The sequence below is a fragment of the Carya illinoinensis genome, chromosome 1, assembly GCF_018687715.1.
Source record: "Carya illinoinensis cultivar Pawnee chromosome 1, C.illinoinensisPawnee_v1, whole genome shotgun sequence".
Taxonomy (NCBI): Eukaryota; Viridiplantae; Streptophyta; class Magnoliopsida; order Fagales; family Juglandaceae; genus Carya; species Carya illinoinensis.
In genome coordinates, this window is record NC_056752.1 from 1926938 (window position 1) to 1998392 (window position 71455).

A 71455-nucleotide genomic window follows, 5' to 3' on the forward strand; every position below is an offset into this window, starting at 1 on the left:
AAAATACTATTATAATATTATTTTTGTTTTAGAATTTAAAAAAAAATGAATTATTTGTTGTATTTTATCTAGAAGTTTAAAAAAATTATAATAATTAAATTAAATAAGTTAAGATAATTTGTATATTTGACTGAGTTGGGCAGAGGACGGGGAATGATCATGGACTGTAGTCTGTCATTCTTGTTTCTTAATCTAATAGTTGCAACTTCTTTTTTCAAAAAAGTAAAAGATAATAGTTGCAACTTTAATGAATGATCAAGATTCTTCAATGGTATGTTTAACCATGTAACATCAACAATCTCTTATTGCATCTTATCGATTGGTTTTTTTTAAGAGTTTAGTTTTGCGATTTCTGTTCGGGGTGGAGTAGCGGGGCCCCCACCCCCGTCCGCTCTGTCTCGTAGGAAGAATTCCAAGCTAGGTTGGGCGGCGAGCTGACTCCAGCAAGGCCCTATTAAGTCTCATATTATTTTAGTATAACTATTATATTGCATTAGCCTCCTATATAAAGGTTGGCCTAAAATCTAAAATAAAACTCTAATGAGTTTAAATTGTTTTTGTAATTATGAATATTAAATTATATTATAATTTAGGTCCAAAAATATTTTTTAGATCTAATGAGTAGGCCTAGGTAGGAGGTGGGGCGGATGAGGTTTTTGACCCAGCCCCCGCAAGTGTCGGGGGGCGGGAATGAAAACCCCTTCCCTTGCATGGTGGGGGGTCAGGGGCACAGATGAAAATCCCTTCTCTCGCATGGTGCGGAGTGGGATGTGAGCAAGGATCCACCTTGCCCTACACCATGCGAGTATCACTCCTAATTTCTATGATAAATCCTTTCTCATTTTATATAAAGTTTTGCACATTGGAGCACCGTCATCATCTTTAAATATATATATATATATATATATATATGTATTACTTAAATCATCAAAATAAAAATACAATTTTTCAAATGAATTGAAAGACTGAATTTGGGCAAGGTGAAGTCAAGAAAAAAGGGAGAATTTGGAAAGGGATTTCGGCCTATCTGGAACAACAGCCTACTTTTTAGTTTAAATATAAAAAGAATAGCCCATAAATTAACAGGAAACTAGACTTTTACTTGATATTGATCTAATATATTGGACTTTTGCTTTTAACGCCACCTCTATTTCTTTTATTTTTTGTTTAAAATTTAATTTAAATTTTGTTACATACAAGTAAAGTCGCTTATTAATTCTGTATATTAATATTGATTCTTTCATATTTAAAATTTAAATTAGTATTTTTTTCAATAAAATATATTTTTTAACTAATCACATTAGATTGATACACATATTAATACATAATTATACTTACAATTAAATTTTTTTCATTCAATTTTATCCACCCATGATCAGTGATCTTTGTCCAGAGAGCAAGTCCCCATAACCCAAGAATTTTCCATGAAGCTGCTACAAACAAACCAAACTGGCCCACCCGAATTAATGCCAAAACTATCCCTTTTCCAATTGCAAGAGACATTCATGTATTTTGGAAAATACAAAGCTTTCAACGTTTCAATTAGTTTCAAAGCTGATATATGGTCTGAAAATATCGACTGTCATCTACTGTATGTAAACAATTTATACTAGTGAAGGCGTTACGTGCGAGCCCAGCACGTATGCCCGGTCTTGCACGGCATACGGGCCTTGCACGTATGCCACGTATGCCCGGTTGGAAGAATAAAAAAGTCATACCAGAATATAAAATCCCTCGGTAGAAGTAAACAATCGTATCAATTGATCCAAAAAAGTGTCAAAATTAAGTAAAAAAGTGTCAAAAAGTATCTTCACGCTAGTATAGTTAATATAACTAAAATTGATATAGTTAAATTCAATAATATATTAGTAAGAAATAATTATTATAAAATAATATAATTATACGATAATATAAATAGACTAATGATAGTTTAGTATATGTAAACAATATAGTATTACTACCAGACAATATATATAATCAAGTATAGAAATAAGTTAGACATTAATATTTAAATAAGTCTAATCTAATAAGTTAATAACACATATACTAATTTACTAAAATATAATAACATGAAATTAGGCACTAGAAAGTCTAGTATATGATTAAGTTAGAAATAACTTAAACATTAGTATAACAACATGTAATACTAATGTATAATAACATATAACTAGGCACTATAAATAATTCTAGTGTATAAATAAGTTATAAATAAAGTAGATAAGTCTAGTGCCGAGTTATGCAAGCGTATTTCACTCCATGTTATACAAGTTAAGTGAAACACGGACTCAAGCGTGTTTCACTCCATGTTATAAAAATTAAGTGAAACACGGACTCAAGCGTGTTTCACTACACCATAAGTTATGGGATGTCACGGACTCAAGCGCGGTTCACCATATGATATATTAAATACAAGATAAACAAGTTATTCATGCATTCACGTTACATGTTTGTCATGATTATGTTTTTTTTTTTTCTACTTATGTTGATGGTGTATAGACATGCTATGTAAATCTGTGACGATATTTGCATGTATTAAATTAAGTTATGATTATGAGAATCTACAAATGACATATGTTATTTGAAGAGTCTTTCAAAAATTAAGTCTATGCTAAGCTAAATAATATTTTACAGTATGATGTGTTGTTTACTGAGTATTCGACTCATTTTGTTGTTGTTTGTCTTTCTGTTTTCTTCTATATTTTATTGCTACAGATGGTAATTATGTTAACGCAGAGCTGGATGGCCAGGAATAGTTCTAATATAAAGACTTAGAGAGTAATAAGTGTCAATTACACAATGATTAGATTTCTTTTACGTCATTTCAATAACTAGTCTTAATTCAGACTAGTTTATGTTTTACTTTATTTTTAATTTCAAGTTTTAAAGACTATTTATGTTCTTTTCAATTAATATTTGCAATAAATGAGGTACTTCGGAATATCGAGTCTTTTTATCGAGCATTATATTATGTATATTAGTAACGTCTCTATCCTATGAGAACAGGGTGTTACAACGGGGGGGGGGGGGAGAGAGAGAGAGAGAGAGAGAGAGAGAGAGAGTGTGCTGAGAGAGAAACGGAGAGTGAGAGATTGATGAAAGAGAAACGGGAGTGAGAGAAAAAAAATGGCGAGACTTACGGCATCGATGGACAGAGATGTGATGGAATTGGTGGGTGTCGCTAGCTTCACTTAGTCGTGACAGGATGCAGCAACAAGGTCGGAAACCTGGAAAAAGAAGTTTGCTTTGTTTTAATGAACAAAAAAGAGGCCTTCCTGTTGATAACCTGACCATGGAAAATGTAGAGTGTGAGCACAGTTAGTCTGGGTTGAACTAGAATGAAGGCTACGGCTGGCTTAAGTCTGAGTTGCAAATAGCGTCGAGAAAAACTAGGGCTAGACAACGTTTATGGTGGTTGCTGCCAAGGTTGATGGTGGCTCACAAGATGTGTTTCTATAAGTAGAAGGTTGTCATGCGTGTGGAGCTAACACAGTGGCTGAGTCAAAGCAATATACAATGGGTGTGCATAGGAAGGGGCGTTGCGGCTGGATTGTGGGCTAATTAAAGGTTAAGGGTGGAAGGAGATGGCAGTTACGTGAAGGAAGGATTTTATGGAAACTCAAGGCTACGACAACTTTTACATGCTGGCGAGAATACATACATGTATTTATAGAGGTGATTGGGAAAAACCCTAAAGGAAAACAAAATGGAGGGGGAAACGTGCATGAGTGTGGAGTCGTGTGTGGTGGGGTCTAAATCTTTCCATTTCGATTTTAAATTACCTCACTGTAAAGGGAAAAAAAATAATAAAAAATGAAGAGAAAATGATAGGAATCAAAATAATAAAAAATGGTGGTCAACCTTGACAAACTTGAGGTCCCAGGTATTTGGTCTCTATGGCCAGCCCAGAAGATTCGAATTTAGCAGAGGAATTTGTAAATTGGTTCGTGAAGAGGAGAGAGAGAGAGAGAGAGAGAGAGAGAGAGAGAGAGAGAGAGGATTTCAGTTCAAGATAGGAAATGGATGTAGTTCGTTGTTCTCAGCAGGAATTTTCCCCTGCATCGCAATGTAACATGTTTAAATTTTAGCCCTTACGTGGCATAGACCAATTGGTCTCCATTATTCTTCACTTATAGGAGTATTCGGTCTGAAGTGTTTCTCTTTGAAAATTGGTTCAAAAAATTTACAGAATTAGTTGGGCTATTTTAGCAATCGATTGTATGGATTTGCTTTAATGGACCCAACCCTATTTTTTCAAGACTCAGACCTAGTAGCTCTAATCAACTCAACGTCCAATTTCTTTAAAACAAGAAGAACCTATCTGCATGCTGTATTTACTATGTTTTGTTCGGTTTTATGGATTTCAATTTCACACAAGAGGAACGGACGGACAAACGGAAATGAGTTAAGGTTTTATGGGTTTCGATTTTATGGAGGAGGGATGGTTAGGGTAACACTTCTTTATGGGTTTTAGTTTCATGGAGGAGGTAGTGAAAATGGTTTCATTTTGCTTGGATCAACTTTGAAAGAAGAGATCTTCTGGAGTTTTACGTGTTGAGAGAGAGGGAGAGAGAGAGTGGGGAGGGAGGGTCTTCACTAGATCAGGGGCCAGAAGTTGAAATTGAGAATGGGTTTCGTGTTTTGCTTGGATAAACTTCAATGGAGAAACATGCAGAGATCTTTCCGTGTTGCATGAGAGAGAGAGAGAGAGAGAGAGAGAGAGGTGGTGTCTCATGAGGTGGTCTCATTAAAGTGGTTTCCCTGCAACGCGGGAGGGATGTTTGAGGATGAAGCCCTTACGTGGCTTTCCCTTATTGGTTTCCGATAAAATGATAAACCGGTGAGAAGATTTTCTCATTTTCAAATAATTAGATTTCATTTGGTCCAGAGAAAAAATTCGATACTCGCCAAAATAAAATTTAGACATGCAGTCTATTCTAAAATTTACTCGCTAATCTCAAGTGGGCTTTTAATACTTATTAACCCTTCTTTTTTTTAGAAAGTGGGCTTTGTGCTCGGCCGGGTATAGCTAAATATATAATGATTCCATGCCGATCACTGCATATCCACTTATAAACAAGTGTGCAATCAGGAGAAGTAGAGTTATATCTAATGATGTTAAATAACTGTGAGCATCTTTCTAATTGGTAACTGGGATGAAAATTTTAAGTTTAAGATGAAATATTAAAATATTATATTTTAATATTATTATTATTTTGAGATTTGAAAAAGTTAAGAAAAAGTTAAATTATTTATTATATTTTGTATGGAAATTTAGAAAAATTATAATGATGATATGAGAATTTTAAATTTGAGTTGAAAATTTTTTGTTACCAAACCGTACCTAGAGTTGAGAATGTGGAACACCCGCGCCCAGGCGTAGATTAGAGTGATGCCAATCCAATACTGAGTGGATTTTTGCTCTCCGATGAACATCAGCCGGATACCTGATGGTATGAACAAAAATGAAGTTAAAAAATAACCATAGAATGAAATTATTGGGACTGAATATGGAATGCAACAAACCACAAGGAAATAGTAACATTTCTGCTGCAGGAAGCTCATAGATATGAACAAGATGATTTTAACAGAATTTATGCACACACTGGTATATAAGTTTGGAGTGCTTAACTGTCAAATACACATATCCTTTTAAGATACAGACATGTCCTACTAAGAATCTCAGTTTTATTCTTCGATAACCTTAAGTGAGGTGTCAAAAACTTCTGACACTGTTAATAAATAAGAAAGTAATAAACACGCACATGCAGGAAACGATTATAACCCATGGGAGCCGGAGGCGTCTAAAATGGGGTAGCGAGGAGGATTTTCCTTTGGAGACTTGTCTATATAAAGGGTATTTAAATCATTGACTTATAAATTGACGCGGAGTTGTCTATATTGGAAAATTATATTTCAACTACAAAGTCCTCCAGAAAGGCCAATTCTCAAGGTCCAGAATTCTCAGATAAGCTTTGCTCCGAGTGAAAGCAAGCAACTTTTTCCCACAGTTTCCATGGAAAAGCTCAGGTTCCACAAAGTCCATACGCCTCTGTTTGCCCTTCTTTTATTTCTCCTCCAGTTCTCATCCCTCCAATTTCTGTCCATGGCAGATTACTCTCTCCCAGATAAGTATTTCATCAACTGCGGCTCTGCTACCAACGTCTACAACGGCCAACGGAATTTCGTCGGGGATTTGAATTCCAGTGACTCGACTTCCAATTCCATTTCCTTTATGGATCAAAACAGAGTCGCGATTGACAGCAACCAGTCTTCAATTGAATCACCTCTGTATCAGACAGCAAGAGTTTTTATGCACAACTCTTCGTATGAGTTCGATATCGACACTATTGGTACTTATTTTGTTCGCCTCCATTTCTTTGCTTTCTCCTCCACAAGCAATCCAACTGATCTCTCCACAGCGCTTTTTGACGTCTGGACTTCCGGGTTCTCACTGTTACTTAATTTCACTGCCAAAAACAGTAGCTACTCTCCTATAATAAAGGAATTCTTATTTAGCATACTCAGTCCTGGCAAATTCAAAGTGTATTTTGTTCCTCGGGGATCATCGTTTGCATTTATAAATGCTATGGAAGTCTTCCTTGCCCCTGACAATCTGATCAATGATACAGCCCGACATGTTACTGCTGCAGGAAACACCAATGATTACAAGGGTGTGCTGTCTAAGGCTTTACACACCATTTACAGGATAAATGTTGGAGGCCCTAAAGTCACACCCGAAAACGACACGCTTTTGAGAAACTGGGTTCCGGACACCGACTACATCTATAATCCAGACAAGGCAAAGAATGTATTCCAACCCAGTAGACCTAGGTACAACCCGGATTATGCCAGTCAGTATACTGCCCCTGATCCTGTCTACCAGACTGCGAAAACGATGAATATAAATTCTAGTGGGCAAGCTGATTTTTTCAACATAACCTGGGGTTTTCATGTGCGTAGGAATGCTAGACACCTCGTTCGTGTTCACTTCTGTGACATTGTTGGGAAATCGGTTGCCGATCTAACGTTCAATCTTTATATTTATAGTAGGTTCAGTAAGAAAATCGGTTCCTACGAGTATGTTGACTTTTTAAATACTCCATTCTATGAAAAATTTGTGGTTGATTCTGATGATTCGGGAACTATGAATATCAGTATAGGCCCTAGGGATGATTCTTCTGAAAAAAATGCCTATCTGAATGGGCTAGAAATAATGGAGATACTGGAGACGTCGGGTTCAGTTCCTACAGTGAGTGAGCGCAAGAACAAACATGTTTTTCTTGTGGTTGTTTCGGTGCTTGGAGGCTTGGTTCTAATCTGCATTTTAGCAGTTGGATTCTTTTGGATTTTCAAATGCAGGAAGCAAAAGCCATTGGAAAACTCGGACTGGTCACCAATACCTGTATTTGGAGTTGGGAGTTCGCACAGCAGGGCGACTGAGGGCTCCCTTCTGCCTAACTTTTATCTTGCATTGAAGGTACCTCTTGCTGAAATCCTATCTGCGACAAACAACTTCGACACGAGGTTGCTGATTGGTAAGGGTGGCTTTGGGAATGTCTATAGGGGAACTCTCAGACATGGCCAAAAAATTGCTGTGAAACGGAGTGAGCCAGGGTCAAACCAAGGCTTCCCAGAATTCCAAACGGAAGTCATTGTTCTTTCCAAAATTCGCCACCGCCATCTTGTTTCCTTGATTGGGTATTGTGAGGAGAGATCTGAGATGATACTTGTCTATGAGTTCATGGAAAAGGGGACTTTAAAGGATCATCTTTATGCGTCCGATGTGCCTCGTTTGTCTTGGAAGCAAAGGCTTGAGATATGCATTGGTGCAGCAAGGGGTCTTCAATACCTCCACAAAGGTTCAGCTGGAGGAATAATACACCGTGATGTCAAGTCCACTAATATCTTGCTTGATGAATATTATGTTGCTAAAGTTGCCGACTTTGGCCTTTCGAAAACAGGTCCTCTTGATGACACCCATGTCAGCACAATTGTCAAAGGCACGTTTGGTTATCTCGATCCTGAGTATGTTAGGTCCCAACAGTTGACGGAAAAATCTGATGTGTATGCATTTGGAGTGGTTCTTCTCGAGGTGCTATGTGCACGGCCAGCAATTAATGTCATGCTTCCCGGGAAGCAAGTGAATTTGGCTGACTGGGCAATGCTCTGCAAGAAGGAAGGGTCACTTGAAGAGATTGTTGATCCTTCACTCAAGGGTCAGATTGATCCAAGCTCCCAAAGAAGATTTATTGAGACGGCAGAGAAATGTTTACAAGAATTCGGTGCTGATCGCCCCACCATGGATGATGTGGTCTGGGACTTGGAATATGCTTTACAGCTTCAACAAACTGCAATGCGGAGAGAACCACATGAGGACAGCTTAGGCGATGGTTTATCAGGATTGGCATTGCCCAATGTACAGCGGTTGCCTACATTTAGCGTTACGATGGATGGGAGCGATATGCCTGTTATGAGAAATGATGGCTCCAACGTTAAAGCAGATGATGGTTTTTCCCAGATGAAAATGGATGACGCCAGATAATGAATTTTGGTCTTTCTGGTCTAGTAATAACGCAACTTTAAGTTACTTTAGCCTTTACACGTTTATTAGGTATGCCTTTGTGAAGTCAATTTTGTATTTTTGGTCTTGCAAGCAGTGCTTCTGATTCGAAGATGTTTTAGGAGGTCCTTGTTGATCTCTTCAATATTGCAGATAGCTTTTTGCTTGAGTTTGGATCGAGAAAATATGAGCCAAAAACGTTGGCCTTATTTTCAGTTTGTTTTCTTTTTCATGGACGGTAATGTTCCTTTGGAAGTGTTGGGACTTTCACTCTCTCGTTTTGTATTTTATTTTCTCTTAAAAAAATTGTAAAGATCTGTTATATTTCTTAGTAAGTTACCAATTCCCTGTTTAATATATATAATTTATTGGTGAATAGAAGTGTGGTGAGATTTTATGGTTGGGCTTCTCCTTCCTCTACTCATCTAACTTCATCTTCAACACCTACTAAATCTGTTGAATATAGAGCCAAAACTATCATGTACAGCAAGCAAACTCTGGATGTTGGAAACTATTAAGACAGACAGCAGTGGACAGACAATATCTCCTGGTGGTATTGTCTGAATTTTTTGGAACTTCAATTGGCCTGGGCTATTTCCATTGGTAAGAAAAAATCTTATTAGTAGAGATAGTGCTTCAGAATGATATTATTGATTATTTCCATTGCTGAGGTTAATACATGCATTGGAATCATGTCAAGTTTCCAGTAAATCTGCCATTGGTGCCTTGTAGCTGCTGTGAATCGTGTGGATCTGTTACACCCTGCACTTTTAGTTACACTTCAAATGCCGTTGCGAAACTTCTATATTGAATCGAATTTATGTGGAGTGTCCATCTTTATCACCTCATGGTTTTGTAAAATCACCACTTAACCCATCAGATTAAACTTTTAGAACAAGTGATAATTTCATAAGGTATTATATTCTTAAACAGTTTTTAACGGTCATAATTTTCCTCTTAGCTCTCCATTAGAAAACTGTTTTTGGGTTAAGTTCAACGTAATGAGCCATTTATAAAGCCTAAAAAGCTCATTAATCAGCACACGAGATAATATCTTCACATACTAAGAGAGTGTCTACAAGTCAAGAATCTATATCTGTACATAAATCTTATATGCTTATATGTAAAAGGTGAAAATTATCTCGGTTAGCAGCGAAGTTCATGGAACTTGGACCTTCTACTCGGAAGTGGAGTGGCAAACTTTCCTTCCATACCCGCTAATAACTATACAAAGCAACATGATATTACTTGTTTTCATGATTTTTTTACAACCTGCAGTCTTTTGTTTCTGATTCATCAAGAACAAAGGAAACAATGAAATCACTATTATCTGATAGAATCAATAAAAAGAAAGTTTCACACTAAAACCATAAATGCCTATTCTAAGTTCTGGTTTAGTTTCACAAACCTTTGAAACCATGTCATCCCATCTTATCTCATCTCATCTCATCTCAACATCCAAACACCATTCAAACATCATTCATCATTGGAAGTATAGAGGAGATGCAGGAGATATTGGAGTTCTGGGCTCAAAAGGGTTTGACATCAATGGTAGAAGAAGTGAAAATGGATTACGTGAACTAGGCATTTGAAAGAATGGAAAGGAATGACGTGAGGTATAGGTTTGTGCTGGACGTGGCTGGCAGCAACCTGGGATAATATTGATGAAGCCCATATTTCTGTCTGCAATGTAAATTTCAGTTCCTCTTTTACAAAAACCATTGGAACAAAACAATAATACGCCATCTATATACAATGGCAACTTCATTTCACTATCGTGTGTTTCTTATACAATACAATAATTCTAAGAAAAATTGTGCATGTTTTCTAGCTTGCAACTATTTCTCTAGGCAAGGCATGGCTTTTGTTTTAGCTTTAACCACATTTACAAACTCTGAATTAAAGAAGTGCTTGAAGCAGAGCCGAAAATTTTGGTGATATGATTATGGAGTGTAGTTATATATGTTGTGTGCAACGTTACAGAACCTTCCTCTTCCAAGGGAAACATCCATATTCCCTCTTTGCTTAAAGCATACATTTATCCTCCTTTCTTCTTTGAGGATACATAGAATGATGGCGTCATAGACTTCATCGAAATCTATAGAGTAATCAAGTCTAACGTATCGTTACCTATTGCGGCCAACCGCAGTTATGGAATTAGCACTTACATCCGGCTGAGTATAATTGCTCTTTGGCTAAAATTTAGTAAAAACATTTAACTTCTAACAAAATGGCTTTACATTCGGCTGACTACTGCTGGAGAAAATCTTGACATTCGAAAAGTAGATTCTTAAACGTGGGAATTTACTGTTCATCAACAGATTATTTTTTACAAATGTTTTATTTGACCAAAAAACCTAATTTACTCTTTTCGAACTATCTATACTTTCCCTTATAGTCATATTTGTTATAGTTCAAATTTGACAAAAATTTCTCCATTGATATAATCCATTTTTTTAAAAACAAAATTGACCATTTGGGAAAAATGATTTTTTAAAAAATATTATCAAAACTATTTGAAAATATGGAAATTTGATGTTCCACTTTCATTTTATTAACCGCTAGGCCCATTTGCACTTTAGCTTCTTTCCTTCTTTCCCTGCCAGGTCGTGATTTTCTTCTAATTTTTTATCATTTGAGTCTTGGTTAAAGTGTTGGACTCTATAGCTTGGCATTCCACTTTCTATTGGTACAACTGCGTCGCTCCCATAGGTTAGAACAAAAGGGGTTCCTCTCATGGGAGACTTAGTGGTAGTTTGATACGCCCACTAAACTCCAAGCAGCTACTCAGCCCAATTTCCCTTCTTGTCATCCAACTTCTTTTTCAGCATCCGAGGTCTTGTTGGTTTCTTCTATTTGGCCTTTGGCTTGTGGGTGACCTGATGAGGAGTATTTGAACTTTATTCCTACTCGGCGCATCGGTCGCAATAATGATCAAAATCGAGTTGCTACCTGTTGTCCAAAATTATGCTCCGGGGTATGCCAAATCGGCACACGATTGCTTTCCACATGAACTTAGTGATGTTTTTTTGTGGTGATTGTGGCCAAAGTTCCTGCTTCCATCCACTCATGGTGAAGTAATCCACATCAACAACCACAAACCTTACTCCTCCTTTACTTGAGGGTAGGGTGACGACTTTGTCAACCCTCCATTATGCGAAAAGTCAAGGTGACATGATCGACGTCAATTCCTTTGGCGCTCATTGAGATACATGTGCAAAAAGTTTGACACTTTGTGCAATTTATGATGAATTCTTTCACATCTTTGAGGGCACAGGCCAGTAATAGCCTGCCTTCATGACTTTTCCCTCTAGGGCTCTACCACTAGAGTGATTCCTATACACTCCTTCGTGTATTTCCTTCAATAAGTATTTTACCTTTTCCAATGAAATGCACCTTATGAGAGTGGTAGAAAAACCTTATCTATACCATACCCGAAGCAAACTTGTTTATCAGGGTAAAGCAAACTGCTTTGTTCTTTACCTTTCTCGCCTCCCATTTTTCTTCAAGGAGCTCTCTTGCATCTAGGTACTTGATCACATCAAATGCCCATTTTAGTGCTCCTCATCTCACTTCAAAGATATCACTCCCGATGGTGGGGACTTCTAATGCCCTGACTGCCATTTCCCAAGGTGAAGTAGACTCTTCCATGACTAAGGCAATTCGTGCTAGTTTGCATGCCTTCCAATTTTCCTACTTTTTCCATGTATTCTCCTATCACTTGGTTGATGATTACTTGGGAGTCGGCTTTTATATCAACCTCATTTGCTACAAATGCTTCAACCGCAATGAATCTTGCTAGCAAAGCTTTGTACTTTACTTCGTTATTGGTGGTTTTGAAGCCGAGTTTTATTGCACAGTAGGATTCTTCACTTGAATCAGTTATGATATGCACTCCTACTCCCCTGCCAGAGCAGTAGGACGAGCCATCAACAAAGATTTCCCAAGGTCTCCTTGTCAATTTGGCTCGAATTCCTTCTGGGAAGTTGGTAAATTGAGTTATGAAGTCCGCTAGAATCTATCCTTTCATGGCATTCCATGGAAGATGCTCGATGTTGCATTCACTCAACTTGACCGACCAATTCATGAGGCGTCCAAAGGTGTTTGGTTTTATAGCATTTTTTTTAAAGAGGCTTTCGTTAAGACTTTGAACGGGTAAGCTTGGAAGTAGGGTCTTAGCCGCCAAACTGCCTTCACCAATATGAATGCTAGCATATCCATCTGAGGGTAATGAGTCTCAGCTCCCCTGAAGGCTTGACTCGTATAATACACCAGTCTTTGACTGTCTTTCTCTTCTTTCACCAAAGCCGTTGAGATTGCATCCGGGGAGACTGACGTGTACAAGTACAGGGTCTCCCCTTGCCCTGCTTGACTTAGGAGCAGCGAATAAGATAGATACTCAAACGCCTAATTGCATTCATCATTCCAGACTGAGCCTTTCACCATACCTTAAAGAAAGACAGACATTTATTTGTAGACCTAGACATGAATCTATTGAGTGCCGCCACCTGTGCAATTAACTTCTACACCTCGTTTATATTTCTAGGAGGTTTCATGTCTATTATTACTTAAATTTTTTCCATGTTGGCCTTTATACCTCTCTCCGAGACCATGAAACTTAGGAATTTTGCCGAATATACACTAAAAGCACACTTTGTTGGATTAAACTTCATTTTGTACTGCCGTAAGAAGGTGATAATTTCCCGTAGGTCATCTATGTGCTTCTCAGGTTCTTTACTTTTGACGAGCAGATCGTCTGCATAAACCTTCATGTTACAACCTATCTACTTCTTCAACATGTGGTATACTAGCCTTCAGCATATAGCCCCGGCATTCTTTAGCCCAAAGGGCATTACATGGTGACAGTATAGCCCACAATCCAATGTGAAGGATGTCTTCTCTTGATCATCTGGGTTCATCCGAACTTGGTTGTACACTAAGTAGGCATCCATGAAACTCAGCATGCGATGTCCCACCATGGATTCCACTATCAAGTCGATTAATGGTAGGGGGAAGCTATCATTTTGGGCATGTCTTTTTAGATCAGTGAAGTCAATGTAAATTCTCCATTTTCTATTCGACTTCTTCACCAACACCACATTGGACAATCATTCCGGATAGTGAGCTTCTCTAATAAACCCCCACAATTAAGAGTCGTTCCACTTCTTCAGCTATTATTGCATATTTCTCCTTGTTGGCCCCCTCCTTTTTTTTACAGACCTTCTCAGCCTTAGGAATCACACAGAGACGTTGCTTGATGATCTCATTGATGATCCCGGGCATGTCTTTATGGCTCCAAGAGAACACATATTTGTGTTTGGCCAAGAGCTGTTTTAATTGTTGTCTTATATCAAACCCCATTTTGGTTCCTATTCATGCTGTGGATTTGGGATGTGTTGGGTCCAAGACTACAAGTTCCAAAGGTTCATTCAGCTTCGCTTGTTTCAAATCTTACTCAACCCTCGTTTTGACCTTGTGATCAATAAGTTCTAGTGGCAGCAATGGTGCTTCACCATACTTCAAGCTTTCCGCGATTCGCACATCTTTTCCTCCATTTTTGAGCTCTTGTGCATAGCATTCTCTTGCTTTTACTTGTTCATCGTGTACTTCTCCTACACCTGCCTCAATCGAAAATTTTATCTTCACGTGGTAAGTCAAGGTCATGGCGTTCAAGCTATTAAAGGTTAGGCATCCAAGAATAGCGGTGTAAGATAAGGGAGTTTTGGCTGCGTTTGGATGTTGAGTTGAGTTGAGATGAGATGAGATGAAAGTTGAATAAAATATTGTTAGAATATTATTTTTTAATATTATTATTATGTTAAATTTTGAAAAAGTTGAATTGTTTATCATATTTTGTGTTGAAATCTGAAAAAATTGTAATAATTAGATTAGATAAGTTGACGAACCAAACTGGGCTGATACCAAAAAGTCGATCACGATAGTGGTGGTGTAGAGTCCTTTGCCGATGGTCATAGGTAATGTTATTGCCCCCATAAGTTGGACCGCATCACCTGAAAACCCTTTCGGTGGTGTGGGCGAAAGGCATAGTCAGCTTAGGCTGATTCCCATTTTTATAGTGTTGGTCGAGTTGCCATTATCAATCAAAATTTTCTTGATGGTGTAATTGGCTACCAATAGCGTTACCACCGGTACGTCATCATATAGTGGACCAAATCATATATTGGACCCCTTGACAGTGTTTGTCGCCAAGGATATGTTAACTGTTTTCTAGTTCCTAATTTGTTTGGGAGGCCTCTCTGTTGAACAACTGGATTTGGGTCACGTCAACTGTGAAGTAAAGAAACAAGGAAGGGTTTGGGAAGGGATTTGGGCCTATACGGAAACAACAGCCTACTTTGTAGTTTGAATAGAATAAGATTAGCCATAAATTAACAGGAGATTGACTTTTACTTGATATATTGATCCAATATATTGGACTTTTGCTTTTAACACCTCTATTTCTTTTATTTGTTCAAAGTTCTTTTTCATCCGCCCATGATGAGTGATCTTTGTCCAGAGATCAAGTTTATTAACATAATTAGTACCCTCAATCAAAATATATTTACAAAAATTTCCTTTGTTATGCACAAAATTAAATACCAATCTCTTCTCTTCTATCATATTTTAAAAAGAAAGATACTCTAATCATATAAAGATTACATAAAGTTAATTTTATTAATTGATGCAACAAATGTGATTCGTCATATTATAAAATTATTTTTATTATAAAATAGATCTAATAAATTAAATTAAGTCACATCAGTTTGTAAAATTACTTTTATGATTTGTTAGATTGTAAAATTATTTTTATTATAAAATAAATCTGACAAATTAAATGAAATTACGTCAGTTCGTGAGATTACTTATCTTCTTTTAAAAAACCAAATATTCTCATTGGTATATTACCATGCATCTTATGTAATTTATTCTCGAGTTTGGCTTATACATTATACTATATATATGCAAAATAAAATGAAAACTCGAAAGAAACGTTAACATATCAACGTAGGGCCATTTCTCATTCGTGTGACAACAGATTATCACGCGTCATCTTTCTAAAACCTGGCCACTACCATTGCCAAATTTCTACTATAACCGCTGACTAGTCTTAATGCGACTACTCCTAACTAGACCACCGATCTATCTGACTTTTTGGTTGGGGAAAATTAATTCAATTCGGATATCATTATCAATTTCATGTAGTCTTCAGTCTCCCTAGAGGACTACTGCATATATGGGAACTTTCCGATGAGTTGTGCCGCCGGCAAAACCTAACACTTCTCACCAAGATATTAGATTTTCTACGCACCCATCAACTTGGACTCGCAGTCTCCTATTTTCCTCCTCAATGCCTCCATATTTCTTTTCTTTTTTCCCTTATTCCTAGTATTTCAAACCAGGAACCTCCCGAGCGGTTTCCTTCAGAAGAATCCCGATCTCTTCACCTTCCCACGAAAAACACTATAAATATGACGATCCAAGCTCGCTCTGCTGCATACCACAGAGACTAGCTTTCTTGCATCGACAAGTTTGTTTAGTGAAAAGCCTGTATCTCGGTTGCCATTCAACATGAAAACCACCTGCAAATACTACTACAGCTTCTTTGTGCTTTTTCTACTGCCTGTCTTCATGGCGACAGTACTCGAAGCTCGAGATCCCTTCAATGCCATGGAGCCTCGAAATAGTAGGACTGTTGTTGGAGGTCTTGAGGGTTTCTTTGATGGTTTATACCTTGGAGCCATCAAGCAATCGGGCCCGAGCCCTGGCGCCGGACACAAGTTCACAGAACACCAGACCCTTGGAGGAATTAAGGACGCTGGTCCCAGCCCTGGTCAGGGTCACAGTCATGTTAATGGCGCACACCATTGACCACCCAGCTACCCTTGCAAAGATCTCTGATCATCTCTTTCCACGTTGATGATAACTGGGTCGCAAAAAGTTTTTTTATTTGGTTCGTTTATTTGTTGGGGACAAGCAAAGATTTCTTTATATGGTTGATTATTCTTTTGGTTAAGACATACTTTTTTTTTTAATTCTATGATCTCATATGATGATCTAATATTAGGGGCTTAGGGGCTTATAATATGGTTCTAAACTATATGTGTCACAGATATATGGTTCTACAGGTTAAAGCTGTTGAAATCTATGTAATAAACATCTCTTAAAGAAAACTTACTTACAAGAATAATGTTAAATAGAGTTGTGCAAAGTATAAACACCGTGCAAATCTTTTTAAAAAATAGTGGATATCACGTCTATGTCACGTCTTAACCCTTTTTCACTGTAAGAGAAATGCAAACAGAATAGAAAAAAATATCCTATTACAACAATTACAGCGGATAAAAATAAAATTAAAAAAACATATATAATGATACCAATAATATGGTTTCGAAGTGAAGAAAACAATCACCTTTTTTTTCACATTTTTTAATCACTTTCTTAATTATTAAGTAAAAAAAATACATCAATACACTTAAAATCATTTCCATAATAACTAAGTAAAAAAAATATATCCTAAGTGGTACACTTGAGCAGTACTGCCCGGATGGTACAGCAGCATTTTCCTTCTCCAAGAATACTCAGCCGGATGTAAATGCTAATTCCATAACTCCGGGAGGCCGCAATAGGTAACAAATACATAAGACTTGATTACCTTATAGATTTCGATATAAAGTCTCTGACGCCATTCTATATATGTATCCTCAAAGAAGAAAAAAGGATAGATGTATGCTTTAAGCAAAAGAGGGAATATGGATGTTTCCCTTGGAGGAGAAAGGTTTTGTAACGTTACACACAACATAACCGCACTCCATAATCATATCACCAAAATTTTCAGCTCTGCTTCAAGCACTTCTTTAATTCAGAGTTTGTAAATATGTATTTACAGCTGAAATAAAAGCCAGAGTTGCAAGGTAGAAAACATGCACAATTTTTCTTAGAATTGTGTTGTATTGTATAAGAAACACACGATAGTGAAATGAAGTTGCCATTTGTAAATAGATGGCATATTATTGTTTTATTCCAAGGGTGTTTGTAGGAGAGGAACTGAAATTGCCATTGCAGACAGAAATATGGGCTTCATCAATATTATTCCAGGTTGCTGCCAGCCACATCCAGCACAAACCTATACCTCACATCATTCCTTTCCATTCTTTCGAATGCCTTGTTCACGTAATTCATTTTCACTACTTCTACCATTGATGTCAAACCCTTTTCAGCCCAGAACTCCAATATCTCCTGCGTCTCCTCCATACTTCCAATGAAACTACCAGATATCATCTTCTTTCCTGTATAATGATAATGAGTCACCACCATTATATGTTCTATGATCGAAATGGTTTGAATTTTATCACGAAGCAAGTGTTGAAAATTAAACTTGGTTTTATCAATTGGATTTTTATTGAGAAAGTTATGATCAATTAAGAATTTGTGTAAAACGTCTAGAGGACTTGAATAGCATTAAATGTCATTAACTTAGACTCCCGAATTTTCTTTTGAATTTATATAGTCATGTACTGGATCTATGTTTCGTGGAATGAAAACAGAGTGGTGTATTCCTCTTCTATTTTTCTTTTTCTTCGTTGTTTTGTCTCCATCTTGTTTCCAACAACAAGAATCTGGGAATGGAAGTGGTCGAGAAATTGTTTTGCTTATAGGACTAAATAGATGTTATGAGGGGGATTAGGCGTACCTAGAATCAGGTCGACGGAACTAAAATGCAGTGGTTGAGGGGCAACCCCAACTAGTATTAGCTGCCCTTCAACCTTGAGAAGTGGAAGGTAGGATTGCAAAGGGTGCACAGCCGGCACCGTGTCGAGGATATAGTCGAGGCTGTTCGCTGCTCGCTCCATCTCAGCTGCATTGGTGCTTACCAGAAAAGCATCTGCGCCTAAATGCTCTAACGCCTCCACCCTCTTCTTATCTGAAGAACTTATGACAGTGACATGATGCCCCATTGCCTTTGCTATCAGAACACCCAGATGGCCAACTCCCCCCAAACCCAAAATCCCTGCATTGAGAGCCTTCTTAGACCCCTTGAACTGTTTCAAAGGACTATAGGCTGTCACCCCAGCGCACAGAAGTGGTGCTGCCTGCTCTGGTGCAAGCTTTTCTGGTATCCGGACCACAAACCTGCATTAATCACTCAAATATTCTTTGGGGCTATTTTTGAGTACTTGAAAGAAAAATGTTCAAAGGAATATGAAACAGTTTGATCCTTGTTTTTGCATACTTTTGATCAACAACCATGAGAGAAGAGAAGCCTCCCTGAGTTGATCTTCCATCTTTGTATGTGCCATTGTAAGTGAGGATTATGTTGTTGCAGTACTGCTCTATGTTGGATTTGCATGACAAGCATTCCCCACAAGACCCAACAATGCACCCAACTCCCACATTGTCTTTAACTCTGAACTTTCTTACCTCTGACCCCAACTCCACAACTTCTCCCACCACTTCATGCCTGCTTAAAAGCAATTACAACGAATTAAGAAAGATAAGACCCATAATTCTAGCAGATAATACGATCAATCCAGAATATACAGGGTGGTTATTTTGATTAATTTTTTTATCCAAGATAAACTAGCAACTTGTTGCATTAGTTTCTCTACTTTGGTGTTTATAGGCATAAACCAATTTACAAATTGGGTCTAAAAAGTTGCCTACCCTGGCACCAGAGGATAGTTAGTCATGTGAATCTCATTCCTCATCTGATGAAGATCTGTATGGTCCATCCCACAGTACAAAACCTTGAATACAACATCTTCTGGACCTGTTTCCCTGTTAATTGAACATTAGAATTAAATACTTGAGAGAGAGAGAGAGAGAGAGAGAGAGAGAGATACCTGAGAGTGAATGAATAAGGAGAGAGAAGTCCAGATGAGTCTCTAGCAGCCCAACCAATGACCCTTCTTCGCTCCATTTCTTATGCTTCAAAAACCAGCAATACACCAGACACTAGATGATTATTCAGACTCAGAGAGAGGACGGAGACGGTGAGAAAAATAGAGAAGATAGCACTCAGAAACTTGAAGCTGCAGAACGATTCACATTAGATTTTATAGCCACTTAAAACAGCCACATGGTCATAGAATCTTGTTCTATTTTCCTGAAGATGTTCAAACAAAATAATTCATGCATCATACTGTAATAATTGAGGTTCACTGCACTCAACCTGGAAAAGGCCACATAAATAATGCAGTCTTAGAGATCTCAGACTGTAGTGGCGGCCCTGGGGATATCTTTTAAAACTAGTTGCCCCTAAGCACAACCCTAACAAGTTTTCATTCTCTTATTTAATTCGTTTTATAATCATCTGATTGACTGAGACAACATGTTTATGTTATCCTGAAATGCATATTAAAGGATTCCATGCTTGGATTTTATTAATAGTTGGCAACTTGGTGTGTGAGACAGGTGGACAGCTAAATCGCTCACCACCCACGTCATGGCTTACCTTAGGAGGTTCATAACCTTTGTAGTCTAGGGGCCCACTCGGATCCCTTGCCTTGACCGTCTTCAAACGTAAGGGTATATGTATTCTGGGGGGTTGCATTTTACAAAGCATGGAAATTGGAAACTTCATTGGATTGACTGCAAATTACCAAAGCATTTCCCATTAGTATAATCGATAAATGTGGAAAGTTCCTTTCTTCATCTAAGCAAACGTGTAAAGGCACTGTTCGTGGGTCTCTTCTGCACAGCAACTGATTCTCTCTCTCTTTTTATTTTTGTTTTCTAAATAGAAAACAAATATCAGCTCAAGTTTTATTAATCAACCAACTGATTAATTAGACAGCAACTGATTCTCTAAGTGTATATGTAATTACCATTTTAATTAAAATCAGCCCTGTATACACTATTTCTTCTTGTGAAAATTCCATTGGAGTATATGAATTGTCCTTTGAGATTGCTCCAGTTGTGCTCTACGTTATGATATGCTTTTGCTCATTCTGAGAGGACGACTTTTGCCTTAGTCCTTTGATTGTCGCTTATCAATCCGATTTTGCTTTCTTCTCACCAATCACGGACTCGTATTATTCGAGACCGTTCTTCAATTGCAACGCTATAGTTCCGATTGTGAAGGGTCAAAAGAAGTAAATATATATGTAGTCTACTACTATTCGAGACCATCCGAATCTTATCGCTAGTATGATTCTCTTCAAGTGGCACAACTAGGGATATGTATCTTAACCAAATTTTTCTCCGGTCTAACCTGGAAATCCAGAAATCCAATTGGATCTGGATAGGTATCCACCCAGATTGGATCCAGGTGGGTAGAGTATCTAACCGATTACGGATCCGATTATGACATAGTATTTTTTTTAGAACAAGATTTTTGTTCCAAACTATCAATTTGCATGTATAAAAACTAGAATAATAAAAAGGTGGAGTTAAAACTGGATACCAGTTACAATCCAAATACCTGCCTAGATTGTAACTAATTTTACCCAATGGATACTCACTCGGTTTTAAAATTTTGGTTGCGGACCGAAATGTTTCTAAATATTTAAATCTGTATCCGGATGCACAGTTTTAAGTATTATCGTGATTTATCAAAAAAATAAAAATAAATTAAAAAAATTATATTAAAAAAAATGGCTTTTTAAAATTTAAAAAAAAAAAAAACTGAAGATTGAAATCCTAAATTACTTCCAACACTTTTCTATTTATTTATTATTATTATTTTAATAAAGTACGTAGATAGTGAAATTTGGGAAGGCAAAACGAGGACGTTTCGCTGGTGAAACGTGTGTTATTTCAGCATATGACCGGGGGGACTTAGCTCATGGTGTGGGGTGGATGGCATCATGGCAACACCAACGCCTGGCTCATATTCAGTACTGCCCACTCTTCACTGACCGTACACTTTCCCTCTCTCTCGTCAATTCCTTCCCCTTTCATCGACGATGCGCTGAGCATCGAATATCCCCAAACCCTTAACGCAATAATGGAAACCCTCCCTCGTCCAATCGCCGCCAGATCCCACCCTTTCCCCATTCTCAGAACCCGCCTCCGAGTCAACTCCTCCAAACCTATCTTCAACTCTGCCCTCCAATTCCCCGTAATTCGATTCAAACCCCTATCTCCTCAACTCAATTCCCAGACTCTTCGCCTTTCCCATAAGTGCTGCGTCTCCAAGGCATCCGATCACAACCACGACCACCATCACCATGATCAACATCACCACCACCATTGCCATGAGGACGCGAAGCTGAGCAGGGCTCAGGAAGCGTTCATCGGGTTCGCAAAAGCAATTAGGTGGACGGATTTGGCAGATTTCCTGAGGGAGCATTTGCAATTGTGCTGCTGTTCCGCGGCTCTGTTTCTAGCCACCGCCGCTTGCCCTTATGCCGTGCCGAAGCCGGCGGTGAAGCCTCTACAAAACGCTTTCATGCTCGTTGCATTCCCTCTTGTCGGGGTAATATATACTTACATTTGTTTTGTTCTTATAAGTTTTTGACCATACACTCGGAGCAAATTTGAACTTACTCGAAATCAGGGCGTTCTGTTTATATAGAAAATTCATTATTTAATTTTTGTGGCATTGCATATGTCAACTTCTAGAGGCGACTGTATTCTGGGTTATGGCGGTAGGAAGGTTATATTTGGAGGTGTAACCAGTTCGGTTCAGTTTTGAACTTTTGGAACCAAACCAATATGCACTGATTTGAAAATTTAAGAATAGATACGGACTATTTGATACCGAAATCAGAACTTTTGGTTTCTCCGGATTCAGTCCGGTCCGGTTTTCCTAAACGGTGGCACTACATAAGTTGAGACTTAAGAGCCGGTTCCTCTAATGTTTGGTCATGTTTAAGATTAAAATTTCATGTTATGTTAATTTTATATTATAAAACTAAAATTTATATGTTATATCGAATGATATACTAAAAATTATAAGATTAATTTTATGTTATATCAAGTGTTATATTAATTTTATGTTATAAGATTAATATACATGAATAATAAGATTAAGATTTCATGTTAAATAAATTAGCAATTTAGCATATAATATATCTAATATAGTATAAAAAATTATATTAAAAATCTTTTATATATAATATAAAAAATTAAAATATATATTTACTAGTCCGGTTCGGTTCAAACTAGTTTTTAAAATATGAAAACCGGTATTAAACCGGTTTCAATTCTTAAGAACGGGTACCGAACCAAACTGGACTAGTTACAAACCCGACCAAACCCATCGGTTCAGTCGGTTCAACTGGTTTTCCTTTTTTTTTTTTTTACACCCATACTTATATTTTATTAAACTTGGGTTTTAAACTCCTTCAGCATTTTTCCAGTGTTTTATGGGGATTTTTTGGTGGTTGTGTGGGTGTTATGAGAGAGAAAAAGGCAAAATATTAAGAAACCTGGGGTTGGTTTTCTTGAAGGGGTCAGTTGAGGTAAGAAACTGAGATGAAAAAACAATACGGCCAGCAAGGCAATGCAAATCACGTGGGAGTGTAGCCTTTCTCCTTTCTTTAATCATCATTAGGGCTCTAGTTTTTATGGTTATTGGTTGTGCATACCCTCTTTGTTTTTTTATATGAGCTTTGCTACTCATCATCCTACACACCACACTAATTTTTATTTTATTTTATTTATTTTTTATTTTTTGGTTTTATTCCTGCAAAACTAACTAAGTTATTCTACTCATCATCCTTACATCACATACTTGCTGAGGGAAAAAAATAAAATAAAAAATCATGTGTGGTGTAGGGATGATGAATAGAATTTTTCATTTTATATTGTTGAGTATTCTCTATATTTTCTTGACAGTTTAGTAGGTGATTAAATACATGTCTCTTGTGTATCAGGTCTCTGCATCACTTGATGCTCTTACTGATATTGTTGGTGGAAAAGTAAATATCCATGTGTTAATGGCTCTTGCAGCCTTTGCATCAGCATTTATGGGGAACCCCTTAGAAGGAGGGTTACTTCTTGCCATGTTTAATCTGGCCCATATCGGTAGGCAATCTAAACTACCATATTTGGCAAGAACTTTATGTGTGTGTGTGTGTGTGTGTGCATGGGCACATGTGCGCATGCTTTTTTTTTATAAGTAAACGGTAGTATTAATAATAAAAGGCATAGCCCAAGTACACAAGAAGGTATACAAGAGGCAAGACCTATCTAAGTGGCTATAGAAGTCATTAGAAACTCGTTTACATTTAGTCCATTAAAGTCTATAGCTAGAGACCATAGAAACAAAGTGCTGAAAAATAAGATACAAAGCTCCTCAGATGTCCTCTCCTTATCTTCAAAAGTTCGTTCATTTCGCTCTTGCCAAATGCACCACATAATGCAGATAGGTACCATCTTCCACACAGCTTTGATATGTAAGTCTCCCCCCGGCATCGCCCAACTGGCTAATAGTTCAACAACTGACTTCGGCATCACCCAATTCAACCCTACTCGACGGAATACTTCACACCACAATGCTCTGGCTGTCTCACAGTGTAGCAGAAGATGATTCACTGACTCACCAGCTTTCTTACACATACAGCACCAATCCGTAATGATTACCCGCCGCTTCCGCAGATTATCGGTAGTCAGGATCTTACCCAGGGCTGCTGTCCAGATGAAGAAAAGTGTTTTGGGCGGCGCCTTATTCCTCCACAATCTTCTCCATGGAAACGGAACATTCGGTATATCTGTAAGGGCCTTATAATAAGAGCGAACCGAGAAAATACCCTTACCCGTATGTTTCCACCACAGCTTATCTTCATGCAATCCATTCGGCTTCATAGAGTACACTAGGTTGAAAAAATCTGCGAAACTGTTTACTTCCCAATCATGTGCTGCTCTATAGAAAGTGACGTTCCAGTGTACTTGATCCCCTGAGCGAATCAAAAGATCCGCGACCGAGGCTTCTTGATCGCACGCCATTTGATATACAAAAGGAAAAGCATCCTTCAGTGCCTCCTCCCCACACCAAATGTCCCTCCAAAATCTTATACGTGTGCCCTCCCCCACCAAAAGTTTAGTATGGTTGGCAAATAGCCTCCATCCTCTTCTTATTTGCTTCCAGACCCCCACTCCATACGGCCCATTTCCTTCTCTACTACACCATCCCCCCCATAGGCTGCCATATTTACTATGGACTACTGTTTTCCATAATGCTTCTGGTTCCATATTATATCTCCAGAACCATTTCCCTAGGAGTGCCTGATTGAACTTTCTCAAGTTCTTTATCCCCAAACCACCTGAAGAAATTGGTCTGCAAACCGTATCCCAGTTGATTAAGTGAAACTTGAATTCATCCCCCAAACCACTCCAGAGGAAATCCCAATACAATTTTTCAATCCGTGCCGCCACAGACGCTGGAATTGTAAAAAGAGACAGGAAGTAAGTGGGTAAGTTAGAAAGAGTACTCTTTATCAGGGTCACTCGGCCTCCTTTCGATAAATACAGTCTCTTCCATCCAGCCAATCTTCTCTCTATTTTCTCGATAACTGTATCCCATATAGCTATGGCACGTGAAGCCGCCCCCAGCGGTAGACCCAGATATGACATAGGAAGAGTGGCTACCTTACACCCCAAAGTGTTAGCCAACTGTCGAGATCTACTAACATTCCCAACTGGTACTAGTTCTGATTTATCAAAATTTACTCTCAAACCTGATGCTGCTTCAAAGCATAACAATACCGCTTTCAGAGTTCTAAGTTGTTCTTGTTCTGCCTCACAGAAAATTAAAGTATCATCGGCAAAAAGTAAATGAGATATTGAGATAAGGCCCCTATCCGGATCACCCACAGAAAAACCAGCCAACAAACCATTGGTAACTAAGGCCATTAACATCCTACTCAGGGCCTCCATGATAATAACAAAGAGAAGTGGAGATAGCGGATCCCCTTGTCTCAAACCTCTCGAACTGTTAAAAAAGCCTTCTGGACTGCCATTAATCAGAATTGAGAATCTTGCTGTTGAGATGCACCATCTGATCCACCTACACCATTTTTCTCCAAATCCACATCTCCTCAATAGATAGATAAGAAAGTCCCAATTTACATGGTCATATGCCTTTTCCATGTCTAATTTACAAATAATCCCTGCCATACCGGATTTTAGTCTACTATCCAAACATTCATTGGCTATTAATACCGAATCCAGAATTTGACGACCCCTAACAAAGGCATTTTGTGGCTTTGAAATTATCTTACCAATGGCCTCTCCCAACCTGTTTGCTAGAACCTTTGAAATGATTTTATAGACCCCGTTAATGAGGCTAACGGGCCTAAAATCCTTCACTTCCACAGCCTCGGTCTTCTTCGGAATTAATGCAATAAAAGTTGTATTCAAACTTTTCTGAAATTTCCCAGACAAGAATAATTCCTGGAAGACATTCAACATATCCTCTTTTATCACCTCCCAACATGTGTGGAAAAATCCCATCGAGAAGCCATCTGGTCCTGGCGCTTTTTCTTTCCCCATACGTCTGATCACTTCATATATCTCCTCTTCCTCGAACGCTCTTTCCAACCTTGCCGCTGTCTGTGGTTCAATGGAATCAAAAACAAGACCATCTACTTTTGGCCTCCATCCCTCTCTCTCTGTAAATAGTTGTTCGAAAAAATTCAGCACATGTCCCCGTATCACCGGCGCCTCAGTACACTCTCTACCATTTATATTCAACATCTCAATGGTATTATTCCTCCTATGTGAGTTTGCCACTCTATGGAAGAATTTGGTACTTCTATCCCCTTCTTTCAGCCACAAAGCTCTTGATTTTTGTCGCCAAGATATCTCTTCAAAAGATAATACCTTTTCCAGCTCTGAAGTCAATTCTGCCTTTCTTGATCTTTCCTCTACGGTGAGAGATCGACCTTCATTGATCCTTTCAATAACCTGTAATTCTCCCAACATGTTTTTCTTTTGCTCCCCTAGGTCACCAAAAGATTGAGCATTCCATAGCTTTAAATCTTCCTTTAAAGCCTTTAATTTGCCTGCAAGAACATGGGAAGGAGTACCATTAAACTGATAAGAGGACCACCAACGCCTTACCCTTTTCACAAAGCCCTCGCTTTTAAGCCACATGTTTTCAAATTTGAAGTAACTACGCCCACTTTGAATGCCTCCTCCGTCCAGTACAATTGGAAAGTGATCTGAGCATATACGCGGCAATCTCCTCTGACAAACCTCTGGATACTGACATTCCCACTCTGGCGATATTAAGAATCTATCCAACCGTGACCATGTCTGACTATTGAACCAGGTAAAAGGGCCGCCGATAAGTGGTAAATCCACCAAGTTCAGCTCAAAGATACAGTCGGAAAACTCTGTCATGGCTGGTCGTATACGACTATCACCCGATCTTTCACTGGGAAACCTTGTGATGTTAAAATCCCCTCCTATGCACCACGGGAGATCCCACCAGCTGTGTACCCCCGCCATTTCTTCCCATAGTTGATGTCTGACGTTGTCAACATTCGGTCCATAAATTCCTGCAAAAGCCCACAAAAAATTATCTTCCACCATTTTAAGAGAAACGGCCACCGTATATTCCCCTATGAACTCCTCCCTCTTCATCATCACCCTTTTGTCCCACATCACCAAAATACCCCCCGAAGCCCCATTCGAAGCCAGATACACCCAGTCTACGTATGGGCAATGCCATACACTTCTCACTATTTTTCTGGTTACCAATTTCAGATTGGTCTCTTGTAAGCATACAATATCCACCCGCCATTCCCGTAACAAGTTTTTTATGCAGGAGCGCTTATTATTCTCATTTAGCCCCCGAACATTCCACGACACTATTTTTGGCTTCATAAAGAAACAAACGTACCCTTCCCTTTGACCCTCTCACGGCTTGAACTACCCTCATTCAATGACCAATCCAATCTCTTAAGCTCCCTTTCTTTCTTGGCTCCTTTATTTTTAGAATGCGAGTGACCCACCTCAATGGCTGTGAGAAGAGCCAAAAACTGTTCTTCATAGCCCACACACTTCATGCCCACTATCTGTTGAATATCTTTCACCTTGTTGAATACCCAATCCGACATCTCACATTCATTTGGTAAGAGACAGTCTAAAGGGAACGGATTCTTGTCCCCCTGCCCTTCACACTGATTTTGGCCTTCCCATTCCACCATTGTGTTTACTGTCTCCACTCCATCTGCTCTGGTGATCATCTGGTTTAAATCTTGAGAGTCAGGGACACTGATTAAGGTTATCGGCTGGTTTAAATCTTGAGAGTCAGGGACCATTATTATTTCATCACTTTGATCTGTAGGCTCCTCCCCCATGCTATCCGAAATATTCTGTCCACCATCCGTAAGTGGGAAAGCTCTCGGGAGCTGATTTTTTTCGTTTTTCTCCATGATCTCCTTATTCCGTTCGGATCCGTGTTCTGGGAAAAGGTCTAGATGTTCTCCCACTGGACCATGTAACTCCATATGCGGAAAAACCTCCACCATATTGCCTATCGGTGTTGTCTGTACGTAAATATCTGGGAAAAGAACCATCGGAGGCTGGATCTCCTCATTTTCCTCTATACGATACGGTAAAATCTGGTCCACCCTACTCGCCGGCGATGTCTGTGTTGCCGGAATCATATTCGCCGTCGTTATCTGTTCGGCCTGAGCGTGGGTTTTCGTTAGCTTCTGGGCTGCCGACGTAGACGGGTCTGCTATCGGGTCACGGATCCTCCAGGTTTTAGATACCTGCCCGTAAGCTAAGGTCGGGTTATTAGGCCTGTTAGGGCCTTTACCCACAGGCCCCTTGCTGCCCAAATTAAAAGGCCTCGTGGCCCTGAGCTCCTTTTCTTCCAGGCCCATATCCGGCCCATTATAGGCCTGCCCCAACTCCTTGTTTAAAAGAAACTCTATTTTCTTCTGCAGATCTATAATCTACGTTTTCGCTTCCCACAACAAATTCAACTTTTCCCCGTCAGACACGCCACCTACCTGTCTGCTACAGTTCTGCCATTGTATCGGGCACGTCTCTCTGTCAGGGACCTGACCCAAAGCCATACTTTCAGTTCGCTGCTCCTGTGGTTGCACCACCATCAAAGCCTCCTTGTAGGACAGAGGTTGTGATTGCACCCGCCACTGCTTAACCATCGCCTTCTTCCTACTGTCCTCAGTTTGCATTTTTCTCTTTTCTTCCACAAAATCCCACAGCGCCTCCCCCATCTTATTCCACCCATTTCCTTCTTCCTCAGGTATGAGTATGAAGTTCCTCCTCCCACCAACTCCATACTCTACCACTGCTAGATAACGGCCTCTCGAGTTTGAACACCGTTGAGCAATGAAACTACTGCTGCCTTCCCTTTTTGAGGTATAAAACTCCTTTTGTTCTTCCTTTGAACAGACCTCCATGGCCTTTGCCAGCCACTGCACCGCTGATATACCCAGAGTAATCTTTGCCACCATCCTCCAAGATTTTTCAGTGATAACCACCCTGCCTCCCTCCTTTACAAGAGAGAAGCATTTTGAATCAATAACTATCTCCTTACACCACTGCATAACGTATAACCAGATCCTAACTAACCACCGCCGTGAGAACCGTCGTTACCTACCCCAACTAAAGCAACTGGATAAAGCTAACCATCACGGGAGAGAAAGTGTACGGAGAGAAAGTGTACGGAGACACAATGACATACATCTCACACAATATTGTTCATGTGTGCATGCTGCGTGCACGAATGTGTATTTGGAGACGGAATTTTAAGTTTTATTGTTTAAAGTGTATGGTGACTGCAGCTGAAGAGTATTTCACCAGCCGCTCAATGGTAGATGTTAAAGAATTAAAGGAAAATTATCCAGATTTTGCTCTAGTGCTGGACATAACTGATGATAAGCTTCCCAATACTTCTGATTTGGCATACAAGAGGGTTCCTGTGCACAATGTAGAAGTTGACTCTTATATCTTGGTTGGAGCGGGTGAGGTATGTGATGGCAGGTGTAGTACCTTGGTTTCCTTTTGGCTTTGAAGAATATAAATTTCTATTAATTAAAATTCCAGCAGAGATGAGGAAAGCATGATGGTGGTTCTGTGTTTGTTGCTGAGGCCTTTGGTAAATCTAAATTAGACATGTATGCTCTAGCCAAACTCATCACAATACGATATACATGACGATTAGTATGTTCCAGCCCCATGACTCTAGACTTTTTGGTGCTTTTCAATAAAATTGAAGCATTATGTGTACTTCTCTCAATTCTGTATTTCTGTTTTGGTTCACTTCACTTTCTTGTTCTTTATCGGTGTTTTGGGCCACTGCACTTTCCACCTGTCGATATTAAAGATTTTACATGATATTTACGTGTTTCATCATATTTAAATGTATCCTTTTTCTCTAGCATGAATAGGTGATGGTCTTGTCCCGTATCCTTGGGCCTTTGACTATTTTATGATCAATAAAATTTTGTTTACCGATCAAAAAAAAAATTTAAGTGTATCCTTTTTGTGCTTCCAAGTTTCATTGACACGCGTACACTACATATCTGTAGTATGGATAATCTAGGATTTTTTTATAAGTAAAATTTTTTATTCATAATGGCAAAAGTAGTCATAGCCCAAGTACAGAGGATCTAGGATTATAAAATATTTTATACTTTGTTATGCATGCGTATTCTTTATGTGATATTTAAGTATTTCATCGTATTTAATGGCGTATAAACCAAAGTGTAAGACCGTAGGGTCCTATGAATTTGGTGTTATAGGCAGACTGAGCACTGCTGAGTTTTAGATTCTTTTCAAATATTTGCAAAAGGATGATTTGATAGCATCTTGAAACCAATTTAAGAAACCTTCTGTCTGAAGTATGTTTAACTTGCCCATAGAATTTGATCTTCTTTCTGAGCTTTGATCAGTTGCTTAGTAGGTCTGTCCGTAGTGAGTTTGGTTTCCTGTTTTCTTGGTATTTTTCATCTTTCTGTGCAATGCATTAGAATATGGAAGCATTGTAATGGTGGATGGTATTGTGATTAGTCTGTGCCTGTAGATTGTGAGGTTTTCCAAGGCAGTGCTACCATTACCATTGAGCATTTGACAGGAGAAGTCAAACCGTTGGAGATAAAAGTTGGAGACAGGATTCCCGGCGGTGCAAGAAATTTGGATGGAAGAATGATTGTGAAGGTATGTTTGTGAAACTGTCTATTTTCTCGTAATATTTTCTTAAATGGACGTGTAGGAAGACATCGGCATGCTTGCTTTTCCAGTTTTTTATTTTTTTGTTCTTGCAAATGATTTTTTGTATGTCCTATAATGCATATAAATTTTTGGAAATTGTGTTTTATTAGCCAAAATAGATAAATAAGGTCAGAAAGTTGCATGGTAGTTTTCTCTTTACACATCACACTGTTGATGCTCCTATTGGCTTATAAACAACATTCTGATTGCTTTACTCAGTCTTGTGTGCATGATCAAGCCCCAATTTTCATTTTTCTTGGTTGGGTTCTTTAAAATTTTACTTTCAGAGTGTGAGTTATTTCCCGAGTGGTTATTATTATAGTGGATTGATGCTAGAGGTGCCGATGCTAGATGCTCCTGTTTATAATTCTACTTGGTAAGTTTGCAGTATATTTGCTGGATTCATTCTCTTTTTCTTTCTTGCCCAGTTATGTTTTAATTTTGTTGCAGGCAACAAAGACGTGGAAAGAATCAACACTGAGCAAGATTGTGCAATTAACTGAAGAAGCACAATTGAAGAAACCAAAGCTTCAAAGATGGCTGGATGAATTTGGTGAGCATTACAGCAAGGTAGTTGTAGTGTTGTCCATTGCTGTGGCTGTCATCGGGCCATTTTTATTCAAGTGGCCATTCATTAGCACACCAGGTAATTCAGAGCAAGTGATTATTATTGTATTGTTCGTGAATAATCGGTTACTTTTTGCCATGTGTTGAACTGTCTGATTTTGGTATTTTGATAGTTTTGTTGGATGTACCCCTTCGTCGTGCCAAATCAATCATATGTATTCTCATCCATGTTTTTCCTTTGATTTACATGTTTCCAGTAATCATTTTTGCCCCCTCTTGGTAGGCAGCTTTCTTGGGCTTTTGACTTGCCAATTAGTACCAATTTCTTCCTTCTCAATAGTTTGGAGGGAACTATATGTACAGTAATTAGGTTCCCAACCTTCCTAAAAATAAATTTCCTGGTTGAAGAGATACAACCTGATTAGCTTTCTAGATAAAATAGAGTTCTTGAGACATCTTATCATATAGAAGTTCACGAGACAGAACTAGAAACACTTGAAAGAAAACTGCTACAGATTTTTTTTTGGTAGAAACAATGAGAGCCTTATCTGTTCACCCCGACGTGTTGGTCAAGGTAATATTGAAGCAATAGCCAAGATTAAGATGTTCATCAACCTCTCTCTCTCTCTCTCTCTCTCTCTCTCTCTCTCTCTCTCTCTCTCTCTCTCTCTCTCTCTCCATTTTTTTGGCTGTCTGGATTTACGTATTAGAGGAAGGGTTATGCTACTCATCATCCCACACCACACACCATACATTTTTTAAATTTTTATTTATTTCATTCTTACTAAACTAATTGAGTTGTTCTACTTATCATCCATACACTACATACTTGTTATGGGAAAAAGGGAAAAAAAAAATAAAAGAGGTGAGGTGTGTGGTGTGTGGGATGCTAAGTAGAATTATTTATTAGAGGAATGCTTTATCTTCTACTTGTTTGATATCTGGTTAATTATGTAGCCTGCAGAGGATCGGTTTACAGGGCACTGGGGCTCATGGTGGCAGCTTCACCATGTGCTTTGGCTGTAGCTCCATTGGCATATGCTACTGCAATTAGTTCCTGTGCAAGGAAGGTATCAATCGTCAGAGTTCCATCAATAAGAAATCTTGCAAGTATGGTCGTATAAAAAAAAGTTCATTTTTTTTTTTCAATGAGTCAGTATGGTCTTATCAATTTGATCTTATAACGTATATGTTTGTGCATTCCACTACATGATCTTATAATGTATATTTCCACTTAGAAAATATCAGAGACACATTCCTGAATATAATACTGATAATTAATATTCCTGTATTTCCCTACTTTCATCCAACTACTGATACATCATATCTACTTCAATAATTTCAATAATTCCCGTCCATACTGAATTGTAGGTCATTTTTGGCATAATCTAAACATTCGATATGCTCGATGCACCTTTGCTAATAGTCATGACCCTATGTGTTTTTTTGTTATTAGGGAATACTGCTGAAAGGTGGTCTTGTGCTAGATGCTCTAGCGTCTTGCCACACTATAGCATTTGATAAAACTGGGACATTGACAACTGGGGGGCTTGCGTTCAAAGCCATTGAACCGATTTATGGACACCATGTCAGAAACAATAGATCAAACTTTTCGTCCTGTTGTGTTCCGAGCTGTGAAAAAGAAGCTCTCGCTGTTGCGGCTGCCATGGAGAAGGGTACTACTCACCCGATTGGAAGGTAGCACTTTTCAAAAATTAAATGTCTTTTTAATGTGAAGGTTACCACTCACATATTAAAGATCCATTCATATGGATTTGATCCAGTAATTGAAAGCACTACAACTCTAATTTGCATGATTCCTTGTGACCCCTTTTTTAGTATTTTCTGTGGATATCCATCATGTAGTTTGAGTAAATGAAAATTTTTTATGTTTAGATATGCTCAAAAATTATTTGTGAAACTCAGTTGCTGTCATTTACGTTTTCAATGAGTGTAATATCTTGAGTGTTCTTTCAGTCTCACTAATCTAGCCCTATTTTACCTACTTTGCTTCCATCTCAAGAAAGGGGACGGGCAAAACTACTTTTATAACCTTTTTTTTTTCCTAGTCTTCTATTCCAAAGGCTTTTTTTTTTTTTTTTTTAATTTTTTTGTAAGTATATTCCAAAGGCTGTTTGCAATTCAAGTTTCTAAAAAAGAAATGCAACAAATAATTCTTCGATCCTCATTGAGTTGTATTTGCTCATTTGTATCTCAAGTTTGTTGGTTATGATATTTCAAATGTTAGCTTTTCTTGTTAAACTGTTTACCCATTACTTCTATTGTTTGTTTCAGAGCTGTTGTAGACCACAGTGTTGGGAAAGATCTTCCTTCTGTTTCCATTGAAAGTTTTGAGTATTTTCCTGGTAGAGGTCTCATTGCAACTCTCAATAGCATTGAGGTATTGCATTCTTTCATAGCATATATCCTAGTGCATATTTCTCATTCTATCACCTGCCTCTTAGCGGTAGTTTTCTGTAGATGCTGCCATATCATGTTCCCTTCCTATGTCCTCATAATCAGCATGTGATGAAAATCTTTACTGTGATATATATATACATACATACACACACACATATACTGTTAGTATTTTTTAGTTAATATTCAAACTTTTTTCATTCTTTTATATGTTTCTTCTATATTTTTACAATTTCCTAATTACTTGTCAAAAAAGGAAACCCTAATTCTGTGTTAGAATGCTATGGAAATGACATTTCTCTTATGTTATGGCTATGGTTGTCAAATGGCCGGTATGCATCTTGGTAAACCGTTTCTACACTACATTTATGCAATGCATGTTGGTTGGTTTTGAGACTAATGCAAATTATTTTAGAACTGCATCCGATGTGGTAATAATTAAGGTTTGTGTGCATATGTATTGTTCCACCCACCTGGCATTTAACTGTGTTTGGTAAGTGATAGATCGAGTGACTTACATGGATTTTTCTCTTGTTATAGTCAGGAACTCGAGGGGTTAAACTTTTAAAAGCATTACTTGGTTCTGTGGATTTCATCACTTCATTTTGTAAATCAGCCGATGAATTAAGAAAGATCAAAGATGCTGTAAATGCATCTTCATACGGAAATGAATTTGTTCATGCAGCTCTTTCTGTCGATCAAAAGGTGATGATATTTTATTATTGCTTTCTTTACTTTTTTTTTTTTTTTTTGGGGGGGGGTGGGGTTGTGTGGCGGGGATTTTATAAAATGATGGCCTCTTTTTAGCAAACACCATTGAAACACCTTACTGTCTTGGCATTGAAAGGTGCACCCCATTATTGGGGAGTTCTGCCCTCCAACTCATTTCTTATGTTGAGCTACTTAAACAAAATACTGACTATAATCTGTCTTCCACCTCATTTGAAGATAGATTGATCATAATAGAATTCAATATTACTTTAAATCCTCTAGGACCATAACGGGTGACTTCTTAATCATCAAATACTTCTGAGTTTTTTTTCTATTTTTATATTTTGTTATCTTAAAAAGAACTCGACGAAAGAGAAAGGGAAAATCACCCAAAGTACGCAGCTTGTATGTGGGAATGGTTAGCTATGATCATCATGATTTTGAGCACCACCAAATACCATTGTAATGGTTAACATAGGTAATATCTTCCTTTGGTTAAATATAGTGATAATATGTCAGGGATAGTATCGGCCTATACTAGAGATTGTATGAGGGAGACATTAGATACTGTGAGGATTAATTTATGGCCATTGTCACTACAGTCATAATCATTGTTATACGTCCAATTTTACTCTAGTTTTTTAATTTTCAAGATACTCATCCAATCAATGGGAATCTAAATAATTGGGATTGAAATCCACAAGATTTAAATTCCATCTATTTGAATATATGAATTCATCTACTTCATCTAAACACATCATAAGTGTTGCAAAATGCCATTAAACTGAATTGTAATTACCACTGAGTTTATGCAGGTGACACTGATTCACCTAGAGGATAGACCTCGACCTGGGGTTTCAGACGTCATAGGCGAATTACGTGATCAAGCAAAGCTTCATGTAATGATGCTAACAGGGGATCACAAGTCAAGTGCGTGGAGAGTGGCAAATGCTGTGGGCATCAATGAAGTTTACTGTAGCTTGAAGCCAGAGGATAAGCTAAGTCATTTGAAGGATGTCTCAAGGAATATGGGTGAGTTCCTCCATCAACAATCCCAAAAACTTCATTATTTCAAGTCTTAACTATAATTGTGTCTTGCATACAGCATACATGTATGTATATACACATGTAAGCTAAGTCATGTTTTGCATGTGCTTGAGATGACAATATCATTTGTAATAAACTCGTAATTCTTATCTTCCAAAATATTCATTATATACGGCCATTGTATAAATCTTACAATAGTAAAGACAGCAGCTCTCGTCTATATCCATAAAATCTTGGGTAAAAATGTCCTCATAGATAGGTATATGTGGATATATTGTGTTCATGAAAACTTTTGTAAAGATTTATGTAGAACCGAGTATTATTATTACATGTCTTTTCTTTGATTGGGCTTTCTGGGATAATGGAATCTCTTGAATTTATTTACATTTCCTCTGAGAAACATGCTCATTATTATGTCATGGCCTCTACTCGTTATTTTGAGACACATTTTATCAAATGGCAACCATGTTTTGACCATTATGGTTACAAAAAGCCCTCACACTTCTTTAAGGATTTGTTTCTCACTTAGTTTAATGAGCTTCCCATACTATTTTCTTTTTCGCTCAGAACGTTGTCTTCTCTCAAAGTTTCAAGCAACTTTCAATGTTTTGGGATTTTAGGTGGAGGTCTAATCATGGTCGGTGAAGGTATTAATGATGCACCAGCACTTGCTGCCGCTACCGTGGGGATTGTGCTGGCTCAACGTGCTAGTGCAACTGCTATAGCTGTTGCAGACGTGCTGTTACTACGGGACAATATTTCTGGTGTGCCATTCTGTATTGCCAAGTCCCGCCAAACAACTTCACTGGTATTTGCTAACATTTGGCCTCGCATAATCGGCTGCTTTTTTATCTTTAGTCTTTACCCTTACTGATTTTCTATTACATGTAACTGCAGGTTAAACAAAATGTGGCCCTTGCACTTTCTTCTATATTTCTGGCATCTCTTCCATCTGTTCTGGGATTCCTTCCCTTATGGTTGACGGTATGAATCGTTTTGATGATTTGATATCTTTGCTTTCAATGTTCACGTGCTTTGGTATCTTTTTTCAAAATAAGGACAGTGGCCCAAGTGAACAGCATTAATCATTTTCTGCTTAGAAGCACAACGATTTTTGTTTGTTGCTAGAAAATTAGAAATAGGAAGAAGCACTATGTCCCTTTCGTCCAGTGTTAGGATATCGTGTTTCTATCGGCACCCCAGCCTTCAAAATTAAGAGCACAGTTTTCTGCTCTTTGTTCCTGTTGGATTTTTGGTTGCTTCTTCTATACTTGTGTATTGTCTCGTGATTGGTCTTGTACTTGTTATGAACTTGCAGGTTCTTTTACACGAGGGCGGTACTCTTCTTGTTTGCCTTAATTCGGTACGTGCTCTAAATGATCCATCATGGTCCTGGAGGCAGGATTTATTGAATCTGATTAATGAATTCAAGTCTAGATTACTGTTATCAAGTAGACGTAACTCTAGCTCAGACTCCATCCAGGCTACTGCTACTCGGTAACTTTGCCTTCTCTTATAGGTCCTTTTTTTCCCAGTTAAATTTTTTTTTTTTTTTTTTTTTTTAGTTGGTTCCCTCCAGCTGATTATTATCAAATTTATGTATGTTATACGAAGAAGATGGTCAAATCAAATGTGTAGATACTGATTATAGAAAACCTCTGTCTGTACCCAATTATAATCGGTAAATGGCCAGGCGATTCCACTCGACTTGATAAATAGACCTAAGAAAATATGAACAAAAAAGCTTAACATCTTGAGGATTATGTGGGTAACACAAATATGAATTTGGTTTCTTTGGGATTTGTGTCCACTCGAAGGCTTAGAGTGGGAGACAATTAGACATAAAATGGGTCCTCGTAGTATAAATTGATCATTCAATATTTTTTTTTTGATGAATAAATAAGGTATATTGATCAAAAAAGGAAATATCAGTACACAATTCTAATGCCCTAACTAGGTAGGCACATTAGAGACAAGAAAATCATGAAAGGCCATGCCGTTAAAATCAACAGCAATAGCCCAACTACAGAGAGTTCTAAAAAATAAAAGTTTAAGCTCCCCTAACGATCTCTCTTGATCTTCGAAAGTCCGCGCATTACGCTCCTGCCACAGGCACCACATAATGCATAGAGGGATCATCTTCCAAATTTCTTTAACTGGTTGTCTGCCTCTTATGTTGGACCAACTAGCCAAAGCTGCCTCCACTGTCTTCGGCATAACCCAGGACATATCCAATCTAGCAAAAACCTCATTCCAAAGAGTCCTAGCTGTATCACAATGCAAAAGTAGATGCTCTACCGACTCTCCCCCTCCTCTGCACATGCAACACCAATCTGCAATGATGATCCTTCTTTTTCTCAAATTATCAGTGGTAAGAATCTTTCCCAAAGAAGCAGTCCATACAAAGAAAGACACTTTGGGAGGGGCCTTGTGTCTCCAGATCTTCCTCCAAGGGTACTGAGTGTTAGGCACCTGGGTTAGGGCTTTATAGAAGGAGCGAACCGAAAAAGTACCTTTGCCTGTTAGAGTCCACCACATAACATCCTCTTGTTGCCTGTTTGGTCTTATGGAGTATAGGAGTCCATAGAAGTCTGCAAAACTGCTTATTTCCCAATCATGTGCCTCCCTAGTAAAATTAATGTTCCAAATTATCTGTCCCCCTACAATCTCCATAATCTCTGACACTGCAGCATCCTTTTCCCTTGCAATCTGGAATAGGGAGGGATAGAGTTCTTGTAACGCCCTATTACCACACCAAACATCTCCCCAGAATTTAATTCTCGAACCCACACCCAGATGGAGCTGAACGTACCGGTTAAAAACCCCCCACCCTTTTCTAATGTGTTTCCACAAACCAACCCCAGAGGCCCCCCTTACATCTCTAGTACACCAGTCACCCCATAAACCACCATATTTCTTCTCGATCACCAATTTCCATAAAGAGTCTGGTTCCTTGGCAAATCTCCACAGCCATTTGCCTAAAAGAGCTCGATTAAAAACCCTTAACTTTCTGATCCCCAATCCTCCTCCTGAGATAGGGCGCTGCACTTGCCCCCAATTAACCAAGTGAAATTTGAACTCCTCCCCCATACCTCCCCACAAAAAATCACGTTGGAGTTTCTCAATACGTGTCGCCACACTAGCAGGTATTGGGAAAAGAGATAGAAAATACGTAGGAAGGTTAGAAAGAGTACTCTTTATCAAAGTAATCCTTCCACCTTTTGACAAGTACATTCTCTTCCACCCTGCTAGTCTTCGCTCTATTTTCTCAATCACTGTATCCCATATCGAAAGCGCCCTCGAAACACTCCCCAAAGGAAGTCCCAAATATGTCATAGGAAAAGCTGAAATCTTGCATCCCAACGTCCTAGCCAGCTGACGTATATTCGACACTTCCCCAATCGGCACCATTTCTGATTTCTCTAAATTCACCCTCAACCCGGAAATTGCTTCAAAACAGTATAGTAGCACCTTCAAAACTTGCATCTGATTTTGATTTGCTTCGCACATGATAAGAGTGTCATCTGCAAATAGTAAATGAGAAATGTTAATAATACCTCCCTCCGGGGTGCCAATCGGGATGCCGTTTAGGAGACCATTCACAACCATAACCTCGAGCATCCTGCTTAGAGCCTCCATACCTATTACAAACAGCATAGGTGATAACGGATCCCCTTGTCTCAGCCCACGAGAACTACTAAAAAAACCCACTGCACTTCCATTTACCAACACAGAGAACTTTGGTGTAGATATGCACCAATGAATCCATGCACTCCATCGCTCCCCAAAACCACATCTCCTGAGCATATGGAGAAGGAACTCCCAATTAACATGGTCATAGGCTTTCTCCATATCTAGTTTGCACATAACCTTTGAGTTCCGGGCTTTCAAACTACTGTCAAGGCATTCATTAGCAATTAGCACCGCATCCAAAATCTGTCTACCTTTTACAAAAGCATTTTGAGGTTTTGTGACAATCTTCCCCATCACCTCGCTCAATCTGTTTGCTAATACTTTAGAGATGATCTTATAAACTCCATTCACTAAGCTGATAGGCCGATAATCTTTGATCTCCATAGCCCCCACCTTTTTAGGTATCAATACTAAGAAAGTAGTGTTAAGGCTTTTCTCAAATTTACCAGACACAAAGAACTCTTGAAACACCTTCATGAGGTCATCTTTTATCACTTCCCAACATTCTTGGAAGAACCCCATAGAGAATCCATCCGGCCCTGGAGCCTTGTCCCTGGCCATTTTCCTTATTACTTCATAAACCTCTATCTCCTCAAAATCCCTTTCCAAGCGTGTCGCCTCACTCAAGTCGATGGTATCAAAGACCATCCCATTCAGGGGGGGCCGCCAGCCCACTTGCTCCGATAGCAAGTTCTCATAGAAGTCTACGATATGGTTATGTACTAACTGCTCATCCCTACATTCCACCCCTTCAATTTTCAGCACCTCAATGTTATTATTTCTTCTATGAGAGTTTGCAATTCTGTGAAAAAAGTTCGTGCTTCGGTCTCCTTCCCTTAACCACAATGCCCTGGACTTTTGGCGCCAGGACATCTCTTCTAGTAATAGAATCCTCTCCACTTCCGCAACCAACACAGCCTTTCGATCTTGTTCGTCCTGGGTAAGTGCTTGAACCTCTTGGAGCCTTTCTAACTCCTGAATTTCCAGCAACTTAATTTTTTTGTTTTCCCCCACATTACCAAAGGACTCCACATTCCACGCTTTTAGGTCTCTTTTAAGTGCTTTTAATTTCCCCGCAAGAATGAAACTGGGATTACCTTGGAACTGATAGGAAGACCACCACTGTTTGACCCTATCAACAAAGCCTTCCGATTTGAGCCACATGTTTTCAAATTTAAAAGGTCTGCTTCAATATTATTCGAGATATTTACTTCTTTTTTATCCTAAGCAAGCAGTATCATAGATAAACTAAGTGGTTACATGATACAAGATTCAATAGGATGGAAGTCCCTAACAATCATCTTAAAAGAAACAAACCTAACACCAATGAAATTATAAAAAATAAATAAATAAATAAATATGGAATCAAAAATTAGCTCTCACCCATTTTTCATTAAGGGGAAGCCGTTAGAAGCGGTTTTTGTATAGTCTGATAAATAAATTATTAAAATGCAATTAAAAGTCATAGTGAATTAGTGTGTGTTGTAGCTTGTTTGTCTAGATTGGTTGTAGGAATCTTTTACGACCACTTCGTCTTGATCATCAGTTAGGGAAAGCCGGAATATAGGAACGTAATAACCGGAGGATGTGTCAATATGCCGGTGTAGGATCTTCATTGTCTATGGTGACGCGTGTGGTTCACCTGCCATCCTACCCTGGGAAATAAGGTGGTGGTTGGATATGAGAAATTCGAAGCCATTGATTCCAGTGGTGCCACACATGACAGCGGCAAGCTCTCTCTAGTGTAGCCGCATGCATGAGGCTTAAACGCTCGCTCTTTTGGGAAGTTTTCTTCAACCATCCAACAGATCAGTGGCTGGAGAGTCTGCTAACGAGGCATGTGGTGGTCGTAGGAGGCTGGTAAGCACTAGATTGACACATCTTGGTGATGCAAACAGAAAATGACGAAATAATAATAATAATTTAAAAAAAAAAAAACATTATAAATAACTCTGGCGTTGACTAGACAAAATGAGGGAGTGAGGAGTTGAAGCTCCAAACACCTCCCAACCCTCACCCCACCTTTTTCTCTAGGCAGAGGAAATGGAATGATGCTGACAGTTGGGTAGAGGGAAAATGAGCTTTGGAGAGAGAAAAATGAAAACGACTAAAAGCTTAATTCGAGATATTTACTTGAGCAGCAAGAATACTGTCTTATTTTTCATTATAGGCTCCAAAGTTCGGACAGCATTTCTATGGATCCAAGTCCCAAAATATGAAAAAATCATTCGGCACTCGGAGTAGAAATGGCATGGTTGCTGTTTGAATGGCAATCTTCAAATCAGGTAAGTCCAATTATGGGTAGAGATATATCTTGTGGACCATAAAGTATCTAAGATTGTTCGTGTAGGATTTTCCAGCAGTGTTGACTTTATGAGCATATAAGGTTGTCTCTTTCTCTTCATTGAGCTACTTAATTCGATCAAACCATTGTGGAAAATTTCAATTTCGCTCATCCAACAGCTTATGTCGTGCTAGGTCATTAAAATTGCTTGTTTAAACATTAACTTCAAAATACAAGGCACTGTGTTACAATGAAAGTACCATTTATACATACCTAAGAACTACCTAATAATTACTCAGCACCATTCAAAGTTAAAATGAGATTAAATTGAGAGTTCAAGTTGAATTATTAAAAGTGATTGGCATGCTACACTGCCCACCAATCTCAAACCCATCTTCATGTATAGTTTTTTACATAGAGTTATTCTATTCTCGAGTTAGTGTGTAGAATATATACTATGTACAAGAATTGATTTGTATCCTATCCTACTATGTGCTAAGATAATGCAATTAAATATTATAATGTATACACTAGGTCATATTTTAGGACAAGTATTCGTATGATCTTATCTTTATACACGAGAAAACAAAATGCAAGTCAATTCCAATAAAATATTATTTATAAGCCTCATTTTCAAAATTCCAGTCTTGTGGAGCAAGTCTTATAGGGTTACTTGTACAAATTGATTTGCAGAAAATAGAAGACTTCCTCAAATTCCATTTGGCCTTCTCTCTTGGTTAAGGCCGTACCAAGGAATGGAAAAAAGGTTAGGTTGGTGAGTTTTCATACATACCATTGGACGGAGGCGGACCTATGTTTGACGCCTACCTCCCAAAAATGATTTTAAATAAAATTATGAAACGGTCGTAACATACCTATCTAGTTCTTCATATTTCAATTTTTGACCCCCAAAAAATGACTTTCGATACTTTTGGCCCAAAATTTCACGTTAATATCATGTATCATCACAAGTTCACAACTACAAAAAACCACCAAATACTGATGCATCCTACTGAAGACAAGTTAGGCATGGTTCTATTTACATCAAACAAAAACTGATGAAATAAATAAATAAATAGAAATATTTTTAATAAAGCTTTCTCTGCTTCTTTCTCACTATGATATTAATTTAATAGATCAAACTGGATAGAAATATTATAAACTCTGGCAAAAGAGATTAACAGTTAATGGTCATTATCAAGGGCCAAAGAAAGTAAAATTATAATTTAAATACGAAAATAAAAAAATAAAAATAAAAAGTAAAAAGGATCCCAATAATTTTAAAAGCTCGGCGGCCACAAAAGAACAATAATACCAGCCCTAAAAAAATGATTGTAGACCCTACATTCCATGAGATGAATAAAACTCGAATATTCAAAAGAGAACGGAACTCATGTCTATCCATTCACACTCATCACACGCCCGCCCCCACACGAACAACTCTACCATCCAATAACTGATCATTCAAATCATTATTTGGGTAGGCACTGTCTAGAGATTGTGATTTTTAAAAAGAAAAAAAAAATAGAAAATTAATGCAGTGTAGTCCACATGCATCTATTTCTTGCTGAGTTTTAGAAAATATTCAGATCAGAAAAAAAAAAAATTGTGGGAAGTTTTTATCCTATTAAGGATTCTTGACTGTCATGCTAACGTTCTTCCAAGTTCTACCTTTTGGATGTCAAGAAGGGAAAATGGAAGGGAAAATTTATGCAGAAACTTAGCTGAAAAGACATGAAAAAACTAGCCATTTCAAACTGTTTATAATGCAGAAGGAAGATTATATTTATAGTTGTATAAAAACTTGGATCACATGATCACAAGTTTGAAGAAGTTCAGATGCTCCAAATAAGAGTTTGAAAGACGGGTTTTGCCAAACCAAAAACAGAACATTGATAGTCTATTTCAAAGGGACTGCCCAATCAAGGACTGATTATGGCCTAATTTTGTCATGACTAATATTTTTCATGGACATTTTTGGCTTATTACAGCTGCTATGAGTTTAGAGATGCACTCTTGAATGACCCCCTAACCTAATCACAATTCACAGGTCAGTAGAAGAGGGACATGGGGCTCCACTCCCCTTTGACAAAGTAAAAACATTGTTCAATAGGCTTTTTGATAAATCCCTTTCTTAACATAAATGCTTAGGTTCTTTTTTTCCAAAACGTGAGTATTGGTTTGGTCCTCAACCACTCCCTCACTCTGTCATAAAATAGAGACAACTAAAATTGTGGTCCACTTTTGGACCAAAAAGTGACCCTTTTGGGTGTCTGTATATGAAACATTATGCAGAACTACTGTTTTAGTTTTTGTCCATAATCCTCCATTTCAATCCTACCATATGAAACATTATGTGCTACAGAAAAAGCAAAAACCACACTGCGGGGGTTGCTCTCCTACATTTGTTGCTACTTGTTAGAGACATCCACTTCATCGGCAGCACACATCAACCAAAGACCAATTCAACCAATGCAGAAAAAAAGGTTCAAACTAAAGATATTGGTAGTGTTGAAACCGATTCTAGTATATCCATTGCAAATTATTTAAATTCAAATATATACGGCTTTTACAAAAAATGATGAAAGTGAGATGTAGTATTTAGCATTACTCTATCAGATATATCTTGTCATCTTATGTAACAAAATTATATATATATTGTTATTATTGGCACTGGGTATCCAGGAACAACGTCCCGACTAATCTAAGAGGTGCACAAGACCTCGTCAAGGAGTTTTATGCAAGTGCACTTTGAGTAATTTAAAGAGAAAATCACCCAATCCAATAGTTTTTAGAGATTGTTTGGATCCAAGGGAATTAACCTTAAACTTGGCGGGAGCATACCCTCAAACTCAAGGCCTTCACCACTTGAGCCAACCCCTAAAGGTCTGTAACAACATTTTATATAAAAGTTATGCTATCTAGTGCACTCTATTTCATTTTTATACAAAATTATTCATCAATTCTTGGTTCAACTAATTGCTTCAATGATTGATAGGTAAGGTCAGGCATGGTAAAATAAGAATGGGATGAAGTTGTATATAATTTTCCTTATCATTCAACAAACCAACTTGGGGGGAGTGAGAGTTGTGCAATATAGGGATTCTTCTATTTTAAGTCATGTCCAACTTGTGAGTTCAATTAACATGGCATCCAAACACCCCCAAAATCCCAAATTCCACTATCAGTGTAGTCAATTAATTTATTTTTTATTTTTTTAAAAAGGAAAGAAACAAAAAAGTGGGATTCAGTGTTGCTTAGATTCCATCATGATGTTGGAGACTTTGTTATGAGGAGGAAGGAATGCCACTAAGATTTCAACTGGAAACAAAGAAGAAAAGAAGATGATTTTATTATTTTAAAGTAGTAAAAGTAAGCCTCTTCTTTTTGATTAATCATAAGCTAACACTCTAAAACATAGATGTAATGACTTTTTAATCATAAACTCATACTCCTATTATAATAATATGTTAATACAGCAAAGCAAAAAGACTGATGGAACCTCCCACAGACTCACTCTTTGCAGTAGATTTGGAGGACAAAAACATAAAAATATAATATATATTTAAACAAAAATCTTCTTCCTTCATATATATTGCCTTACAACTGTTAGCTTTGTTCTTACTAAAGAAAAAGGAAAGGAAAACTACTCAAATATGGCCCCCTCTCAGCCTCTTCCCGGCCATCGGATTGGCCGTTCTCAAATCCAGCGGCGCTACATCGAGGTGGCCTGGCTCGCCCACCTTCCACCAACCCTCCTCGCATGGAGAGCGAGGACTTTCTTCACAAAAATATTTATATTTAAAAGTTTTAGTTTCTTTTTGAGTGACACGCGTCCAACGTTAACTAGTTCATGCTGTCGTGGTGCTATCTAACGAAAATTAATCATGGATTCTTAATGACAAAGACCAATAATTTCATCATCTTTATTAAAACTGCATAGAGTAGAAAGTTCAAGTCCATGAGTAACTTAATTTTGAAGCAAACCTCGTGGTCTATTTGTGTATTTAATCCTTTAAGCTTCCTTTGGAACTTAGACTCGCTTGACGATCAATTCAATTTAATATAATTTTAAATATAATTTAATATCTAAATATTTAATTTTTAAATTAATAAACTCATTCAAATTCAAAATATCTTTACACGTCAGACCTACAATCTTTTTTGAATCAATATCTCTTTATACGTGAAACTCATAATTTTTTTTAACTTCTCATAGATATATTTAAACTCATCTTAGGTTGTTCGACAAAACTAACTCCACTATTTCAACTCATTACTATTTATAAAAAATTCAATTCATTTCAATTCAGCTCAACATCTAAATACAATTTAAATAAATTAAAAAAAATGAGATTTTCTCGTTTATTTGTCATATAATATTAGTATTATATGTATTTACACTTTTACGTATGAAATTAATTTTATCAATTTCTTTTTAATTCAAATTTTAAATTTTATAATTTTCGATATATCAATAATCGACACGTCACACATATTATTATATTAATAAAATTTGTAAATACAAATAGCATTTAATTCCATGTCATATTTAGTCTCTATACTTCCATCATTCGCCGACATCTTGAAACTCAAATAGACAAATTTAATTTTATATGCACACTTAATTTGTTGGAGCATAAATTAATGAAGGCTCAGTTATGTTCATTGAATTCATGCAGCACAATAAATTGACAGCCATTTATAAACTGTTAAAAGCTCCATCTCCAAAGCTCCTTACATTTCCCAGTCAAAACATATTGAATTTCATTCTTCCTCTAAAAAACGATAGATTATTTATCCGAAATGAAAAATGTCATAAATTCATTCGGGTTTATCATTTATGCATTAATTAAATAATAAAAATTATGAGTTATGTTATATATAATCATATTTTTATATTTTTTATTGATATGATTGATCAAATCAATTATTATTAATAAAACTAAACAGTCTATTATAAAACTCACACAAAAAAGAGAGAATGAAATAATGAAAGAGAAAGGAGTTGTTGGGTTGGGAAAATCAGTGTCCCTTTGTCTGGGTGCCATAAAACAAGGGGGTTTTCATGACCTCAATTTTGGTGTTAAGCCAATTGGAAACTTGGAGATGGAGGATGGCATGCAGTTTGGAACTAAATCAAGATCTTATAAAATCTTCCTTCACATTATTTATAGAAGCATCAACCATGTACCTTTTAGAGTCATACACTTACCTTTATAAATTAATATAGGTCACATCTCTCACCTAACATATTAATTAATATTCAGATGGATTATAAAATTTTATAAAAAGCGCATCATTTCGTATATGTTCTATTCTTTTCTTTTCTTTTCTTAGCAATGAAGGATATCTCGAGAGCAATATTTTTTTTTATTTTAAAATTTTATTTTCTTCTTTTATATTTGTTACTATGATACTTATCAAGCAACAAAAATAAAGGATGAAAAATCACACCTTTATATATTGAGAAGAAAAGGACTATTCATTTCATTCTTACTTACCTACAATTCACCATATGACATATTTTAATTGATTTTATATGTTTATAGAAAATCATACCATGCCTCTTGACTTTGTCTCCTTAATTTGATTGTTTGTGTATTTTATTTTATTTTTTATTTAATAATTAAAGAAGTGACTATTAATATAGTGACTTTTTTTATTTTTTTAAAATATTTAAATATGTTTAAAAAATAGAAAAAAATAAATAAAACTACAATTTGGGCACACCAAGTGACCCCAGCATTTCCCCTTAACGTGGCCTTGCCACGTGGTAGCCACATAAGCCATTATAAAAAATTAACACTAATAAAGAAAATGAGAAAACACAAAATAGGTTTCGAGATTCCTCATTATTCGTCTCTCATCGTCTTTATTTTTGTTTGGATTGCGAGAAATTTCAGAAATAAAAAAACTCCCTATCTTCTCAGTCTCCTTAGGATAAGTTTGGACGGTAAATTAAGAATTCTTAATTTAAGATAAAAATTAAAAATTAAATAAAATATTATTTTTTAATATCATTATTATTTTAAAATTTTAAAAAACTTAAATTAAAATTAGAAAAAAAGAAATTATTTATTATATTTTATATAAAAATTTAAGAAAAATTAAAATATAACAATCACTGATATGGCCGCCACGTGGCAACGTCCTTCATATTATCTACAGCGAGATTCTAAAAAATATAAATTTTTAACCAAAAAAAAAAAACATAGATAATGTTGCCCATTAATTTAAAAAAAAAAAAAATTAGATATTAAAAAAAAGGGGAGAGAGAGAGAGAGAGAGAGAGAGAGAGAGAGAGAGAGAGAGAGAGAGAGGGTACAAATAGGGGTACAATGCGTGCATACGGATCAAAGAATAGCGGGAATCATGGGGAAGAGAGAGAGAGATCTGATCACTTCGCCAATCCCAAAGCAAACCTACTACTTGTTAAAAGTTAAACAGATGCTGTCTTTCTCGAAAAACTCGAAAAACTTTAAATAAATACATAAATAAAGCCTTTTTTATAGGCCACCCAAAATAAAGAATAAAGAATAAACAAAAGAAAATGGGTAAATGCGTTATAGCTGGCTATGTCCCCCCCCCCCCCCTATGATGTGGCCTTCCCTTTCCTTCTCTTATCCTCTACTTCTTCACACTTATAAAGCAGACAGCAATAACTTTCTTTCCTAAAATGCCCTCCTCTTCCATATTTTATTCTCCACGATAAACTCACCACTCCCCCTATAATGATATATAATTAAATCCTTTTATATCTTTAAAAATAATAAATTATCTTTACTTTTTAAAATAATATTAAATATAAAATATTTTAAAAAGATAAACATACTATTACGAACGAGAGAAATTTAGATACCCAAAATCAACCATACAATATTTAATAAAAGCAACAATGAAAAATACTTATTACGCCGACAAATACTTTTATTTGGATCCAATTTATATTTTGTTTAGAAGTTGGATCAGTCTGATTTTAAATTAAATTTAATATTTAAATATTTAATTTAAAATTTATTTACATGTGAGACTTATAATCTTTTTTAACTTAACACTTTTTGATACATTAGACTAATACTTTTTTTTTAAATTGTTGTAAATTCATCTTAAATAAATTCTATAAAATTCAGTCTATATTTTTAATTTATTACTATTTATAAAAAAAATTAAACTTATATTAACTCAATTCACCATTCAGACTTACGATAGGTTATCTCTTGGTTGCTTTTTTTTTCCTGAGAAAAAGAAAAAGATAAAGAAAATAAAAGTTTAGCATTCAGTGCCATAACTTACTAGCTGTATGGGGTTGACCCATCAATTAATATACCTACTTGGCTTCCCATGAGCATTTAGCATGTTCTACTTGAATGTTGTCGTAACAACTTTCGTCCTTGTCCGCTACGGAACGCGGTACCTCTGAAATCTTGTTTTCCACGTGTCCATATATATATATATATATATATGGCTGAAATCGGAGCTGTTGGGAAATAATTTAGGAGAGATAAATATGAAACATATAAGAAAATATACCACGGTGAACCCAAATTTGGACGGTCACATTTGGATGGTCAACTTTGATTAAAAAGTTAAAAAGATAAAAACAAAAAAATCATACAAAAATAAATATATAAAGTCATATAATTTTATATAATTCATTAAATCTAATTTTTAATAAAAATAATTTTATAATATAATATATCACATTAATATATGTCACTTTATAAATTTATTTTATATAATTCATCTGTGAATAAAATATTTCTCTAAGAATCATAACCCAAATTTCACTGCTTCTCCAAAGTATCTTTAGTTCAGAAGTAATATTACTGCTTTTTTGCGATTTTCATTCACATCACTTGTGAATAAAATTTAATTATTTAAAAACTTTTTCCGTATTTTGATTAATTTTTTATGTCAATTATTAAAATTAATTAACTATTTGAAATAGATTATATCAATGAATATGATTGAAAATTAATATATATATATATATATATATATAAATTTTAAAATTAAGAGGGAATTGACCTCAATTATTTATATACTTTCATGCTGACTTTTTACGAAAAAAAAAAAAAAGAGTTTTGGGATTGCAATTATCCTGTGACTAAAGCTTTAAGAAAATTCTTAGACTTTTTTTTTTTAACTTTTTTAACAAATATGGAAAAGTGAACAATTTTTTTTTTTTTTTTAAGTGTGAGATATATTTGTGAAAAAACTAAGGTTATTTTCGTACATTAATGAAAAAGAAAGGGTAAAATCGAAGTTATATAGTCTTCGAAACTTTAATATAAAGCCTATGGCACCGTCTTATTAACTTAACCGTATTCCATTCTCGAATTTCAATGTTAGTTTATGTATTATTTAAATTGGTTCACGTTAGGAATGTCAAATCGTATTAACGAATCGTGTTCGTGTCGAGTCAAGGTATATATATTATACTGTATAGGTAAACCATAATTTGACCCATTAAACTTATTATGTCAAAAACTCAAACCCTAACACGATCCATTAACATAACGTGTCGTGTCGTGTCAATCCGTTTTGACTCATTAGTGAATATTACTAAATAGGTTGATACGACACAATACGACCTGTTTTAATTTAACCTGTTTGACTTGATTAAATTTAACATAATTTTCTATAAATATTAAAATCACAATATCTATAAAAATTATAAAACTAACTACAAGTCTAAAATTACAATCTAAACAAAACAAAAAAATATCGAAATTAAAATTCTAACAATTTTACTTTTTGGTAGAAGGGTATAATTGTAATTTTAATTTTCTTAACGTGTCATAATGGGTCAAAACGGATTAACCCATTATCAACCTGTTAAGCAATCATGTCTTAACGGGTCAATCCGTTTTGACTCGAACCTATTAAGACTAAATTCTAATCCGTTATTATCATATCATGTTCGTGTTGGATTAACAGGTCGTGTAACATATTATCACCCATAATTCACGTGATGGCACTTTGTACATAAGTTCTTTTAATTTTTTTAATATTAAGTCTAATCTTTATTACGACACTCTCATCATTATCACATAAAATTAAATTAATTTATAAATTTATTTTTATGAAATTACTAAAACATTTCGAGAATTTACTTCTCAATATGAGATATTATATTTGGTTATTATCATTTAATTATTTTACAGGTGAGAAGAAAGTGGTCCATCCGTCTATGGCTGTTAGTTTTATATCATAATTTATGTTTATTCCCTAAATAATAAACTGAACGTGTGAATAATTTATATTTAAATAAGATATTCGTTTGAGCTGCATTACCTGAGACAAACCTCAATTATTCAAATGCAGGAAACCTCCGCGACTGTTCGCTGTCACGTGACCCATAAGTTAATTTACCAACCATATCAGCCATGCCGATTTTAGACCGTTATTTTATATGGACAATGCAACACGGCCGCAGTTCTTGTCGCTGACTGATCCTTAGTGCCCTTTTTTTCAAAAAATATTTTAAATATATATATAATTTTATTAATGATATTTTTTTAAAATATTTTTAAAAAAATAAAATATACTAAGTTTGAATTCAATAACAAATTAAAAGGCTGACTAGCATTTTTTATTTTATATTCCATGAGTTGAATTTAAAGATTACGTTTAGACAATGAGATGATCTTAAATATTTTGTAAATAATAATAAAAAATAATTATAAAATAAAAATTGTATATGCCACATTTCGTATTCTTATCATATTATATAAGATGTGACATAATTATTATTTAAATATTAATAAATAATAAATAAATTATTTTTATTTTTTAAAAAATATAAAAAATAATTTAAAATAATAAGATATTATTCTCCACTGCTAGACGGCCTCACGTCCTACAAGGACTAGTTGGGACAGAGGGTAAATGTGTAAAGAAGAGATTTCCTCACACTCCATTGCCCAAACGGGCCTCTTAGATGTCCTGCAAGGATTTGTTGGAACGGAGGGTAAATGTGTAAATAATGGATCTGCTCCCTCCGTGCTGGTCCGGAAGTTAGAACCCGCACGTGTGTCTCCTTGGCGCGAGACTCGAGCACGTGATGGAGTCTACTTTGCACATGCTGGACTGTTGGAGAAGATAAAAACAGGATTTAAGAAAAAGGAAAAAAAAAGAAGGACGGGATGGGTGTTCGCTTACAGCTGTCCCCATGTAACGGTTACTGATCTGAAAGTACGATTCTCCATGAACGCAAAATCCTTCCCTTTTTTTTTTCTTTTGACTTTTATTTTTTTATTTTTACATTTTTTTCCCTTCGAATCAATGACTCACATTTCTTCGTTATTATCATAACGAAAATTAACAACAGAAAGTCCTTTACCAACAGAAAGATTTGGGTTCTCCATAGTTTTTCTTGACTGAATTTACGGGTAAAGTGAAAAGAGATATTTTTGCGATATTTATTATTAAATATTTACTATTTTTTTATACGATCCAATCTTAGTCTTTTATACGATCTAATCTATGTCTATCTCCTTCCCATTAAAGATTCTTAAAATTCGGTTAATAATTCTAAATAATCAAAATTTAAGTTTCTGTATATTTTATTTAAAAAAATATAGTTACAAGTATAATTATGTATTAATATGTGTACTAATTTATTATAATTGGTCAAAAAGTAGATTATATTAAAAATAATACTAATTTAAATTTTAAGCATGAAAGAATTAATATTGGAATGTAGATTAGTGCGCAACTTTACTTGTATGTAGCAAAACTCATTTTACTTTGATAAAATATTTATATAAATTTTAGAAATCAAATTTTATTATTTAAATAATATAAATAATATATTATATACACGACTTAATAATATAATGAGAATAATGCTAAATACAAGTTTCAAATAGATAAATCTCATACAAGTTTTTTATAAAAAAATGGGTTCTATTAATAAATAATATCTTTTTGTGGGGTCTTTTTTGTATAATAGACTTATATGTGATTTGTCTATTTTAAACCGATGCAAATCATTTCTCATATAATAATTTTATTTACAATATATATGATTTTGTAAGTATGAGCAAGAGAATTTGGATTTTAAGAGGGACATGGTTTTTTAGGAATAAATCAATTTTTGAGTACAAATATTTGATACTCTTATGTTATTATAAGGTATTAAAAATGCATAATTATTATTTAGAATTATGCATATAATGGATATCATGACGATAAGTTCGCATGGAAAATGTTTCGGTTGTTAGAACTTAGATTATCTCTTCTTTGACGTCAACCGTTGGATAAGAATTAATGATCAGTGCGTGCAGGTATAAGAATGACAATCCTCTCACCAAAATCGTCAAAGTGACAATGTCCATTACTTGGAGTTTGTAAAACTAGCAAGTGGTATTTGTTCAACGATCAAGACAGGTTACTTACCGAATAAACGATAAGGACATGTTGATGATAATGTTAAACAAATAATTAAGAATACTACAGTAGTTTACGAGTACTGTATACTTTATGTTCAAGACAACATGTTCATTTTAAAATTAATTATTGATTAGACTCGTTATTTTTTTAATTTTTTATAAAAAAAATTAAATTTATTTTAACTTAGTTTATATATTTTAATTTTAAAATTAAATATGTCAATTCAAAAAAGTTAACACGATCCATAAAATACTATTATTAGTAATTTAATTCAACTTATCTTAATATTTAAAAGTAATCTGTCAAGAATCTAATAATTTGATGATATATAGCTTAATTTTTCAAATAAAAAATTTGAATTTGAACCCACTCTCCTTATAAAAATCAAATAAAATTGTAGCCTAATCCCTCACATCCAGAAATTAGAGAATCCTAAGGAGAAAAAAAAAGGGGGGTTACTAAACTGGGATTAAAAACTGTTTCATTGGCAATCAAGTAAAATTTGAAAAGTGTGGAGGAAGCTTTTAAGGCTGGGTAGAAACGAGGAAAGTGTCCCATTGTCATTGTCATGGGAGGAGGCTGGAGCGTGCAGATTGGATGACTGGTTCCGTACAGGAAAAGTTTAGAAGGAGAGGCGGTTTTTGGCTGTTGGGAAAAGGAATGGGTGACCGACGGATGTCGGTGTCGGTGGGAAGAAGAGACCGTTAAAGAGGGAGCTGGTGGTGGACCTGGTGGTGGCAGGTTTACAGGCTGGCTTAGTTGGGACAGAGCAAAGTAGTAATAATTCCCTTCGCCCCTTCCTCATTTTGCGACCGCTCTTGTCGTTTTGTTCTCTTCTGCTTTTTCGTGTGGCCGTTTTTTGCGTTTAATTTTATTGACGTAGGAATTCCGTTCAGATTCGTTTGAATTTTTAAATATATATATATATACTTGTCAGTTGATAAACTGAAAAAAGAAAGAAATCCCACACAGAACAGGACACGATAATGCTCTACAGCCTGGCTACTTCAGTCAAACCCAAAAATCAAATACCTTACGCCAACTGTTTTCATCTTTATCTACTAATAAATATCATCATTTTCTTTTTCTCCTTAATATTTTATATTCTCAACTCCTTCTTTTGTCACTCTATATATTATTATATTAAATATTATGTAAAAATAAAATTACGTATTAATTTATATATTAATATTAATTTTTTATATTTAAAATTTAAATTAATATTATTTTTAATTAATTATATTAAATTAATATATATTAATGTATAGTTGTGTTTACAATTAATTTTTTTTATTAAATACCTTTTAATTTAGTTTAGATTATTATTATCCTCCATAATTCTTAAATTTCACAGAATATCACCTGAAAATAAAATAATATTATAAAACTGAGACGATAACATGTACGTGGTTTTATCTCGGAGGCGTTACGAATAATCATAAAGTCTGACGTGCCAAGATATTCGTTGAGATGAAATTTTCAAAATTTGTTTTTATAATAGAATGGTGGACAGAAATAAAAAGATGAGTAATGATATATTTATAATGTAATTATATATTAAATTGAAGATATTTATATAAAGTACGATATTATTTTTATTAATTCTTTAATTAAATTCTTTATTATTTAATATATAATTATAATTGTTTATATATAATTTTTTGATGTTACAATTGTATCATTTTCTTAAAAAGATAAAATAGAGTGCTTGTTGGCAGACGCTCCCTCGTATCAAAGGGATAGGGAGCGTCCAATTTTGTGGAAAAAAATTATATAAGAGAAAGTGAGTAATTTATATGTGTAAATCAGTGCAACTCAGAGGTTTTGACGCGTGTCCGTTATCCAGCTGTAACGCAGACTCCTTAAAACCGATTCCCTGGTAGAAGCGGTACCGAATGCTCTTAACGCCTTGTTCTTCACTTCCCCAATGTTTACCTGCTCAACCCGTCACCCCTGCACCCCCTCTCATTTATATATCCCCTCCTCTCCTTTCTCTTGCATTTAAATCCACACTCCAACCAACCCATTTTCGAATAACCTTAAGAAATCGAAACTAGAGAGAGCGAGAGAAAACCAGCCATGGCGGTTTGTAAAAACGAAATGGATCGGATCAAGGGTCCCTGGAGCGCCGAGGAAGACGAAGCTTTACAAAGGCTGGTCCGGAAGCATGGCCCCCGGAACTGGTCGCTGATAAGTAAGTCCATTCCCGGCCGCTCCGGGAAGTCGTGCCGCCTCAGGTGGTGCAACCAGCTTTCCCCGCAGGTGGAGCACAGGCCGTTCTCCCCCGAGGAGGACGACACCATAGTTCGGGCCCACGCTCGTTTCGGGAACAAGTGGGCCACCATCGCCCGCTTACTATCGGGTCGGACCGACAACGCCATCAAGAACCACTGGAACTCCACGCTCAAGCGCAAGTGCTCCTCATCGGGAACCGAAGAAGGCTGTGGGTACGATGGGAATTTGACTCAGCAGGAGCAGCCGTTGAAGAGATCGGTGAGTGCGGGTTCGGGTTTGCCCGTCCCCACCGGGCTTTACGTGAACCCGAGTAGTCCATCCGGATCCGATGTGAGCGATTATTCCAGCGTTCCTGTTTTGCAGCCGTCGTCTCATGTATTCCGGCCCGTTGCAAGGACTGGTGGTGTCGTACCTCCCATGGAAACGACGTCGGCGACAGCCAATATTGACCCCCCGACATCGTTGTCTCTGTCCCTGCCAGGTGTCGCCGATTCTTGCGGCGAGGCCTCGAACCAGGCTTCCACCGAGTCAGCGTCTCAAGCAGCAAACGTAACGACAATACCTTTATTCCCGGCACCGGCGACAAACCCGATACCGGCGGCGGAGATGATCCGGGAGGAGGATCGGAGCATGGGGTTGATGCCATTGAGCGCGGAGCTAATGGGGGTAATACAGGAGATGATAAGGAAGGAGGTGAGGAGCTATATGCTGGAGCAGAGTGGTGGGTTGTGTATGGGTGTGAGGGATGATGATGTGTTTAGGAATCTTGCTATGAAGAGAATCGGGATCGGCAGGATCGAGTAGTATTCTTAGGTGGTGGGAATATCGGATAAAATGGGGGAAAGAAAACTGGGCCTTTGTTTTCTTCTTTTCGCTGGTGTTTAGGAAATAAGTTTGGGCATTGTACAGAGAGATGTCAACGAGAGAGAGAGAGAGAGAGAGAGAGAGAGAGAAGCTGAATCCAAGCGGAAGAAATCTGGAAAGAAAAAAAAAGAAAAACTTGAACTTTGATCTTTCTATGGTGGTCGTCTTGGCCTCAGGTTTAGGTAACATAAAAAAAAATGCCTTCGGAAAAGAGGAAAAAAAGAAAAAAGAAAAGAAAAGAAAAGGTATTTAATTTCTCCTATTGCTCATTTCTTGAGTCGATCATTTTTCTGTTCATTTTTGTTATTGTTTTTACCAATGTGTTTGAACTTCAAAATCTGAATCCGACGCTAGAAACCTAGAAATTGCTCCATATTTGAAAGAAAACTGGAGCACGACAGTGAGTTGACTGGGAGTAAAGGATAAATGGCGACCAAAAGGACAGATAAGGTCCGATACACAATTCTACCCAATATTACCTGGGGCAAACTAAAAGACATCAACCCACTTGCCCACAATCAACTCTGTCTGTCTGTTTGCAACTTGAGTCTTGACACTTATCTTCTTCTCTTTGGTTATTTTCTTAACGAATAGAAAATCTTCATGGTTCTGGCCTTCTGGGTCTAATTTAAACGGGGGAGTTAGTTGTGATGATAGTCATTTTGGTTGTGGCTCTAATGAATGAAAGTGATGGTACGTAGCTAAACCCTTCGAATCCTATACATAACATTAACAAACATGCAATACAATACAATACAATACATAAATTTTCACACGTTTGATAATAGTGACCTACGAATATGGCCCTTTTGTATTTTAGCTACATTCTTATCCAGATGTGGGTTTTTATTTTTCTTTTTATTTCACAGCTCTCTCGAGTCTCTCGATCATATTATTATGAAAAGCAGTTTTTATGGTTGGAGGTGAAAACTAACTGGATAATTATAAGTGGAGGTTCGTTGGGAGTTGAGAATAAATACGGATGGTGTTGGCAGTTAGAAAAAGGAAAGACATATTTTAGACTAATTATTAAATCTCATGTCATCAAAAATTAGAGTCTATCTTCATACAATTTGCATGACATGTTATAGTATGTTAGGATATGAGTAACACACATTATTTAGAAAGAAGTGTTATAAATACAGTAAAATTATACAAAAGTAATTTTATAAACTGACATAGTTTGATATTATCGGATTTGTTTTTTAACTTTACAATAATATGAGTTAAAAGGAAATCGAGAACTACATTTTCTAATTACTCTAGAAAAAGAAATTAATGAAGAAGGTGTGAAAGCAGAATCGAAATCTAATTTTGGGATTGACCAAAGTGAAGCATCCCTGCTCACCCATGGAAAAATAAAGGGAAGAAAGATTTAAGTTGTGTGGGGTCAGAAATTCCAATCCCAGAAAACATTGAAAGAAAACTCCAACTCTATATTTGTCCAGAGAATAACGTGAAAAAAGAAACTGCAACTTGACCTAAAAGTCAAGCAAAAATTGTCTTTGCTACAGAGTGAAAACATGCCAAAGACTCTCAACATCATGCTTCATTGGAGATTGAGAATGCAACATGTGTTAGATCGAGAAGGTTGATCTTGTTGTTCTGGTAAGCACTAGAAATATATATTTATATATATATATATATATATATATAAATTCTTAATTTCTAAAGCACTGAGTGACAAGAAATAATTCACCTACCCCAATTTGATGGAAGATGCTACTTAGGCTATGAGCATTTCTTGTCGCCTTAGTGCGCATATCAAGTCTTCTGGGTCCTTGCAAGGGACGACAATTATTATACAAATGGTGACGCAATTTGCAGACACAAAACAAAAGCTCTGCAAGCTGTAATGCCAATAGATGCAAGTAATTTTTGCATGACTCCCTCACTCATTTCAGATTATAACCGAAGGATAAAACTCGTGGCCAGGTCATAACCCACTAGTCATGCACTTCGGCGCTTTCAATGATTCCAAATAATTAGCTCCATTTCATTCTTGTTTGACAAATGATATTTCTTGTCGTAAAGTATACAAGCGCTGCATAATCATTTTGATAAAAAAAATGAGTAAATATTATATACACGAAAAATTAATTAATTTTTTAATAGTAGACTATTTTTCTAAAGAATTATACGCACACTCTACAACTGTATCTAGTATTACTCGAGATACATCATACATGTCCGATAACAAGATATAAAGAACAGACGTCTGTCATTCGACAGATGACCAAACTAAGTTTTTAGTTCAACTATTAATGTGTCCATTATGCTCAAACCCATTGTTAGTTGGGATAAAAACATAAATAAAAAGTTAAAAGTATTGCTATCATTAGAACTAGGTTTTAAATGTATGTGGTTGATAATTTTTATTTTGTTTTTATATGGCTTTCAATTTGAGTTAACATGGGTTTATTTTGGAAGGAATAATTGACACTCTGGGATCCAAGTGCACTTAATTAAAGTTTTTATGCATAAATAAAAAAAAAATAAAAAAGAGGCGATCATTCATAGGAAACAAATTGGAATTTTAGTCAAATAAATACCACAATTAAAATATGTTTAGTGTTTACTAGCTATACGTTGTCATGGATGACCCATGTAATAATATTAATGGGCCGAATCTATGTAATGTCATATTTCAACTGTTTTGGAAAGCCGTGTCCAGATCAACCAATGCTGAAGCCTGTCTAGCTCAGTTGTGGATTTGAGATTTGTCCACTGCTTATTGGGCCTGTGTCTCGGACTGAAGATGATTTTGAACACCATTAGACTGGGACCTAAAAATCATTGTCAGCTGGGCCGCGGTTTTCCTTTGCTAAACTGGGCTTAATTGGGCCGGGTAGATATCATTGTCAACTGGGTCGAGGTTGTTTGTTCTAAATAACCCCACGTGTCAGTCCTCCGATGAAGAACTGTGGCAAATAGAGATGGTGGTGGTGATATCATCACCGCCTTGCTCGCTCTCCCCATTTCTCCGACAAGTCCGAAACTCCAGAACTTTCGTTTGCACCTCGATCAGATCATCCTCATCATCTTCGTCACCCATGGAGGAACACCCAAAGCGCGTGGTGGTTTGCGGCGGTGGAGTCATCGGTGTTTGCACGGCTTATTTCTTAGCCAAGAAGGGTGCGTGCGTTACACTCGTCGAGAAGTCCTCCGTGGCCTGCGCCGCCTCCGGGAAAGCCGGTGGTTTCCTCGCGCTCGACTGGTGCGACGGTGGGCCCGTCTCCGCCCTGGCCCGGGCCAGCTTCGATCTCCACCGTTCGCTTGCCCAGGAACTCGACGGGCAACAGTCCTACGGCTACAGACCCCTCAACACTCTCAGTGTTTCCATTACTGAATCACCGGACCCTCCATCAGGTTCCAAATCCTCCGGTAACTCCAATATAGTTCCAGGTTGGATCGATGGGCGAATTCGGAGCTCCAGAACCATCGGGACCTTCGAGACCACGGCGCAAGTTCATCCCCACCTCTTTACTCGGACCCTGATTACCAAAGCCGTCGAGAGTTACGGCGTAGAGGTGATGATCGGGAAATTGGAGAGCGTGGAGGTGGAGGGAGGCCGAGTCAGATCGGTCGTGCTCGAAGGTGGCCGGGTGATTGACTCGGATGCTGTGGTATTGGCACTTGGGCCTTGGTCTTGTAAATTGGAGCTTTTGTCGTCACTGTTTAGAGTGTACGGTCTCAAAGCTCATAGCATTGTGTTGGAGCCGAAAGAGACCGATGCTATAACCCCGCATGCGCTTTTCCTCAGCTACCATCCGTCTCAAGGGGGAAAACCCTTGGACCCCGAAGTGTACCCTCGTCCCACAGGTATATTCTTCGCTCCATAATTTCCACATTTCTAATCATTATGCATCAATTTGGACAATGCCTAGCTCCAGTTCAAGAATTGAAATGTTGAACTGATGACCAAAAAGAGTGTTCTAAGGCCCGAGTTTGGGGGTGTAATGGATTCTCAGGGGAGGTGTACGTATGTGGGATGTCGGCGGAGGCAGAGGTGCCAGATGATCCGGAGCAGATCGCTGGCAACCCGGAATCGATACAGATGCTTAAGAGGGTGGCTAGGACGGTGTCGAGCCATTTGGGTGAAGGAGAGGCGCAAGTGAAGGCAGAGCAAGCGTGTTTCTTGCCTTGTACCGATGATGGTGTGCCTGTGATCGGGGAGATTCCTGGAATTCAAAGGTGTTATGTGGCAACTGGGCATAGTTGCTGGGGTATTTTGAACGGCCCAGCCACTGGAGCTGCCATGGCCGAGCTTGTGTTGGATGGGCATGCTAGCATTGTTGATCTTTCTCGGTTTAGTCCTGCTAGATTTGTTGGGAGTAAGAAAGCTTTGGTTTAATTTTTTGGTACAAATGAAGATCAAGAGTTTATGGACGATGCTGTTGTAATAATTGTTGCTAAATAAAAGCTTAGGATTTTGTTTCTACGGTTCTACCAACTGCTTCTACAACATTGCCTATTCTGGGTGGCTTCCAATTTTGAATAGCTACCCACAGATGCACTCAACTCCTTTGCCACGGTTCTGCAATGAAAAAACAAACCTTCTCCCCAAATCTGATACACGGCTATTAAGTGGGTATATGTAAAATTTGGAAGAATGTCGGTATGGATATCCCTCATTCAACATTCCAATACTGGGCCTGTCTCAACTAATTGCTCAGTTACTATCCTAAGCCCATAATGCCTTGGATTGCATAACCAACAAAGGTCAGCCTGTTCGTTGGACCTCATTATTTAAGGCTAAATTCGAGGTTGGTCCACGGAGACCATGACAGGAGAGCCGAATGCAGTTTGATTGACCCAAAGACAAGACAAGTTTGTTTGGGTCTTGGGGCAGACGCTTAAGCCAGGAACACGGACTCGTGCACCCATGTGGCCGTATGTATCACAAGAATAGCTTTTAGGGCAGTACCATTCATTCAGAGCTTTTGACACAAAACGTCTATGAATGTGACATTTTTCTTGTACATAACATCCACATTAGAGTGCTGCTAAAAAGTCTTTCTCCAAGTACAATGACCTTTTTTTAACTACTCGCCTCTTAACAACAAGTCTAAGGTCTGCAATGCAATAATGTTCTTCCCAAAACCCTTTCAAAACAGAGTTGGGATAGATCAATAGCTGCCAAATATGTAAGGCTTTTTAATCACAGTCAGAGTATCAGATCTCATTATTATTCCGTATGAACTGGCACTTTGTACCTGGGTGTAAGTGTAGAGGTAATAAAGAGAGTTGTCCTTTATCTTTCATATTCAATTCAATTGTTTCCTAATCCCAATCTGGGGACACAACTCAAGACAATTCAATGGGAAAAAGACAACCATGGTGTTGACAAACTGGGAATTCTTCATCGATTCCTTCCTGCAAAAGCACCGGCTAATGAACCGGTTGAATTATTAATTAACCTCATATTATCTATAAGATGTTTGACTGCTTCATGTCTTAGAATTCACGGGGCTGACTCTTTCAATATGTTGGAGTTCCAGGTTGTAATTTCCTGATCACCTCGATCGATGTTCATCCTTCTTTATTTCCTAGCTTTTTAAAAGATGAATGCTTTATTTATGTCTATCTATTTCTTGGGTCTGGTTTCAGACCCAAAAACACGTTAGTAATTTGGATTAGTGGGCAGCACGTGCAATTACAGATCATGGCTTTAGCTTTTTGACGAGATTCATTCAACTCACTCAATACGAGTATATGCGATGATAAAGGTTTCATGAGCTTGGTATTAAGGTACAGCTTTGAGTAATGACAAAGGAAACGGATGGGATTCCTAAGAGGCCAAGACAGTGGAATGCAATGCTTCTCAACTGATCACCGTACATAATTTCCAATTTTGACATCGCAAATTATGCACAATTCTGTGATCGTATTATGGTTGAAATGCATAGACTTTCTAGTTTCGTACCCATGAAGAGAGGGCAAAAGAAACAAGATCCGTTTAGTAGGGGAAAGGAGTGGAAAAGCTGCTAAAGTTCAGGAGTTCAAGCAAAGCCCAGCTATGCATTCTGCAGTTTTCACAGGGGTTTTTACCCAAGTCACGTGCACATGACAGAAATCATATTATTTTCTGGTTGCCTACATTCTACCTCTGTACATTTTCTCAATCTAAGGTTTATGCCCTTGATGTGCCATTTTTGTTTTTTCATGAAATTAGGGAATATTGAGCTTAATCCACAGGACTCAAACAAAGAAAGCAGGTTTTATAGAAAATGGAAATCTTTAAAGGATATTCAATCCCTTCTTGGCATTTCAAGTTGACGTGACATCGATACAATATATACCATTCATAAAAAACTGGCAGCAATACCATCACCTAATCAAGATGTCATCTTTGCTGAGATGCTGTCAAAAAATTCCTGATGATCGTTAGCTTTGGTGGATCCAAGCTGACCTTTCCAAAAAGTTTTCTTTTGGTAATCTTACACAAACAGCCATGGCCCAACCTCCACCTCCAACCTCTCCCTATAGCCATTACCATCTTTTCACAGAAAAGAAAAAGTTAACTGCTTTGGAGCTTTTCCAACAGTTTTTCTACTTCGCTTGGAGAAAACAGAGGAACTAAAGAGACCAAGATAAAAGGAGCTTTGATATTCAAAGTGGTGTCATACTTCCCTAAGAAAACCCTAATCTTGATTGGGCATTCCAAGTGAATCGTTCACCAAACAATACATTAGACACTAGATCTTTCAACCTTTGGTGTACTAGTTATAATTTGATATTATAAAAGGGTTCAACTACTTTTACATTGAAAAATTATTTTTTAATGTGGCAAGTAAAGCTGCCACAGAAATTTTAAAAAGGAAAAAAGGGAAAAAATTAAAAAAATAATTAGTTGATGATAGAAGAGATAATGATGCATTCCCATGTGTAAGACCGGTTAGCTCTGGTGTCTAGAAGACTAAAAAATTAAACCACAATCAAAGATGGGCTATTGCCAGTAAATCTAAAGGCAAATCTACTGCATGTATTTGGAATTTGCATAAAAAGTCCAAAATGAGATATGGTGTTCCTCATGGTCGTGTCCACCGTCACAATACGACAACTTGGAGAAGAATCATAGCACCATCTAAGTGCATTTGATACCGTTGAGGTCTTCAATTAATAAAAGTAGTTAACCACCACAAAGAAATAACTCTGCAATATTTTCAAGTCTTCTCTGCTTATTACTGGGCCATGGGTATATTAATTCTGAAAACTCAGACTTTCTACAGTGCGTTTCGGTTTTCCCTATTATCTCTGCAGCAAGGCAGACATAATTAATACCTACTAGTCATATCTGGAACGGTAGAGCATTGAATGAAGACCAAATATCTCATCAATTCCATTAATGATTCTGTAATGAGATAACATTAGGACCCTCTTTTGCCTCCCACAATAATTCTGATTCAAAGGTAGTTGGTTTCTCCTGTTTCCCCCTTTTGTAATTGAGCATTTGTGACAGTTGGTTTATTCTGCAATTTCTTTTTGTTCTTTAATTCTTGAAATCACTCAGACAATCAATAAAACTTCACAGAATTTTGCTTCCTGTTGCATGTTGTATACGGTTTATAGAAAAAGGAAGGATACAAGACATAAAATATAGAGAAAAGGTTAAAGGTAGCACTTGTAGCATTTTCACCTGTAGGGTCATTCTTCAGTGTAACTTCTGTTCATCAAGTGGGGAGAAAGAAAATGTTACTGTTAGCATTATAATAATGATGAGAACAATAATTTAAAGAAGGCTAGGAAAAGTCAATCTGAGAGGGAGTTTCTGAGACTTTCAACTCCACCTAGGTGTCTTGTAGCAAAGATGCTATTCGTGTACGATATTTCTTCTTCTTTATTGAAGTAAAATGGGCGTACAAGAGGGAGAAGAAGAGGAACAAGACATTTGTGACAGCAATTAATCATTTCAAGTAAAGCCTTAATTAATAGCTGCAGAGCTGCGCAGAGCGCATATTGGTACCAAGTTTGGTTTGGTGAGCTGTGTATTTCTGCACCCATTCTCATTTTTTATAACAGCCTTCAATCACATGGCCCCTGCTTCATCATAAATCTCAGTTACCTCTCTCTCTCTCTCTCTCTCTCTCTCTCTCTCTCTCTCCGGAGTGAAGATGTGGAATCAGGGTGTAAAATCATGAGCTCAGAGAGTAGCTTTCTTCTCCATTTATGGTGGAGAATTCTTTCACTTAATTTACTTTTAGTTCATTCTTCTGGACTTAATACAGATGGTATTCTCTTGCTTTCTTTCAAGTACTCTATTCTCAGCGACCCTCTTAACGTGCTACAGAGCTGGACAAACGACGACGGGTCGCCATGTTCATGGAAAGGAGTTACATGTGCAGCTCCAGGCTTAGCTGCCGATACTCAGTATGCTCCAGTGATCGCCTTAGCTCTACCAAATTCGCAGCTTCTCGGTTCGATCCCTGCCAATCTGGGCATGATTGAACACCTCCAAAATCTCAACCTTTCCAACAATTCTCTCAATGGGTCCCTTCCTTCTTCGCTCTTCAACTCAACTCAGCTTCAGTTTCTTGATTTGTCAAACAACTTGATCTCTGGGGAGCTACCAGAGACAATAGGCCAACTTAAAAATGTCCAGTTTCTTAACCTCTCTGACAATGCCTTGGCGGGAAATGTACCCAACAACCTTACTACTCTCACAAGTCTAACCGTTGTTTCTTTGAAGAACAACTACTTTTCCGGTACCATTCCAAGCGGGTTCGAAGCTGTTCAGGTTTTAGATCTGTCCTCGAATCTGATGAATGGATCTTTACCGTCTGATTTTGGTGGTTCTAGTCTACGTTACTTGAACATCTCCTATAACAGGTTTTCTGGGAATATCAAACCAGGGTTTGCCGAGAAAATTCCAGGTAATGCTACAATTGACTTGTCATTCAACAATCTCAATGGAGAAATCCCTGAATCGGTCGTTTTCATGAACCAAGATTCCAAATCATTTTCTGGGAATCCTGATCTGTGTGGAAAACAAACCAAGAATCCGTGTCCTATTCCTTCTTCTCCTTCGTCGTCTCCGCTTAATGAGTCTGCTCCTACTTCTCCTCCTGCAATTGCTGCCATTCCAAAGACAATGAATTCAACCAAAGAAAACTCTACACCCGGATCACCAACTGGATCGTATCAGCATGGAAGTCAAAACGGGCTGAGACCAGCAACGATCATAGGAATTGTACTCGGAGATGTTGCAATCATTGCAATTCTCGCTTTGATTTTCCTGTACGTGTACCGACTAAAGAAGAAAAAGAAGAGCGCCGAGAACACAGCGAAGCAAGAAGCTAACACAGCTACGGATAATATGTCATCATCGTCCTCCGAGTCAAGAGGGTTCACGAGGTGGTCATGCTTGCGAAAGACAGCGGAAGAGGAAGATGGCTCAGAGGCAACGAGCTCTGATGATGGGGAACTAGGAGAACACCAGGGCGGCCAAAGGGGTCAAGAAAATCAACATCATCATCGGCAACAAGAGCAGGAGCAGGGAAAAGGGGGGACGCTGGTGACCTTCGATGGTGGGGAGAGACAACTGGAGCTTGAGACGCTGCTAAAGGCTTCAGCCTATATATTAGGCGCCACCGGTTCGAGCATAATGTACAAGGCAGTGCTCGAAGATGGGACAGCAGTTGCAGTTCGAAGGATCGGCGAGAGCAGCGTGGAGAGGTTCAAAGACTTCGAAAACCAGGTCCGTGTAATAGCTAAGTTGGTGCACCCCAACCTGGTTCGCATTCGTGGCTTCTACTGGGGAGCCGACGAGAAGCTCATCATCTATGACTTCGTTCCCAATGGCAGTCTCGCCAATGCTCGTTACAGTCAGTCTCTCTCTCTCTCTCTCTCTCTGTGGCGCACGTTAACATGCTTTTGTGGTTTTTGCTAGAGTACGCCGTAAAAAGCAGATTTTGATGGTGCAGTAGGGGTGGTTGGACATAGTTTTTTTTGTAGTTTTTAATGCAAAGAAAGTCAAAACGTTACCATTTCGGACTTGGGAAGTGTGATAGCGATACACGTAGTGCTCGCAATTCGGAACACATAAATGATAGAAAACGTGGGCAGTGTTTATATTTGTGGGTAGTCCATCGTTTCGTCCCTTATTTTAATTTAATTTCAGTGAAAAGGGACCCACCTTTAGTTTCCCATTTTAATAGAGACATTTTACCAACTTTTTTTGTGACTACTAAAGTAATTGTCGAATGGGACTTGGAATTTCAGGGAAAGTGGGCTCCTCGCCTTGCCATCTACCGTGGGAGTTCAGGCACAAGATAGCCAAAGGTGTGGCCCGAGGGCTTGCCTACCTCCACGACAAGAAGCACGTGCATGGAAACTTGAAGCCTAGCAACATCCTCTTGGGCTCTGATATGGAGCCTAGGATTGGGGATTTTGGACTTGAGAGACTCGTATCCGGTGATACAAGCTACAAATCTGGAGCATCAGCTCGAATATTTGGAAGTAAGAGATCCACAACATCACATGATAGCTTTCAAGATAGTGCAATTGGGCCGAGTCCTAGCCCTAGCCCAAGCTCATTGGGTGTATCGCCTTATCAGGCACCGGAGTCACTTAGAAGCCTAAAGCCCAATCCAAAGTGGGATGTATACTCTTTTGGGGTTATGTTACTTGAGCTACTTACCGGGAAGGTTATAGTTTTAGATGACATGGGCCAAGGGACTGGGCTCATAGTTGAGGATAAGAGTCGGGCTTTGCGGATGGCTGATGCGGCAATTCGAGCTGATTTGGAAGGAAAAGAAGAAGCTTTGTTGTCTTACTTTAAGTTAGGATATAATTGTGTCTCTCCAATCCCACACAAGAGACCTTCAATGAAAGAAGTCCTACAAGTTCTTGAGAAAATTCCATCTTCATCTTCATCTTCTTCATCACACTACTACGGTTCCTAAGAAGATTGTGACACTTTTGTAGAGAGTGGTGTATGTATGATTGATTCATAGGTTGTCATTCAGTCTCGATGTCGTTTGAATACATCTTGTGGTGAGACACTAATTTCCCTGCTAATTTCAAAGCGGTCCTTGCCCCTTTTTAGATACAAGGAATTCTTAGATTTATGTTTCTTTTTCTCTTGTACCCTATAGATTTTAATTACCTGGGTAGATCCTTATCTGGTCCAATGTCAATCAATTAATAAAACTATGGTAAAGGTCTTTGAGATCGTTCAATAATATTTAAAAAAGTCTCTGAATTATTGACCACTTGACTAAATGAGCGAAATATTCAAACTTTGTGCATTTAAGTCTCTCTCATTCTCTTATTCCTGTATATTTCCTTCCATAGGCTCCGTTTAGATGCAGAATGTATCTTCAATTATCTATAAATAGTAGTAAAAATTGTAATAAATAGTAACAAATAATAATAAAATAGTCTAAAACTTTCTAAGAACAATTGTGTTCCCAAACAAATCCTATACTATCACCTCGAAATTATAGTTGTCACCAGTATGTCAATCATGTTTTACAACTTTATATATAAAAGGTTTTCACATAAGGTTGTTGTTTTATAAGCAATATTTTCCTCTTTTTAGGTACTACCTGCACTAAACAGACAAATAGTACCCCTACCCATCCTCTTCCCCATTTTGGGCTAGGTGGTAGTTTCCACTTTCCACCCCCGCTCTCGTCCTTGCCACCACCTCCAACAAGACTTCTTCCACCTTCTGGGTGACGGTAGCACATCCTACAGCCCGGCTACCCAAAAAATACTAGAGTTACACAAAATATAGGTAAACTTCCAAATCTATATCTACACAATTCTACACAAAATCAATCCAGACATAGACAGATGACCCAATCAAACAAAAAATGCCCTAAACCAAAGCAAAAGATGATGACACTCACAGCAGACCCATGACCAAGCTATGAGTAAAGGCACATGGCAAACCCACAATCATGGATTTTTACCTCACAACATTGCATAAGCCCTTGGATTTTTTTCTCCTCACAACGCTATGCTTGGGGAAGAAAGTAAAAAAAAAAAAAAAACAGTGAGAGAGAGAGAGAGAGAGAGAGAGAGAGAGAGAGAATAAGAGATTGCTAAAATGAGGAGGGCGAAGAACAAAAGAGAATAAGGAGAAGGAGATAGATAGAAAATAAACGAAGAATGAAAGACAGACGGGCGCACAAAAAAAAAAAAAAAAAAACGAGTAGAAAGGATAATAGAATTTAGAGGAGAAGGGTGTAGAACATAAGAGAATAAGGAGAAGATAGAGAAAAACAAAGAAAAAATAGAGACAGAAGAAAAGTGACAGACGGGCAGTTGGGAGAAAAGAGTTGGGTTTAGGATTTTTTTATGTACACACGTGTGTGTAATAAGCGAGCGGGCTAAACCCCAACCCATCCCATGTCCATCTGGTTTAACTTTTTAATGAAATCCGCTTGCCCACTTGGGATAATGAGAAGATTTTTTGCTCGTTATCCTGCGGGCCGAATTTCGGGAGCCCACCATCCACCTCTAAACTCTTTATATCTAAAAATGAACTTAAAAAAGACACATTTTTTTCTGGAAAACTCTACTTGCAGGCGCGGGGGGAACGAATCGCGCACCAATTCTGACGTCATCATTTAAATTAAACGGTGCGTTTTGTATTAAGTGAAAAGAGAAATGTCTCGTGCCTTATTATTTCGTTTTCCTCTTCCGTCCCCTTCACTATTTCGTTTTCCTCTTTCAACAACCCTCCCCCCGTTAAGCTTTCCCCTCCCCCGGTGACTTTGGATTTAGGGTTTCTCCTCTATCAATCTCTATTATTCTTCATTTTCGAAGTTGAAGAACGTGGAAGCCGCGGTGTAGATTTATAGAGTTTGAGAAAAAACCCTAAATCGAGATTGTAAGGCCTATCTCTCTCTCTCTCTCTCTCTGGAACTGTTTTTGGGTATTTGATCTATTATGTATGATATATTGGGGGTTTTTGTTTTCATTATTATGGATATTGTTCCTGAACTCCACGGCGTAGATCCGAGGAGTTTGGAAACCCTAAATCGAGCCAAACAGGTTTGTCTCTCTCTCAGTCGTGCTTTTGGTTATTGGATCTATTTTTTTAGATGATGAATAAACTAGAAGCCCCTAATCTGTAAGAAGATTTTTTTTAGGGTTTTTGTTCGGAAATTAATAGTCTTGGGTTCTGTAGGGACAGTTTTTTTTTAGGGTTTTTGTGAGAAATTTAATGGTCTTGGTTTCTGTACGAAGATTGAGTTTTGTATAGTTATTTTAATGTTGACACCCAGAAAGCATTGGGTTTTGATGTCCTGTTTGGCTGCCGAGAAAGTGGAAGAGAATAGCTTCGAAAATTAGAATTTTTTTTATTTGTAAAAATAGAGTTTATCTTCAAGCATGTTACGTTGTTTAATTTTTGTTGAGAATATCTTTTGTTAAACCAGTTTGTGTGTTTAGATGGGGAAATTGTTCAAGACCTAAGTAACGAAGGTCTCCTAATATGAAACCATCAAAATCTAACAAGCCTAACCCTAACAAGCCCATCTGAAGTTTGTACAAAACTAACCCTAATAATGAACCCCCCCATCTGAAGTTTGTAAATCACTAACCCTAACCACCCCCCCCCCCCCAATCTGAAGTTTGTAAATCACTAACCCTAACCCTAACCCCCCCCCCTCAACATCTGAAGTTTATAAATCACTAACCCTAACCCCTCCCCCCATCTGAAGAGTGAAATCATTAACCTAACCCGTGGAATTTGTGGAATTAATTGGTCCTAGAATAATTATTTGTCCACTCATATTATAATATAAATTGATCAGCTAGAAAAGTCATAGAATTTGATCTTTTGAGCTAGAAAACTCATAGTTGTAGATCATGTAAGTGATTACTCTTTAACTTTTTTTTTTAAAAAGTAGCTAGGTAACTGCTAGCTAGCCCCTTTCTAGAACAGTTAGCTGATGTGGCCTAATTTTTATTATTATAACGTATTTTGTGCTGCTTTTATAATTTAATTTACACTGCATAAACATATATGTCTAACAAAATTGAAGATCTTACCAATAAATAAGCATGCTTTCATATTACAGTTAGATGATGTGGCCCATTATAAATTCTAAAATATTTTGTTCTGCTTTGATATCTAATTTTTAACTACATAAACATTTAGCTAGATTGTCTTGTGCAGTTTTATCTTGTGCACTTTTCATTCTGCAATTAATGTTATCACCATTGTGTCAACTTGGTTTAAGTTCATAATTTCTCTGTTTTCCACATAACACTCCCCTAACAGTAACTAAGTTGGTCCACCTCTCTTCTCTTAAAAAATACCTCTAAACCCGAGATTGAAGTACAAATTTTAAACACTTTTTTTTCCCAGCAACAGTAAACTCCATTACCTTACTCGGAAGACAATTGAAAATGTTGTCTAGAGAAAAGGTATCGAGTGAAGATTCTTCTTCTTCACTTGTTACTCATACTTTGTCAAACAATCCAATGTGCACTTGTGGGTCACCTGCTTCACTTAGAACATCGAATACGCCAAGAAATCCAGGTCGATCATTCTTTGGGTGTTCCAAGTACAATTCTCAGGTAAATTGTATTATTCATCTTTTGACTTACAATATCCGGGCTGCAGCCATAATTTTGAAAAATTTACAAAATTTCGTTTATTTGTTTATACAGGGGTTACCACACTGCAACTTTTTCAAATGGGCAGATAGCGATAGCTGCCATGAAAGGGAAAAAGAACTTGTTAAATTAAAAATTGAGATATTAAGAAAGGAGGAAGAGCTTCACCTTGCACAAGCAGAGGCTCAACAAATAGTCAAAGAGGTTCGAAGAAGAGAGGAAGAGGTTCAAAGAAGAGAGGAAGATGTTCGAAGAAGAGAGGAAGATGTTCGAAGAAGAGAGGAAGAGGTTCGAAGTTGGATGGTCGAGGTTCGAAAAGTCTTGGAAGAGGTTCGAAAAATAGATGGGGAAATTGTCAAGAGTGACTTGGGAGTCCAGCGTCAATGCACAAATATAAAATTGTGGTGTATAATTTGTATATTACTTTATTTGTACTTCTCACTTTCGCAGTGAATACCCACTGATCGTTGTAACCTGTGTATAAAATTGAACACTTGTGTTTTTCTGCTTTAGACTAGTAGTTATGGAAATGTGTATAATATTTTAGCAACAAATCCATAGTCTGAATTGTGGAACACGTTGGTCAGTTCTGGAAACTGCATCTAACTTGTGGTTTTCAGTTTTAGGAAGAAGGCCTATTTGGAATGTATTTGGCATGTACCATGTAAAGTGCTGATTGTGTATTTGGAATGTATGAAGATGATGCTATTTGGAATGTATTTGGCATGTTTTGGGAAAGGGCTGATTGTGTAGTTGGAATGTATGTCTTGTATTTGGATTGTCTTTGGAATGATTGTGTATTTGGAATGTTTGAACTGAAGTGTATTTGGAATGTATGAAGGCATGTTTTGGGAAAGGGCTGTATGTCTTGTATTTGGAATGTATGAAGATAGTTTGTCTTCAGAATGTATGATAGTGTTGTGAACTTGGAAACTGCTCTTTATTACCAACTTGTTCAGGTG

General features: G+C 37.3%; 6 protein-coding genes across 8 annotated transcripts; 5 read left to right on the forward strand and 1 right to left on the reverse strand.

Moving 5' to 3' along the window:
- The first annotated feature begins 5867 nt into the window (after nucleotides 1-5867).
- LOC122305034 (probable receptor-like protein kinase At2g23200) lies at nucleotides 5868-8936 on the forward strand. 2 transcript variants are annotated; one of them, XM_043117315.1, is made up of 2 exons: nucleotides 5868-6027; nucleotides 6111-8936. In XM_043117315.1, exon 2 carries the CDS (start codon nucleotides 6233-6235, stop codon nucleotides 8540-8542), a length of 2310 nt encoding a protein of 769 aa, XP_042973249.1. In that variant the 5' UTR covers nucleotides 5868-6027; nucleotides 6111-6232; the 3' UTR covers nucleotides 8543-8936. The 2 variants fall into 2 exon arrangements, with proteins under 2 accessions (XP_042973249.1, XP_042973241.1); XM_043117307.1 differs by having other exon boundaries at nucleotides 5889-8936.
- An 8442-nt stretch (nucleotides 8937-17378) lies between these two features.
- Nucleotides 17379-19883, reverse strand: LOC122305055 (probable cinnamyl alcohol dehydrogenase). The gene is made up of 6 exons (XM_043117350.1): nucleotides 19731-19883; nucleotides 19402-19590; nucleotides 19223-19336; nucleotides 18792-19019; nucleotides 18252-18691; nucleotides 17379-17847 (listed from the first exon to the last, which is right to left on the reverse strand). The coding sequence occupies exons 2-6, from the start codon at nucleotides 19476-19478 to the stop codon at nucleotides 17648-17650; spliced, it is 1059 nt and encodes a 352-aa protein (XP_042973284.1). The 5' UTR covers nucleotides 19479-19590; nucleotides 19731-19883; the 3' UTR covers nucleotides 17379-17647.
- Nucleotides 19884-21336: 1453 nt separating this feature from the next.
- On the forward strand, nucleotides 21337-37095 carry LOC122305046 (probable cadmium/zinc-transporting ATPase HMA1, chloroplastic). 2 transcript variants are annotated; one of them, XM_043117329.1, is made up of 13 exons: nucleotides 21338-21977; nucleotides 23380-23530; nucleotides 29269-29453; nucleotides 30497-30643; nucleotides 31148-31343; nucleotides 32222-32334; nucleotides 32721-32962; nucleotides 33560-33665; nucleotides 34223-34387; nucleotides 35209-35425; nucleotides 36061-36248; nucleotides 36338-36424; nucleotides 36759-37095. In XM_043117329.1, the coding sequence occupies exons 1-13, from the start codon at nucleotides 21345-21347 to the stop codon at nucleotides 36939-36941; spliced, it is 2613 nt and encodes an 870-aa protein (XP_042973263.1). In that variant the 5' UTR covers nucleotides 21338-21344; the 3' UTR covers nucleotides 36942-37095. The 2 variants fall into 2 exon arrangements, with proteins under 2 accessions (XP_042973272.1, XP_042973263.1); XM_043117338.1 differs by lacking the exon at nucleotides 29269-29453 and having other exon boundaries at nucleotides 21337-21977; nucleotides 30510-30643.
- A 17715-nt stretch (nucleotides 37096-54810) lies between these two features.
- Nucleotides 54811-56213, forward strand: LOC122305077 (transcription factor MYB44-like). Its single transcript, XM_043117383.1, has one exon. The coding sequence runs from the start codon at nucleotides 54897-54899 to the stop codon at nucleotides 55854-55856; it is 960 nt and encodes a 319-aa protein (XP_042973317.1). The 5' UTR covers nucleotides 54811-54896; the 3' UTR covers nucleotides 55857-56213.
- A 2576-nt stretch (nucleotides 56214-58789) lies between these two features.
- LOC122305069 (putative oxidoreductase TDA3) lies at nucleotides 58790-60365 on the forward strand. The gene is made up of 2 exons (XM_043117374.1): nucleotides 58790-59738; nucleotides 59888-60365. Exons 1-2 carry the CDS (start codon nucleotides 58853-58855, stop codon nucleotides 60268-60270), a joined length of 1269 nt encoding a protein of 422 aa, XP_042973308.1. The 5' UTR covers nucleotides 58790-58852; the 3' UTR covers nucleotides 60271-60365.
- Nucleotides 60366-63709: 3344 nt separating this feature from the next.
- On the forward strand, nucleotides 63710-67101 carry LOC122305061 (probable LRR receptor-like serine/threonine-protein kinase At4g37250). Its single transcript, XM_043117362.1, has 2 exons — nucleotides 63710-65740; nucleotides 66138-67101. The coding sequence occupies exons 1-2, from the start codon at nucleotides 64054-64056 to the stop codon at nucleotides 66818-66820; spliced, it is 2370 nt and encodes a 789-aa protein (XP_042973296.1). The 5' UTR covers nucleotides 63710-64053; the 3' UTR covers nucleotides 66821-67101.
- The last annotated feature ends 4354 nt before the right edge of the window (nucleotides 67102-71455 follow it).

Bases quoted from the DNA above. Each gene is read 5' to 3' on its own strand.
- LOC122305034 (XM_043117307.1), top strand. From the start codon at position 6,014: ATGGAAAAGCTCAGGTTCCACAAAGTCCATACGCCTCTGTTTGCCCTT.
- LOC122305055 (XM_043117350.1), bottom strand. From the start codon at position 19,478: ATGGAGCGAAGAAGGGTCATTGGTTGGGCTGCTAGAGACTCATCTGGA. The intron at 18,692-18,791 runs GTATGCAAAAAC...TGATTAATGCAG, and splicing joins CTCATGGTTGTTGATCAAAA to GTTTGTGGTCCGGATACCAG. The intron at 17,848-18,251 runs GTACGCCTAATC...ATCATTATACAG, and splicing joins TTCCGTCGACCTGATTCTAG to GAAAGAAGATGATATCTGGT.
- LOC122305046 (XM_043117329.1), top strand. From the start codon at position 21,345: ATGGTGTGGGGTGGATGGCATCATGGCAACACCAACGCCTGGCTCATA. The intron at 23,531-29,268 runs GTAGGCAATCTA...TGGTGACTGCAG, and splicing joins GTTTAATCTGGCCCATATCG to CTGAAGAGTATTTCACCAGC. The intron at 33,666-34,222 runs GTATTGCATTCT...CTCTTGTTATAG, and splicing joins CAACTCTCAATAGCATTGAG to TCAGGAACTCGAGGGGTTAA.
- LOC122305077 (XM_043117383.1), top strand. From the start codon at position 54,897: ATGGCGGTTTGTAAAAACGAAATGGATCGGATCAAGGGTCCCTGGAGC.
- LOC122305069 (XM_043117374.1), top strand. From the start codon at position 58,853: ATGGTGGTGGTGATATCATCACCGCCTTGCTCGCTCTCCCCATTTCTC. The intron at 59,739-59,887 runs GTATATTCTTCG...ATGGATTCTCAG, and splicing joins AGTGTACCCTCGTCCCACAG to GGGAGGTGTACGTATGTGGG.
- LOC122305061 (XM_043117362.1), top strand. From the start codon at position 64,054: ATGAGCTCAGAGAGTAGCTTTCTTCTCCATTTATGGTGGAGAATTCTT. The intron at 65,741-66,137 runs GTCAGTCTCTCT...TTGGAATTTCAG, and splicing joins TCTCGCCAATGCTCGTTACA to GGAAAGTGGGCTCCTCGCCT.